The sequence below is a fragment of the Vanessa cardui genome, chromosome 5 (assembly GCF_905220365.1).
Source record: "Vanessa cardui chromosome 5, ilVanCard2.1, whole genome shotgun sequence".
Classification (NCBI taxonomy): domain Eukaryota; kingdom Metazoa; phylum Arthropoda; class Insecta; order Lepidoptera; family Nymphalidae; genus Vanessa; species Vanessa cardui.
The window spans coordinates 14263786-14315666 of NC_061127.1; the positions used below are offsets into that span (position 1 = coordinate 14263786).

The following is a 51881-nucleotide window of genomic DNA, read 5'->3' on the forward strand; positions in this document are numbered from 1 at the left end:
AAATTATTATGCAGTAATGAAGTAACAATTACTACTTCAAATTATAATATCTAGATCGTCATAACAATACTTCAATCTAATACAATTGCAGAGAACAAGCAACGTACCTAAAACTCTTTGCAAAAGCCATTCGAGTACTGACCAATTTAACGAGATCCTTGCCCAGGCCTACACGACCGTCCCTTCTCTAAGTTTCATGTATGACAAAGGAGGGGAGAGAAGGTCAAACAGTCTAGTCGGCAAGAACTACTTTCACCAGACTTTATACATTTTGCAATTGACCTTAATATACCGGTGTTGCTGCAAACTCGCATTGGAACAATTATTTAAAATCTCAATGCATTTTGTACCTATTGCATACTTTAAATGACCCAATGTAAAGCAACGAAAAGTTTACAAAATACAAGCGAATATGTTCCACGACGTTATAATAATAAGACACTTTATTGTACACCAATTAAATTAAAGAACATACACAATCTTCAAAGAGTTGAACATATAGCATATGATTGTTAGAAAATAATTTCCATCAGACGATCTAGAGCAGCGAAATATTCATTTAAACAAAGAGACACGCAACCTAGAACATAGAATAATTATAAATTGTATGTTTATTATGTAATAGATATATATATAAACATACATACATACATATGACAGTAAGGTATTCATTGATTTTGTACAAAATGTAAAGCCATCAACTGCCCAAGATTTAGAGTGCAAGGTATGTATAAATATTTATGCATATGTATTTCAGCTTCTAGTGTATGTGGGTAATGAGTCAGTCTTAAGACACATGGGACATAACAACTTAATTCCTACCAATGGTAATTTAAGGTTGGTTAATAATGGCCATACCATTGCTTATCTATGGAAATGCTGAATATTATGCTCAATCAAATAATAATACTATGCTCAGTAATTTCGAAAATGTTAATGATAATATTTCTTTATATATTAACCCGGGTATTTCAACTTAGAACCTCGAATTGTCTCAAAGTAAATATACCTACTAAAGAACTGTTATTTATATATAATACAATTATACTCGTATATATAAAGGCTCAATAATCACTACTAAATAAAACGTATATAGCTCCTTAGTACCAGGAAGTATAGCTCGCTTATAGAAACTGGTTTCAACTAGAGATAATGTCACTTAGTGTTGCTTGAAACGAATATTTAAATGATCGATCACGTTCATGATTTCAAAATATATTTTTAAATCAGCTATTACTCTCTTCATATATAGGGCATACGGAACCCGACAGATGTTCTTCCTGTATATATTATACGAGTACCAACTGTCATCGTGATCGGTTAAACGATAAAGAAATTGCTTCATCTAGCGGTGAGTTGAATTACGTATATAGTATAAAACATTCTATGGCGATATTATATATTAACTTTCATTTTTTTTTAATTATTTTCAACAATAGAAACGCGTCGTTCTCTCGTGTGATTCTTTATTTAAATAACCCTAAACTGTCACTGTCAATGTCTGTCAGCTGTCAATCTTTTTTTTTCGGTTGCCAATACTTTACCGCGCAATTTGCAGCAAATTAAAGTATTGCGTGAATTTTTGGACTATTATATTATGTGCTAACTTTCACGATGATAGGTAAGAATCTATTCGTTAGAAAAACTGTACGGTGTACAAAATCTTTAAATGTTATTGTATTGGAGCGTTTAAATAATTATTCATTTTATTACATTTTCTTTATTTTTCATTTGACAGAAATAAAATAAAACCTGTGTTTCAATACAGATATTTTAAATTCTATTTTCAAATAGAATACATAAGTAATAAGGATAATTTTAATTAAATTTAGAACATTACGATTATAATAATGAATACGTATTCATAATCCTAATAATAATAAAAGTGTTCTCATATTTAAATTCTATAAATATCCAGATAAATTAAATAAATTTCCGTAGACAATCACTAAATATTTCATGCAAATAAATTAAAAATACATTTTATAGACGACATAATTGCTTAAAAGCGACAAGTGAACCTTGGATCAGAGGAAATGGTCTAACGACGTTATGTACAAATTGAATAAGTATTAATTAAAGTATGATTCATTAAAATGCATATTAGAGGGTATAGCTAAACAATCCTGTTTGTCTGTCAAAGGATTGAATTATAATATCTCGAAATAGTTTTATTAGCAATAGTTTTTTTTTTAACTTGTAGATACTGTCTGTAAGACAAGGGTAAGAATAAAATAGGGTTTTTAAAGGAGCAAGCTTCATTGGTAAGTGATTTAAGAAAAAGGTTCCTTGAGACAACATTGTACAATCTAAGCCTCGCGATTTTAACTATGTTAATGAATTAGGTGCCTATAGTGGAGGGGTTGATGATTACAGCTCTGCGTCTGAAGGCTTTAGCGTCAATTTTATTACATAGTAGCTGTGTCTTTTGATTACATATGGGTATAATTAATACTAAGTTATTTCAAAAAGAAAAACCAAACATTTTTAAGTGGATGTTTGCACTGTAAAGTAAAGCTACGTTACAATTTGCAGCTATTACTATGTATTAAGATTAAGTAATTCGGACCGTGCATTAACCATTCAGTACAAATGGTTTCATAATAACTAAAAATCTCTCCTAATAAAATGACTTAAGATGGGCAAAGCTAAGTACCAAATATTATTTTATATTTAACTAAACAAAATTATTTATTCAATATTGTTTTTAAGAACACACATAACATTAATACTAAACCTCAATTCAATCCAGCTCCATAATATCAGTATAGATGATTTTACATTTCCACATAAGTGTGGGCGAATATGGGTCGACATTTACAGGGCAGGAAGTGAATCGATCAAGTACCGGTTTGCTGTGAAAGCCTTCAAGACGCTCGCCTACAAAAATTACAATGATTTAATCTTATGCTGAGAAGTACAGTTATAAGCACATTGTTACACATATACAATACATATTTTACTGATATATTTATTTAAGAATGAACTTATAAAAATCCCTTACAACAACAAGCACAACAGCCTGTAAATTTCACACTGCTGGGCTAAGGCCTCTTGAGGAGAAGGGTTGGAACATATTCCACCTTGCTGTTCTAATGCATGTTTGTGGAATGCACATGTGGTAGATTTTATATGAAATTAGACACATGCTGGTTTCCGCTGGGTTCCGCCGAGCACGAGATGAATTATAAACACAAATTAAGCACATTAATATTCAGCGGTGTTTGCCTGGGTTTGAACCCGCAATCATCGGTTAATGCAAGCGTTCTAACCACTGGGCCATCTCGGCTAGAAGTCCATTAGATTTTTTAAGTTTAAGAGTGCATCTCGTAATTTATAGCAAAGAAAAATATTCTGAAACCTGCAAGTTATGTCTTTGAAGTACATTGCATCTGAGGAAGTTGGAACTCTGAAGTATTTTTTAAAAATTCTTCATCAGAAGTCTTTTCAAACAGTTAAATGTTTACACAAATTTCATACTTAAAAATAAATAAAACGACATCTCCGTTTCGCCCGAGAAAATTTAAGGTTATATTTATAATAAACTCGACCGTAATATCTGTCATCTTGTATAGATTTTGTGTTTAGTTTTGCATTAACTTAGACAAAGAACATACGACATTTCGTCCATGATGAAGTGACTCGGAGATAACCCACTCAAACACTATTGAATTGACATTTGTTAGGATCAAGATATACGTAAAGCTAGAATCAAGATTGAAGATTCTACCGATAATCTTAGCAGATTTATTTTGAACTAGCTATGCCCGTGACCATATAGGCGTTTGAATTTAACAAAAAAAATATTGTAGCTTAAGTTACTCCTTATTATATCAGTTATCTGCCAATGAAAGCCCCGTCAAATTCGGTCCAGCCGTTCCAGAGATTACCCGGAACAAACAGAGAAAACTTGTAAAAAATGTTATTTTGGTGTATGTACCGTGTATACATACATTGAGTAAAAAAGGGCTATTTTAATAATATAAACAGACACTCCAATTTTATTATATGTATAGATTAATCGGATCGAAAGTCTTCGATATTCCTTTCACTTATAAAATAATCCTTATTTATTAATATTAGTAGCTCTCATTATTAGGTAATTGGATCTGTGGAATATATTATTAAAAATTTTTATAAATTAAAAAAAACCGCCTTCAAAAATTAACTAAAAAGAAAAAAATAATCAGTTACATCCATATCCAATTTACGATTTTTTAATCACCTCTCAAAGTCGGTGCCAACATTGCTATATATGCATATAGGTACATAATACATACATACAAAAACTAAATCTATTTATTGTATAGATGACACCATTAGACAAACCTTACTATCGATACAAATTAAATGATTTCAATATAGGAATTTATTTACTTTGTTATCACCGCCTTCAAAAGGTGATTAAAAAATCGTAAATTGGATATGGATGTAATTGATTATTTTTTTCTTTTTAGTTCATTTTTGAAGGCGGTTTTTTTTAATTTATAAAAATTTATTTACTGCTTTTCAGTGTTGTTTTGTTATTTATAATTACAATTGGTAGTGTTTGTCATTCACTTTAATGCCGTTAATCATTGAGGAGTTCTCCTGGTAGTCCACCATCAGCTAGACTTCATCATAGGCATGTTTACTAACATCAATTGCTTGACGACTATCTTAAAGAAATAGAACTAAGCCCGTAAAATAGTTACTTACTAATAGGTTCTGATTACTAGTTGTGGTCTTCATCGTCAGTTCCACTTCATCAAATGTCACTTTTCGTGAGCATAAGACCAAGGCACTTTGAATAAAACCGAAATCACTATAGGTGTGCCTATAAAATTTGAGGAGTTCCCTCGATTTCTCCAGGATCCCATCATCAGATCCTGATCTCCTGACAATGGGACCACCTGTAAAACATGCCCTTTCAAACAAAAAAAGAATTGTCAAAATCGGCCCAGCCATATTCGAGTAATTCGGTAACATACATAAAAAATTAAAAAAAAAAAAAAAAAAGGCCCCGACGAATTGAGAACCTCCTCCTTTTTTTGAAGTTGGTTAATAACAAAACGGCTAAAAAGAGTAACGCTTGTTTTTTAATTGTTAAAAGCCCACAACTGGTTAGGGAATAAATAAAATTTTAACAAAAAGAAAAACCGACTTCAAACAAAACACTATTTTAAAACAAATGAATATGCACGAAAAAGTAATAAAAATAATTGCGTATTCAACATATTTTTTAGAGTCTTCCTAAGTTAAATGAAATGAAAAATATTAGACTACTTAAAAGTCGATTAACGATTATATCATGTAGTTATAGTTATTGGTATATTTGGAGCCGGTGTCAGCCACGGTGCCCTTGCCCCAACAATCAAAAGAAAGAAGCGATACGAGCCCCTTGATTGATCCAGTATATTATTGTGTAAAAGGTAATTTGTAAAAAACATATTTGTTAAAGTATTCTCGTATTGTTTTTTGATAGATATACTGTAGGGTTTTATTGGCTGACACCGACTCCAAATATAACAATAATTATAACTACATGATATAATCGTTAATCGACTTTTAAGTAGTCTAATATTTTTCATTTCATTTAACTTAGGAAGACTCTAAAAAATATGTTGAATACGCAATTATTTTTATTACTTTTTCGTGCATATTCATTTGTTTTAAAATAGTGTTTTGTTTGAAGTCGGTTTTTCTTTTTGTTAAAATTTTATTTATTTTTTGATTTTAAGTGAAGCTGATGTTGACTAACTAATTTTTTTTAATATGGATAGATTAAGCGTTCCGTTTATATGAGTCAGAAACTACTTCGAGGACAATTTCAAAGGAAACTTGCGAATAAAGCAAAAATAGACTTTCGAAAATGCGGATTTAATACGTCACGCGGCGTGAACTACAAGGATCCCTCGAAAGAGCTGTAATCGAACTCAGCAAAAAAACTTTGAAAAAGACCAACTATATTTCGTACATCATATGACATCACATCACATACACAAAATTTGATTAAAGATAGTAAAAAATTCTGCCCCATATCGCACCCTAACTGCGAGCCGTATAGGAGTTCCATCACTACATAATATAAAACAAAGTCGCTTTCTCTGTCCCTATATCTTTAAATCTACGCAACGGATTTTGATGCGGTTTTTTTTAAAAGATAGTGTGATTCAAGGGAAAGGTTTGTGTATATAATACATGAACAATATAGTAAAGAAACACTGATAATTTTAGAAGTTTGCGATGTGATGTCGTATATAAACAAATTCTGTAGTATATTTAGTATCAGTATTGCACCCGTGCGAAGCCGGGGTGGGTAGCTAGTTGATTATAATATTCGACTATGATAATTACATAAACATAACCACATTACGGAAGGTGACTCAAATATCCAAATAACCTATAAATAAAAGATTCGACCGAGTATCGCTAACGTGCTCCTCAGAATTGTTCCGTTCCCTTCCGTTCCGTCACTTTGTCATGGATCCTGTGCTCAGAACCTTACCAAACTTTCACCAAATTACCCTTGAAGTATATATTTTATAGTAAAAAAAGAATTATCAAAATTGGTTAAAGTGATTTTCAGTTATTCACCTATTTGTCGCGCATATACATAACGCAAATTTAAGACTTATGTCGTTTTCACATGGATACCATCATCGAAAAAAAAAATAAAAAAGGAAGCACTACCTTTCAAACAAAAAAAAAATTATCAAAATCGGTCCACCCAGTGAAAAGTTATGAGGTAACAAACATAAAAAAATACAGACGAATTGATAACCTCCTCCTTTTGGAAGTCGGTTGAAAAAACGAGAGGTATCGGACACCTGGTCTTAATGAAGTTGCTTTCGCTATATTCTATGTTATCTCAGTGAAATAATATAACGGAGCAGCATGTCCGAGTCCGTTTTTAAAAAACATGACGTCAGCACAGCTGACGTCACGAGTGTCAGGGTTTCGATCTTTAACCATCGTCGGTGGTATGAAATAAAACTCAGGAAATAATACTCGCTGATTTATTTCAATATTAGACGGCACGATCGCTCCGACTGCTCGACCAAGTCTGTCGATACCGGCGGGCGCTTGATCTTTTATAACAAAAATAGGTGGGTAGACTTATTCACTCAACATAACAACTGTTTACAAACACTAAAATATTTCAAACTATTTTAACATTTCAAAATTCACAAAAAAATATTAATTTAACAATCAAACACTTTTAAATTATTAAAATAATCAATTCTGGACACGTGTTTTTTCTTAAATTCGTGGTTTCGCGCCGACAAATATTATTAAAAAAAATATTTGCTAACTGTATTTCAAAGAAAGAGACAGAGAGGTCAGGAAAAGGGAAAGGCCTAATGGTGGGGGCGTAACGCATTTAATAGCTCGTAAAGGAACTTCGTTCCAAAAAACATGAGTCCTTATATTATACTAGTAGTCACCCGCTGCTTGACCTGTGTTAGGCTGTTGGTTGTCATGTGTTAGGCAAAAATATATGTCTTTTCTTGAAGTTCAAGCTTGCTTCATTTAAAATTTCATCAAATTCGGTTCAGTTGTTTTGTCATGAGAGAGTGACAGAGAGACAGACAGACAGTTACATACACATTTATAATAATTAATATATATATATTACTAGATTTAAACTGAAGCTTCACGCACGTTTGAAAAGTTCAAGTCTTAATTTTGTGTTGTTTTCTGTACTCCTGAAAATGTATATCCAAATTTATATGATGTTTCAATGATTAAGCCGTTAAAAAGTAACAAATAAATGAAAAAGTCAAAGGTAATATATATTAGTAATGATCATCATATGATGATGAGCTGAGATGGCTCAGTGGTTAGAACGCGTGCATCTTAACTGATGATTACGGGTTCAAACCCAGGCAGGCACTAATATATATGTGCTTAATTTCTGTTTATAATTCATCTCGTGCTCGGCGCGGGAGGAAAACATCGTGAGGAAACCTACAAGTGTCTAATTTCATCGAAATTCTACCACATGTGCATTCCACCAACCTGCATTGGAACAGCGTGGTATATGTTCCGAACCCTCTCCTTAATGAGAGACGAGGCTTTATCCTAGCAGTGGGAAATTTACAGGCTGTTACTTTTTTTTTACTTTGATCATATCATAGGTTATTAAAAAATTCTATTTTTTTTTTCTTTTTTTTTATGTTATAGATTGGCGGACGAGCATATGGGCCACCTGATGGTAAGTGGTCACCATCACCCATAGACAATGACGCTGTAAGAAATATTAACTATTCCTTACATCGTCAATGTGCCACCAACCTTGGGAACTAAGATGTTATGTCCCTTGTGCCTGTATTTACACTGGCTCACTCACCCTTCAAACCGGAACACAACAATACTGAGTACTGTTATTTGGCGGTAGACTAACTGATGAGTGGGTGGTACCCACCCAGACGGGCTTGCACAAAGCCCTACCACCAAGTAAATATTCTTATAATAAGAGAAGTTAAAGACATTATGCTCGCTCAGATTTTCTGTTCGCTGATAATAACAAACAGTCCGAACAAAAGCCGAAGCGAGGTCGTTCACACAAAAAATCTTGTCACGGACAGTCCGATAAACGTTGATATTAGACTGTCGAGTTATCATTGTTTTGTAAACAGGTTTACGAGAGTTTTATTTGCCTTTAAATGTCGTAAAGTTAGCGGAGGAGACGAGAGGCCGCTGTGACTGTGATGAGAATGCTTAACGAAGATTCAATTTTACAAAAAAAAAAGCTTGATCTGATTACTGCATTCTTGACGCGTATAATATTACATTTACTTAAAATTTAAATATACATTCATGACTATATTCGTAAATTATTCTAGATTTGCGGTACCTTTATTTTAAGATGGTTTTTAGTTTTAACTAGTGACCCGCCCCGGATTCGCACGAGTGCGATGCTGATACTAAGTCTACTACAGTCTTTTTCTTACTTGTTTACCATATTATCTATGTATTATAATACAAATACCTTCCTTTTGAATAATTATATTTATTAAAAAAACAGTATCAAAATCCGTTGCGTTAAATTTAAGATCTAAGTATACATAGGGACAGACAGCGGTAAGCGACTTCGTTATATCCTATGTAATGATAATAATAATAGTGATAACGGCATAAATAAAATTATAGATAATTTTAAAATACTATAAAATTTTGGTCCCTGCTGGATTTGGGCAGGTCCATAACATTATTATTCATGATTGTGTTCCTAGGCACAGATATACAAAAATAAAATTTTATATCATATTTGTTGTCAGATTAGAAAGTAGTTTGTCATATTTGATGATGACAGAAGATCATCAACGCGGTGCTAATGGTATGACTAAAGCATTACTCGTCTTTAAGTCTTTGTCACTCGTGTATCAGATTACACTGTAATCATCCTTCAAAGAAATTACAATTAAGACTAAATTATTCATGTTTTCATAAGTTAAGTTTACTTAGTGGTAGGGCTTTGTGCAAGCCCGTCTGGGTAGATACCACCCACTCATCAGTTATTCTACCGCCAAATAACAGTATTCAGTTCAATTCAGTATTCTTGTGTTCCGGTATGAAGGGTGAGTGAGTCAGTGTAACTACAGGAACAAAGGTCATAACATTTTAGTTCCCAAAGTTAGTGGCACATTGACGATGTAAGGAATAGTTAATATTTATCACAGCGTCATTGTCTATGGGTGATGTTGACTACTTACCATCAGGTGGCCCATATGCTCGTCCGCCAACCTATACCATAAAAAAAACCTTTCTTCTAATTATGTATAAATAATGGCAATTGTTTTTTCAATAATTTTGTTACTAATTTAAATATTGTTTTCTTGATCACTTAATATTTACATAAGCCTTAAAGTAGATCTCATTATTTTTATATGTCCAAACGTCTTTCATCACACCGTCTAATAAAGATTGCTGGATATATAAATATCCCCAACAACAATAACAGCCTATAAATTCCACGGGAGGCCCCTCCCGTGGAATTTACAGGTCTCCTCTCCCTTTGAGATTTTGGCACATATTTAACCACGCTGTTCCTATGCGGGTTGGTGGAATACACGTGTGGCAGATTTTCTATGAAATTGGACAATTGACAATTAGACACATGCAGGTTATTCATGCATTATATTTATATGTCAGAAAGTTTTGTTTCTTACATCTCAAAATGTAATAAAGATTGCTGTATGTATAAATAACCCAGTTTTATTAATTTATGTAACACTGAAGGTTTCCTTACGATGCTTTTCATCGTGAATGAAAGAATGAGATTAATTATCCGAGCTTATTATACACTAGTAATATTTTTATGCTTCTGGGTCGAAATAATAACTTATGTAGTGGTATTAGTAAGGATCAAATATTAGTGCGTGAATAGTCAGAACATATTGTAACGCCACGCTATATGCAAAGCCGAGTCGAGTAGAACCAAGCCAGCCAAACTAAAGCCAAAGGCAAAGCCAAATCCAAAGCCAAAGCCAAAGCCAAGGCCAAGGCCAAGCCAAGCCAAGCCAAAGCCAAAGCCAAAATACATTAAGGGGATTTAATACCCGAACCATTCCTTACGGAACGTCATTGGCTGATTTATGCTACGCAGTCTGTTGCCGATGACAACTGTAGTAACAGAAAATAATAGAGGGACGTCGCTATAGCAACGGGCAAACAGAATATGAGAGAGTTCTTAAGAAATATAAAAGACTAATAATAAAAAAAAATATGTATAACATGGTAGTTGTTATTACATTCCGCTTCAATATACAAAGAAGAAGCATGGTTAAACGCTATACAATCACCGTTTCATCGTAGACGGATATAAGTTCCGTATTGTATAAAAATCTGTCGAAGATTAAAATGAACAGGGCTTGATAAAAGGGTTATAAAAAAATACCCTGTCTTAGTTACATATTATATACAACAACAACAAAACAACTTGTTGTTGTTGTTTGATTGTTGTAGTTTTGTTTTGTTTGATCCATGTATCAAAAACAAGCAAACTGTTAAAACATTACATGATTATTTTAAATAGATAAGCAAGCGATTTTTCTTTCAATAATATCTACTTAATCTAAACTCACGACTGGCAGAAAACAAAAGAATAACTATGATATTTTTGCGATTAATTCGAAGACTGTTTCCTTTCTATGATTGAGTATCAAAACGTATATATTACGAAAACACCAGACATGGCTCCATCTTAGCCGGTTATTGCGGGTTCAAAACAGAAATCACCACTGAATTTTCATGTGCTTAATCAGTATTTATAATTCTCAGATCTACGGTGAAGGACAGTCTTTGGTACAATTTCAATGAAAACTTCCACAAGTGTTACCGGTAACACGAATTGAACCAAAGTGGTGAAATAAGCTCCAAACCCTCCCCTCAAAGGGAGATGAATAATTCTTACAGCAATCATAACTCAACTCAACTCAAATAACTTTATTCAATATAAAAGTATTACACATTTATTGATGGTCAATTGAAAGATTATCACCGGTTCGGAAAAAAACTAACCTGAGAAGAACCGGCGAAAGAAACTCAGCGGTTTTTTTTCTTTGTCTTTTATATTATATAAACGATTTAATATGAAACGAAATAGCCAGGATGCGATCGTTTCATTCCCAAGGTGTGCTATCATAATCATAGGCTGCTTTGATAAAAAATTAACTAAAATATCGATAAAAATATCATTACGAGAAATTATTATTAATTTCTAAAAATTAAGGCTTCGTTAAATAATATAAGTTAATTGGGGTTCAATAAATGGCATTTCATATAAAATTTATGTACAAATAATGAAAATATCTTTAAAAGAGAATGTAACCTAACTTGTTTTTTATATTTTCGATATTCAGTCAAAGTAATTGGTCCGTTTCGCAAGTACACAAAGCGCTTCACTAAAGATTGTTTTTCATTAAAATTCGTCTTATTTCAAGTAATTATTATTTGCTAATACGAGCAAATTATGAATCAATTATAAAGGAATAAAAAAGTCTTTTAAAAACCATTATCTCTATTAGAAATTGAATTTTCAATGAAGTCGTGTCTTCTCTTGAAGTTTTTTGGCCAACTGATGGTGGTCCATAGAAAATTACGCTATAAGAAATATTAACAACTTCTTATGTAGTAAAACTACACACATTACATTCATTTATGTCACTATATTAATTTACCAATCGACACATATTATTTATCCGCTCATTGTATATTAATTATATCCTTTTACCGCCCACCCACGAATGTAGCTTCCTTCTGCCCTCCTCGTTCAAAATCCACCGCCTTTTGTTTTTCTCGTGCCAGGCAGTACCAGCTCGCCGCGATACACCACGAGAGGAAGTGACGGTAGTCCCACTATACGGTGTCGATAACCGAATCAATAATCATACTAATAAATGTTATTTCAATTAAGAAACCGTATTTCAAAATCAAAATCGTATCAAATATTATTATTTAAATTAAAATTATATAAGTATATTTAAAAATCACCAATGCGCCACCAACCTTGAGCTGAGATGTTATGTCCTTTATGTCTGTAGATATAATAGCTCACCCATGAATCAAACCGAAACACAACAATACTGAGCACTGTTATATGGCGGTAGAATACCCCCTACCATAAAGTATTAACTTCCTATTAATATTCTTAAAAGTCTAAGAAATTGTGTATTCTTGTTATAATAAAAAATACATTCGTAGGGCCAGATTATTGAATGCGCTGTGAAGGCAACAAACTACACAGCCTACAACAACAACAACAACAGCCTGTAAATTCCCACTGCTGGGCTAAAGGCCTCCTTAAGGTTTGGAACATATTCCACCACGCTTTTCTAATGCGGGTTGGTGGAAAACACATGTGGCAGAATTTTTATCAAATTTGTCACATGCAGGTTTCCTCACGATGTTTTCCTTCACCGCCGAGTACGAGATGAATTATAAAGACAAATTAAGCACATGAATCAGCGGTGCTTGCCTGGATTTGAACCCGCAATCATCGGTTAAGATGCACGCGTTCTAACCACTGGGCCATCTCGACACAGCCTAATTATAAAAAAATAATTAATGTTATAAATTTATTAAAAGCAATATTTAGTAATTTCGATTTATTTTTTATGTCAGTAATGTGTCTAAACGAAACTAAATGTACAAAATTCGCCTTGATTAAACGATTAAAGAGGTTTTATTTCAACATAATGACATAATTAATGTCAATGTCAAAAAGCTGATTAATATTATTAAGTAACTTGCATTAAACAATTTATTTAGTTCCGAAAAAATAGCTACTAGGTTAAAAAATGTCGAAGAAAAACGATATGACAAGACAGAGCATTCTGGTACAGTCAGCTGATCCAACCGAATGTCCGTTCCGAGAATTCAGGGATAACGAAATATCTCCAGATTCCTGGGGAATGGTTTGAGATACACTTTTTAATATTACACGACACGTTATATCTTCAATGCGGTATTCGAAATTCGTCATATTCGATTTGTCGCATACCCTGTGTTGCATATTTATCTATATTAAATTTTGCCACACAATACGTTTATAATAAGATTTCATAGAAATTACTACTACTTTGTACAAGCTCTACCACCATCAGTTATTCTACCGCCAAATACCAGTACTCAGTATTGTCGTGTTCCGGTTTTAAGGGTGAGTGACCCAGTGTAACTACAGGCACAAGGGACATGACATCTTAGTTCCCAAGGTTGGTGGCACATTGACGATGTAAGGAATTGTAATATTTCTTACAGCGTCATTGTCTATGGGTGATGGTGACCACTTACTATTAGGTGGCCCATATGCTCGTCCGACAAACTATATAATAAAAAAAATATGTAATTTATAAGGAAATTATTTTGATCAACTATTAACCTCACTATCACTGTTTATTTAAAACATAGTCTTTATGTCCACAATTATGTCAAAACTAATGAAAAATTTATCCGATTTGGATGAAGTTTCAATATTATATTAGGAATTCTTAGTTATTGCTCCAATAAATACTCTGAGTTGACTGTTATAATATGAAGTTTAGTTTTCCAAAACGTTTATCATTTTAAGACTAATATTAAATGTGTGATGTGAAGAAATATAATTCTGATGAAAGGAAAGGGCATTTCAATCGTTTCTAAGCTGGGACTTTTCTCCAAGGGTCCAGCTGCTTTCCGGGCGAGTCATTTTCTAAGCAAGACTGGAAAATCCACGTCTGATATGCTTTGGGTTGACGATCAGACCCAACCATTGCCGAAGTCAGCGAGACAGTACCTTCATGGATGGATCAGGGCTGAAGATCTCGCTATTCGACGCTGGGATGCTGAAGTTGTTGTATTCGAAGTAAGACTTCTTAAAAATGCCAAAATATTATAAAGTAACTAGCGACCCGCCCCGGCTTCGCACGGATGCTAATACTGAACATATTACAGATTTTTTTTATTTACGATATCACATTTGACGACCTCCGTGGTCGTGGTCGTAGTGTGTACACCGTTTTTCATGGGTACGCCACTCCGAGGTCCCGGGTTCGATCCCCGGCCGAGTCTATGTAGAAAATTCATTACTGTTCTATATTGTCTTGGGTCTGGGTATTTGTGGTACGGTCGTTGCTTCTGATTTTCCATAACACAAGTGCTTTGGTTACTTACATTGGAATCAGAGTATTGTATGCGATGTTGTCGAGTATTTATTTATTTACATAAGAAACTTCTAAAATTGACAGCGTTTCTTTACTATATTGTCCACGTATTATACAAAAAAATAACCTCGAATCTATCTATTAAAAAAAAAAAACGCATCAAAATCCGTTGCGTTATTTTAAAGATCTAAGTATACATAGGGTTAGAGAGCGGTAAGTGAATTTATCTTATGCTTTGTGAAGAAGTAAAAATTTAACTAAATATTTTTGCACTAATAAAGTCTAGCATCTTAAAGCTGAGTTAAAAAACTGAAAGGTGAAAAACATTGCATAAATATAAGGAGCAAAGTAAACTTATAACATCTAGTTTCCGACTTCGAAGTCACTGTCTCCCGCCTTGGCTTGGGTTTCTGATTCTATAATGAAGTCTCGAAAAGGTTTTTACATTTTCGAATATGAAATTCAAGTTTTTGTATAATATTTTTATTATTCAAATATTATTCTGTATGAAATCACGCTGGAAGTCAATTAATACGTGTTTAAGATTTGCATCTATTCTGGATACAAAAAAATATATTAAATAAGGTATAAAAAATTAATAAAATGTTCCAAAATAAAATACAGAAACATTTCATGCTTATGTGTCTAACAGATTATTTTAGGTAGAATCTAGAGAACTGTTTTCTTTGAATCACAACTGAAAACCCACGATAACTATTTTGATGGATAATGGAGCTGAGATGGCCGAGTGGTTAGAACGCGTGCATCTTAACCGATGATTGCGTGTTCAAACCCAGGCAAGCACTGTGCTTAATTTGTGTTTATAATTCATCTCGTGCTCGGCGGTGAAGAAAAACATCTGAAACCTGCATGTGTCTAATTGTCTAATTTCATCGAGATTCAGCCACATGTGCTTTCCACCAACCTGCATTGGAACAGCGTGGTGGAATATGTTCCAACCCACTGCTTAATGGGAGAGGAGGCCTTAGCCCAGCAGTGGGAAATTTACCAGGCTGTTACTTTACTTTAGTATTATATACTAGCAAGACCCCCCCTCCCTTCGCCCAAGTGCAATACTGATAGATACACTGCAGAATGTCTAACAAGAACTTAAGATGCACGCGTTCTAACCACTGGGCCATCTAAGCTCATATACAAAATATACTTGAAAGTAAATTACATTAAAACTCAGTTGGATTCAGTCAAGAGTCAGTTTGTATCAAAGAGGAAATAGGAACAAGCTAACGCAAGCGGATCGATGCTGACAGATAGCGAAATAGCGAGACTAGTAACAATCGAAGATCCGTGAAGTAACAAAAGTGGGTTCGCCCCCAGACAGCTTTTCTCGTGTTTATTTTTCTTCAACTTCATACAACAGCACATTTCGTATTCATAGGATAGACGTAAGTTCTTGTCGAGATCCGAAAGAACGGTGATAGTTACTGACGTTGGTCGATTTTAAATTTCGAGCAAAATAGGAAGGTCGCTTTTTCGTAGTTGTTACGTGAGATATAAGAAACACAAGTTACTAGCGTGAAATATAAACTTTATGTTTTACGCTATAGCGCGGTTAGCAGATGGATATGGTAAATTTTATGCCATGGGGTTTTATAAAAATATATTATCTAAGAGGAAAGATAAAAATGATCAGTAAAAAAAAAGTAACAGACTGTAAATTTCCCACTGCTGGGCTAATGGCCTCTTCTCCCATTAAGGCGAGGGCTTGGAGCATATTTCACCACGCTGTTCCAGTGCGGGTTGGTGGGATGCACATGTGGCAGAATTTCAATGAAATTAGACACATGCAGGTTTCCTCACGATGTTTTCCTTCACCACCGAGCACGAGATGAATTACAAACACAAATTAAGCATATAATTATATATATATAGTGGTGCTTGTCTGGGTTTGAACCCGAAATCATTGGTTAAGATGAACGTGTTCTAACCACTGGGCCATCTTGGCTCTCAAAAATGATTAGACAAAGTGAATATTAACCGATAATTACTAGTATAATAGTCCTCCGATCCCATCAAATACCACTAAACTAAAATGTACTTAATTTGTGTTTATTCATCGCGTGCTCGGTGGCGAAGTGAAACATCACAAAAAATCCTGCACATGGGTTCAAACCTACTCTTCAAAGGGATTGAACCCAGCTGTAGGCATATGCTTACAGTCTGCTAAATATCTTGTTTGACGAGCTATTGAAAGGCATCTAGACAAAATTTAGTGTAATTTAATTATGTTACAAGATAATATTGTGTTAAGTGTTAAAAGTTTATTTCCAGGATAATGGTAACGGTGGTAAGATGACCATCGTTGATATGCAGTTAAGTCACGCGCAGGTGCTGCTGAGGTCTTCGTTCTGCAGACGAGTCTTAAGCATATGCTACATGCTCGAACGAGTTGATGGCTTGATTGTTAGTACTTATCATATACAAATTATTTAAAAAAGTTAAAATGACGGACACTCAAAGAGTAAGCTTTTTTTCTGGTATAAGTTGGCGGACAAGCATATGGGCCACCTGATGGTAAGTGGTCGCCGTCACCCATAGCCAATGACGCTTTAAGAAATATTAACTATTCCTTACATCAATGTGCCACCAACCTTGGGAACTAAGATGTTATGTCCCTTATGCCTGTAGTTACACTGCCTCACTCACCCTTCAAACTGGAACACAACAATACGGAGTACCTACTGTTATTTGGCGGTAGAATAACTTATGAGTGGGTGGTACCTACCCAGACGGGCTTGCACAAAGCCCTACTACCAAGAGTTTCAAATTAAGTCTTTTTACATTTTACGATCTAGACGAGCATTAAATGACGATGTTCAATGTCGAGTAGTGTGTACACTGATCGTCACGGGTACGCTACTCCGAGGGCCTGGGTTCGATTCTCAGCCGAGTTGATGTAGAAAAAGTTCATTAGTTTTCTATGTTGTCTTGGGTCTGGGTGTTTGTGGTACAGTCGTTACTTCTGATTTTCCATAACACAAGTACTTTAGCTACTTACATTGGGAACAGAGTAATGTGTGTGATGTTGTCTCATATTTATTAATTTAAGTTAGCCACTAAAAAAACGAGTAAGTGGTCACCACTACTCATATGAAATATTTATCACCTTGGGAATTAGAAGATGTGTCACATATATATGTGGTTTAACCGACTCACTCACACTTGAAACTGGAACACAATATTACTATGTGTTGTTTGGTGGAATATCAAATAAGTGTGTGGTACTTGCCTGGGCTTGCCCAAAGCCTTACTTACAAGTCAAGTATTCCAGTTGCTTATTTTCCTGTATTTAATTGTATGAAAGTTTCTTATGCTTCTCAATATATATTCTCTAATGTTATGTATGCACGAAAAAATATTAATGATTTCATGAGAAAATGTGATACTCATAGCATTGGTACAAGGAACAAACACAAACTTGTTACTCCTGTTACTCGACTGCATAGTACTGAGTCAGTAACTCCTTTGTGGGGCAATGTATATGGTTTTACAACAGGATCCCAGAAAGCGTTCTAAATGCCTCTGTTGCCAAATTTAAAAATTTTTTTAAGGAACACTTGTGTGCAAAAGGTTATTATACAATTAATGAGTTTATGATCGACAGCACACCTTGGGAATGAAACGATCGCCTCCTGGCTATTTCATCTCATATTAAATTGTTTATTTATATAATACATAAGACAAACAAAAAAAAAAAAAAACTCGCTGAGTTTCTTTCGCCGGTTCTTCTCAGGTCAGGGTATTTTCTTTCCGAACCGGTGGTAGTGTTTCAATTGACCATAAATAAGAAAGTGTAATGCTTCTATATTGAATAAAGTTATTTGAGTTTGAGTTTGAGTTTGAGTTTATATGAGTAATGTATGTAATGTTGTCCAATATTTATTATTATTTTTTTATTATTATCAAATGTCTTTGTTTTCAACAGAAACCTTCGTAGACCATATACCATTAAAACAACAATTCTGTTTTGGATCGACTTTGATGTTTTTTTTTTTTTCAGTCACCACGGGAATAAAGTAGTTCACTAAAAATAATCGTTATTTTTTATCGTTCTTCCGTTCCGTTTTATCGGAGATTCTTAGTAAGGAAATAGCAATTTATCGGATTTCGCTAATTTTCTACGGATAAAGAAATCGAGCTACATTTGCATTATCGTCTATGTACAGAATCTTTCCCTAATTAATAATCTTCGTTTCACTTCATAAACCCTGCATTTTCCTTTAGCAAAATTTGTTCTACTATATAAATATTGTTCTTAATTCAAATAAAAGTTTATTTGAATAAAGAACAATATTTCATCATCAAACACAAAAACCCTGTACAGGACTTAAAGGGCCCTACCCAATGATATTCTAATAAGCAGATATGTTATATCCATACTAAACAACAGAAAAAAGTGTGCCGCGCCGGGGACCGTTTATTTTAGTTTATTTTTACATTTCGTTAAAAGTAAAAAGGATAGCTTGATAAAAACAATAAGTAAAAGGGATAACTAGATGTTTTAATTACGCAAAACGTATTACTACGTAATTATGATGTAATGTAACGTATTACTACGTAAAACGACTAAAGGCAAACGTCCCAAATAACAGTACTCAGTATTGTTGTGTTCCGGTTTGAAGGGTGAGTGAGCAAGTGTAACTACAGGCACAAGGGACATGACATCTTAGTTCCCAAGGTTGGTGGCACATTGACGATGTAAGGAATTGTAATATTTATTACAGCGTCATTGTCTTTGGGTGATGGTGACCACTTACCATCAGGTGGCCCATATGCTCGTCCGCCAACCTATACCATAAAAAAAAACTTAAGCTTAGTATAGTCATCGAGTTAACCTCCCAGTTAATATTAACTGAAAATGGATTTTAATCCTACTACTATTATAAAGGCGAAAGTTTGTATGTATGGATGTATGGATGTTTGTTACTCTTTCACGTAAAAACTACTGAATGGATTTGAATGAAACTTTACCACAATCTAGCTTATACATCAGAATAACACATAGGCTACAATTTTTGAGGTTTCTAATGTGAGGTCGTAAAAAAACACATTTTTTGCGCTTACATTGCAAACGCTGACTGAATCCTACAAGATAGATCAAAACAATGTAGTTCAGTATTGTACAACTTAAAAAGGTCTACAAAAAAGTCCGTGATGGTATATGTTTATCTCTTAGGAATAACCCACAATAACCATTTTTTATCCTTTACTTTGTACGACAAATAATGACTTATTTACGAAGCGATTTTAAGCGATTACTAGACTAGACGGGACGAACCTGAAGTCCACGCGAACGAAGTCGCAGGCAAAAGCTAGTATAATTATATTATCAGCACGTACTCTAATTACGTATTAATATGTAGGTATGTATCACTGTGATTAGATATTCCCTTTGGTAATAAATATTAACAAATTTTAGCCTGCCTATTAACTAACTGAAAGCTGATGTATTTAAGTATTTATGCATAATACACACAAACATACATAACATATTTTACACGATGATAGTGTGTTGGGCTTTGATGACGTCACAGTCAAGATTAGGGTCATTTCACAGATGACAATATTGGTTGACTAGTTGTGTTGCAAGACCAGTAACACGCAGTTGATGTGTACAAAATAAACCTGTCCTAATGGTTATGTGAACATTTTCCAATTTGTTCAGGTGGAACATCAATGGGAGAACTTCATATTCAATATGCCCCCTGAGGGTTGGAGGTCACGTTGCCACATCTATTCGCCGGGTCTCAAGCCTGGTGGCGGTGTGCAGCATCGACCGACTTTATCGAAAAATGGTAACTATTCTCTTATCTTATCCATGGTACATTTAATACATACAGTAGACGTGAACTGGCTGAAATCGTCATCTAAGAAAAAAGAGTTATGACCGTCCAAAAGACCATTCTCTCTGTCCCTTTCTATTTAATATGGTTTTATTCAATTCAAACTTTTTTAATGTTTAAATTCACTCTGGATTTTTACTATTTTTTTTCAACGTTGTCATTAAGTTGTAGTCAAAATACGTTCCTACCTAACTCGCGTGTGGTCACCGATACCTCTTAGTTTTTAAATAATAATAATATTTAAAAAATATTTCACCACAATGTTATACTAGACTTTGATATTCAAAACTAACTTTTGCACAGTCATAATACTTCTAATAATTCGAAAATTCCTTAAAATGTTTAAATCGCTGAACAGTACGTGGTCCATACATCCATACATATCCTGTGGCACCAGAGAAATTTAGTAACTCCTGCTTGTTTTTGTACCTTCTTCGCTCTTGAAGTCGACCTTCATATCAAACTGCTATCCTGCTTACTCATAACTATGAGACTGAAGAAAGAGCGAGTGGACCCATGTTATACTCATACAATAGTGAAATCCAAAATTAGCTTTTAGATTTACCGTCATAGCCGAATACTTTTGGAAGTACAATTCACACTGGTCACCGGACGACTTCTATTATATATAAAGTGTAACTTTATTTCTCAAAGCAATTTTAGTTCGCTGTTTTGTAAGACAAGTGTTTTAGTTGTTAAGGATGACATACCTTAGCGACAAAGTTTCTTCGAAAAACTGACTTCGAAGTCGTTCCGATCAGTCTCACATGTGTTTTCTTACTTAAAAGTTTTATTGCTTTCAAGTTTCTACACAAAAGCATAGCTTTTAAAATAGCACATTTTAAATTACATTACGATTTTATACATTTATATTATTAATACTTTATTCGACTCTAAATAAGAAACAGTCTGTAAGTTTCCCACTGCTGGGCTAAGGCCTCCTCTTCTTCTTCTTTTTCTATTAAGGAGAGGGTTTGGAACATATTCCACCACGCTTTTCCAATGCGAGTTACTGGAATGCATGTGTGGCAGAATTTCGATGAAATTTGATACATGCAGGTTTCCTCACGATGTTTTCCTTCACCGCCGGGCACGAGATGAATTATAAACATAAATTAAGCACATGAAGCACATTCAGCACTGCTTGCCTGGGGTTGAACTCGCAATCATCGGTTAATATGCACGCCTTCTAAGCACAGGGCCACCTCAGCTCTTTCTCTCTCTAAATAAAAAAAATATTTAAAACATATAAAACGTATATAGCGTATTAATGAATAATGCATAAATTGAAACGTTAATAATTGTTCATGGTAAGATTATTACGCGTGACGTATTTCCATACTTACTCCTACCCAAGCGAAAAGAGTTGTAAATAGGAATATTAGTAATGAATCTAATTAATTTGGAGCATTGAAATAATATACAACAATACTGTGGCGGTATAATATTTGAGTAGGCAATGAATAATAACAGACTTGCACAAGCCCTACCACCAAGTAAATAAAATAAAGCTTCTAGTGAGTCGTCAAAACAATTGTTTTCATCGAGATCAAAAAAATGAAAGCCTTACTAAAATAATGAACACTGAACATTGAACTAACATAAAGATAGATATTAATTAACCCAATATGTTCCTTGACTATGCTATAGACATTATTTTTTGTGCGTGTTTGAAAGATAAACAAATTATGACATTAAGATCTTTTTTCGTATTTTTCTTTTCTTACTGTTGCCTGGAAGACATCGCTGTCTTAGTGATAAGACCGTCTGTTGTACGTCTTTCTGGCCTGTATTTAACGTCTAAGTTAATTGGTATACGATAAATATATCTTAATCTTCCTCCAGCCCTCCAGTGTACTTCCTCCCCCCCCATGCCACCCGTTTCGCCTCTCCTTGTCCTTGCTTCGCGTACTCGCTTTATGGTTTTCAAGATCAGTTGGCGTTTATGATTATTGCTCCTTGAGCGTGAAGTTATACAACCTTAATAAACTGTCAGAAGTTAAAGTATTTTATCAAATAATAATATTGAATATATCCGATTTCTGAAGTGTTTGTTTGAACGCGCTAAGTCCAATACACTTTCTCCAGATTTATGTTAGAAAAAATTTTTTAATGAGTTTAAATTAGGTTGCGCTGGTATCACGCAGAAAGTACTTATCTGGTTGATCTAAATATTAACTAGATAGTATTATGATAAATTTGAAATGGTCAGATATTTTTGTATATTGATTTGAATATTATTTTTAAATTTACGTTTTTAAAATGAGCAGGGTAGTGTCAAGTAAGTAAAAAAAGTTAGGTTAGGTTTTTGACGGTGGTAAAATAATGTCATAATGGGGGTTGTATTGTATTACCAGTACTAAACAATAAGTAATTTTACAATTAACATGATCGTATAAATAATAATCATAAGTTTAACTTTATATTAAATGATAATTTCAAAAAGGGCGCAACGCAGATGGGTAATAGATGAATAAATTATACAAGACAAAAATTATATGAACTAGACATTGTCTTGGTTGTAGATAGAGATATTAATAATATAACTGCTGTATTGATTCGTGATAATCAAAGTTAAAAATAAATACCAAGAATTTATAATATTAATAATAATGATATTTAATACAAAGAAATCATATTCCAACATGAAAATATTTAATTTTCTGTCGTTATCGTAAATATAAGAGAACACAATTAGATAAAAGAAATATTATAATAACGTCTCAACTCGGATTTTACCCTTTGTCGACAATATTGCTTAAGAGAGCATTTTTGTAACAAATTTAGTAGGGGAATATTCGTTACTAATTAAGTAGGACTACTATCTAATATTATGTAGTATTAAAACTTTTTACATTGTTTGTAATATATGTTATACTCTGTACACCAGGGCAGAATGTATCTGTCGTTTAAAACAAAACAATAGATATTACAACATTTGGTTGATAATTACAGCGTTATTGTACCAGATTTTAGATAGTTACATATTTCTTTTAGTAAGTATTTTCTTTTGACTCGTTGAGTTTCTTTTGGTTCTTCTCAGGTCAGGGTATTTTATTTTCCGAACTGGTGGTAATGTATAATTTGGTTATCAGTAAGTTATTGAAATGTTTGTATATTGAATTAAGGAGTTTGAGTTTGAGAATATATACCCGGTATTATTAATAAAGATATTGTATAAAGACTTGCTTTCCATACGCGTCCGAAGGTACCCGGGGTAAAATAACAATATTTATTATTTCTGATATGTTTATCCTTAAGTCTATCTGCCTTTTTTTAATGAGATAGTTGGCAACTGCAACACCAGGGGGCTTGCAGAGGCGTTGCCGGCCTTTAAGAAAGGAGTACGCTCTTTTCTTGAAGGTTCCCATGTCGTATCGGTTCGGAAAAACCGCCGGCGGAAGCTGGTTCCACAAAGTGGTTGTGCGAGGCAGAAAATGTCTGAGAAATCGCGCTGTTGCGCATAACAGGTAGCTAATGACTAATAAACCGTTAATTATAGGTTGCTACCTCGTTCGTCTCTTCTACCTCGGGGCATGGCGTTGCGTATGGGTCAGCGATCAAGTGCCGGTGGATGCCACAGACTCCCCTCTACTCCCTTTTTCACCACTCATCAGCCTTACACTTGCTAAGCCAGGTGTAAAGCAATCGGCGACGGTGACTTCCAATGTAGTCCATCTCTGGCCATTATTGATTTGTAAGGTAAACTTAACACAATAATTAGCAATCGTATTATAAAATAAAAGTAAAAGTAACAGCCTTTAAATTTCCTACTGCTAGCAGTATAGATTAATGTTTATTTTTCACTAATGGCCTCCTCTCCCATTAAGGAGAGGGCTTGAAAAATATTCCACCACGCTGTTCCATTGCGGGTTGGTGGACTGCACATGTGGCAGAATTTCAATGAAATTAGACACATGCAGGTTTTCTTACGATGTTTTCCATCACCGCCGAGCACGAGATGAATTATAAACACAAACTAAGCACATATATAGTGGTGCTTGCCTGGGTTTGAACCTGAAATCATCGGTTAAGATGCACGCGTTCTAACCACTGGGCCATCTCGGCTCTCTTTTCGCGTGTTATAATAAATCGTAAATATATTCAATCGTATTATAATATTTTTATATTTGTATAGAAAAATTAAATAGGTACAAGTAGGTGCTAACATAATCCAGATGGGATATGAAATGACGTACAAATGGCTGTATTTCAAGATTTGAACTTTGGCTTTAAATATATATTTTTTATGTTATAGGTTTGTGGACGAGTATATGGTCCACCTGTTGATAAGTGATCAACACCGCATATAGACATTGGCACTATTAGAAGTATTAACCATTCCTTACATAGCCAATGCGCCACCAGCCTTAGGAACTAACATGTTACCTCCCTTGTGCATGTAGTTACACTGGCTCACGCACCATTCAAACCGGAACACAACAATATTAAGCACTCTTGTTTGTGAGTAGAATATCTGATGAGTGCATGGTACCTACCCAGACGGGCTTGCACAAAGCCCTACCACCAAGTAAATTCTATACTTAGATTATTTAAATCTGTTAATTAATGTTCTTATTTCGGTGCCGTTGGCTGAAAGATGAACATCTAACGTGTGTTTAATATCAGCTGTTATCTCTATTCCTTCAACTTTAACAGTCTTTTACGTGACTGTTACCGGGGAGTGATTTTGAAATATTAATAACTCTTGGAGTCACGGTGGTATTGAATTCGTGCTGAGATTATTTTCCTGATAAGTTCAATATCTTTCATTGGATCGATCTGCGGGGCTATTTGTTGCGGCATAGTAAATGTTGCTATCAAATATTTATTGATTGACAAATGTCGCAGTCGATAAATCAGTAATCATCATCATCAACCTCCTTCCCTTGTCCCAAGTCTATTTGGTCTTCTCCTTCCGTACTTCTCTGTCGGACATCATCTTACAAGTAGCATTATTTCCAACCATATCATCTCTCACACGATCCAGCCATCGTTTCTTTGGTCGTCCTCTACTTCTATATCCATCCACATCCCTGCTCAAGAACTTCCTTACAACACGGTCCTCATTCCTCCTCATAACATGTCCATACCATGACAGTCGTTTCCATATAGCTTCTCGGTTACCAGCGTTATTTTCAAACTTCCATTAATCAGTATTATGGAGTAATATGCTGCTGTATAGATTCATATTACTAATTTATATTTTTCGCAAAACATATTTGATAGTATCAGTTGCTGTTCTATAATGTAATCGCACCACAGGTATCTGAAACCCGAAATTATCTGCAACTTTTGCTAAATTAAATTAACCAACCAGTTATTAATATTATAGTTACAAAGTCACCTTATTCTTAATAAAGTTATTGTGACAGTAAATTTTTGCCATTTTAGACTTCAATCAAAAAATCAAAATCGAAGTACACCTTATTCAGGTAGCCTTTTACAAGCACTTTGCATCATCATTTAACAACTATATTAATTAAAGCTCAAATCGGGAAGTAGATTCTTTAAGTAAGTAAATTCAAGAAAGAAGAAGAACCGGCAATAAACTCAGTAGTTACTCTTTTCCAACAATTTAAAAATATAGTCATGTTATTTAAATACAATTATATGTATATGTATGTAACATATCTAGCCTGGAAGTTAGCTAGTATTAATTCCGCGCTTTTTTATCGTCTCTACAATTTTGTCTTGAATGATATGAAACGCGAAATATTTATTATTGTCTACCAACAAACAGATACAAATTTTGTCAAAGTTTTATAGAAACACATTAAATACCATCGCAAGTATAAAAGGACGTAAGTCACTACTATTGCTATTGACTTGAACCGTTTCAAAACCCTCGACATTTCCCAAACCAGCCTACTTCGTGATAATCTGTCGTTGCAACAATATCATTCAGCGGTTTACAAATTCCGAATATTAACAATATCCATAAAATTATCATGAAATCGAGCTTCAGTTACACAAGCGTTACCCGTTACTTGTTACATTATTTACGTAACTAAGAACAAACGCACATGAAAGGTGTTTGCTAATTTTTTTGTGATTTTTTTTAAACTCAAATATTCCACACGTTGAATTTCTACATGAAAAATGAACTGTTTTTATCGTTGGTAATTGGTGAAAAGTTGATAGTGTGGATTCGCCCTAAGACCGTTTATAGCGATACTTTCCCAATGCAAATTCCTAAATACCGCAAAACAGTTACTTAGATTTATGACTGGTAACGAACTGAGACCGATTCCTATTATAATAAAAGATCACTGTTCCTTGTAATATCGTTGATATAGAGATCCTAGAAATGATTTTATTATAAAACTAGTTGTCGTCGATGACTTCACTCACGTTTCATGGAGATGATTGTCACGTGTTAGGCAAAAAATAGCCTATGTCCTTCTTTGGAGTTCAAGTTTGCTTCATAGCTAATTTCATCAAATTGGATTCATTGATTTGGTAGTGAAAGAACAGACAGACAGACAGAGATACTTTCAAATTTATAATATTAATATAGGTTATGTTTTGTTTAATTTAAATAAGGAATACGTTGTGTGAAAAACAATTATGAAGGTTTTACTTTAGTAAAAACTACCCGCAGCATAAAAACAAATAAAAAAATTTAAGTTAGGTACACAATAATTCTAGGTACATATTACATAATCAAATTTACATAATAAGAAAGGTCAGTGCACTTGAAATTGTGGATAAGTATTTTCATGAATAAGATTTTTTGCAATTCCAGCTATTGAATTAGCTACTGAATGTGCGAATAGTAACTTACATAATGATAAACAGCTCCGTAGCTTAAAATAGAATATAAAGTTATTATAGTAGAATCATAAAATATGATCGTCTTTTGTAACGAGTGTGTTATTCTCACATAATGTAAGAAATGAATCAATTTATTGATTCTATTATGAAATATAACATATACATAAATAAAAATTTTAACAAAAAGAAAAACCGACTTCAAACAAATCACTAATTTAAAACAAATGAATTTGCACTAAAAATTAATAAAATAATTGCGTATTCAACATATTTTTTAGAGTCCTCCTAAGTAAAATGAAATGAAAAATATTAGACCACTTAAAAGTCGATTTATATAACGTAGTTATAGTCATTGTTATATTTGGAGCCGTTGTCAGTCAAGAAAATGCGTTTTCATATGGATACCATTATCAGAACTGGACTAAATTAAAACTTAAACTTAGACTTAATTGAGACCACACGGGAAGCAAAAAATATCAAAATCGGTCCACCCAGTAAAGAGTTATGAGGTGACGAACATAAAAAAAATACAGACGAATTGATAACCTCCTCCTTTTTGAAAATACAAATGAGTCGAAATGGCCCAGTGGTCAGAAAGCGTGTATATTAACCGATGATTGCGGGTTCAAACCCAAACCAGCACCACTCAATATTCATATGCTTAAATTGTGTTTATAATTCATCTCGTGCTTGACGGTGAAGGAAAACATCGTGAGACAACCTGCATGTTTCTTATTTCATAGAAATTCTGCTACATGTATATTCCACTAACTCGCATTGGAACAGCTTGGTGGAAGATGTTCCGAATCTTCTTCGGGATAGAAGGCCTTAGCCCAGCAGTGAGAAATTTACAGGCTTTTCTTGTTGTTTGTTGTTGTAAATACAAATACCGCTCTCATTTACAAAAAGTTTATGTTAGTATAAAAATATTCGCATTATAATCATTAATCAATTTTTATCTCAGCTGTTGAACTAAGAAAGTTATGACACAAAGTAAAAATTTATTCAAGCATTGTCCGAAAACTGTTTTATTATTTTGGACTGAATGTAAAAAGCATTTCCATTCCATTTAACTCGAGTGCCTGTTTTCATAAAACATTCGTGGCGCGTGAATGTTTAATTGCTAATCAAAATTGAACAGGCGCTGTTAAAACTGGCTGCGCCTGACATGAATTCTGACGATACCGACTGTGAAGATGAATTGATGCTGGATTTTGATATACTACACTCCCTAACCGGTTCGGTGGACTTGACTTATAAAATTTCAGGTGAGATTTATTCTACTCATTAATTATAATGTTTAGGTATTTTGAGGAATAATTTAATATAGAAATACGAAATCGTGTACCCATATAATATTTAAATATATTTCTCATGCATGTACTCCCATAAATCTGCGTAACATTAAGTTTAGAGTTCACTCTTTGCGTAAATGTGGTCTAGACAAAGATTCCTTACCCCATATACTGTTCTCCTGCTCCAAACTCATTCATCCTATATACGACGTTCTCCCTCCTAAAGTCCCTCGACCTATTAATGTTGAATGTTTGTCAATGTTTTTGTTTAAAATTAAATTGAGCCTGTAAACGTACCGATCAATCTCTATGCCATTTTGGCACCAACAAAAGCCAAAAAAAATCTTCCTGTTGTATATGACTGACTAATAACATAAGTTTACATACTTATCAATTTATGATATGTTATGCATATTCTCGACTCTTAGAATCGAGATGGCCCAGTGGTTAGAACGCGTGCATCTTAACCAATGATTGCGGGTTCAAACCCAGGCAAGCACCGCTGTTTCATGTGCTTAATTTGTATATAATTCATCTTGTGCTCAGCGGTGAAGGAAAACATCGTGAGGAAACCTGCGTGTGACAAATTTCATAGAAATTCTGCCACATGTGTATTCCACACCCGCATTGGAACAGCGTGGTGGAATATGTTCCAAACCTTCTCCTCAAAGGGAGAGGAGGCCTTTAGCCCAGCAGTGGGAATTTACAGGCTGTTGTTGTTGTTGTTGTTGTATGCATATTATGTTTTTTGCTTTTATTCCTAGATCCTGAAAAACTGTGGGAAATTTTAATATCAGAGGTACCAGTGTTCACGTGGGACGACGATGATGATACTCTTACAAGCACAGTCAAGTCTAAGAATACGAAGAAACCCACCACAAAGGAAATGACAGTTGTTAGGGTAACATTTTATTAGTTAGTATAAGAGCCAGCAAATAAACTATCGCTGAATATTGGTTTATAACAAAAGGAAATGGTGGTTACTACACCATTCGACAACACTGCACTGAATTGCCTTACAACAACGATATCTTAAAAATAATAACAACTAAATCTTAATAAATAAATTCTTAATAGATTTTTAAGCACATCAAAAAACATAATAGGCACCATTAAGTTATATGATGTGCTTAGATATCTATTATGAAACCTTAAATGTAAGTTCTATGACCCTAGGTCACTGCAACTCCTTGACTAACAATACCAAAATAATAAATATACTTTATTCAAGTAACCGTTTACAAGTCATTTTACAGACTGTTAAGTTATACCGTCAATAGGTCAGAATGTAGATTATACCGAAAACAATCAGCAAGAAACTCGAGATATTATTTTTCAACATTTAAATACAAAGTTATGTTAGCTGACTATGTATATAATATCAATACATGTATATAATACATCCTGCCTGGAAGTAACGAAGTATTATCTCCACGCCATTCTATCATATATGTTATCCTGTGTAATATTTTCTTTTTTTATTAAAGTATTTTTTACTTTTAATCGTCATACTATCGATTCTTTGCTCCAATCCAATTATTGCTGTTATAAGCTTATTCATGTAAAAACCATTTTTTTTGCTAGCAACTAGTAAAGTAGTAGTAGTATTGGGGAGTTATGTATATTATTAAGTAGCAACTCCAATTATTTCATCATTTAAAATGAATTGAAATGGTATTTATATCCTCAAACGAATTAGCGTGGTTCAATGGCATCAATTGTAATCGAAGATACAAAGGATCACCCACCTTATTCGCTCCCGGGGATAACTCCGGGTCATGAGATGAGTCTCCTTGTAATGATGGTCAGAGATTTACCGCTGAAGAAACCGCTACCAGAACCAGGTATATATGAACTACGTTAATATAATATTCATCGAGTTTCTTTCTCTATATTTTAATCAGCTTCACGCTTCAGTTTAATTCAGATCAATAGTTCTGTGTTAAAAAAAATACAATATGCATTCATTCGTAAAATAACATTTCGAAATCGTGATTCGAAATGCAAATTCATTTATGTACGAACCAAAGAAAATATAATATGCAAGATATGTGGCTTACTTTATACGAATTTAGATTATAGTAGTTTTCGAAAAATATAATAATTTATACTTTATAGTAACATTATGAATGTGAAAGTAACGCCGTCTGTTTGTCTGTCTGTCACTGTTTCACTACCAAATCAATGAACTGAATTTGATGAAATTTGTTTCGAAACACATTTAAACTCAAGAAATAGGCTACTTTTTTGCCTAGCACGTGACAACCAGAGAGCCGAGATGGCCCAGTGGTTAGAACACGTACATCTTAACCGATAATTTCGGGTTCAAACCCAGGCAAGCACCAATATATATGTATTTAATTTGTGTTTATAATTCATCTCGTGTTCGGCAGTGAAGGAAAACATCGTGAGGAAACCTGCATGTGTCTAATTTCATTGAAATTCTGCCACATGTGCATTCCACCAACCCGCATTGGAATGACATGGTGGAATATGTTCCTTAATGGGAGAGAAGGCTATTAGCCCAGCAGTGGGAAATTTACAGGCTGTTACTTTGCTTTTTTTTTACGTGACAACCAACTCCTCGAGCAACAATTAGTACTTTTATAGATTAGTAACTATTTTGTAAAGAATGGAATAGTATACTTAAATAAAATGCAATATTCTAGATGTCCCATTATGGAAGACGTATCGTTGGATCGACTGGGCACGCAAACATGGTCTATATGAGGCCTACGATTGTCCACGTACAAGATTCTTAAAAGTAAATGGACTTCTAAAACTGTCCTATGCACCTCACTTGTTAGATGTTCAGAGTACTGAATCGGTAATTTTGCTTTCAACAACTGTATTTATTAATGACATACATATAAGATTAGTTAATAGTCACCTTACTTTTTTAGATTACCTATCAATTCAGAGAAGAGCATGACAAATCTGCTCCGCCGGTAATATTTTATTCAATTAAATTTTAACAGTAGTTTATTCTTAGTAGATAATTTTTTTATAAATTTTAAATTGTTGTCAGTTGTATAGAATTCGTGAATTGTAATCTAAATATTTTATTTGTTGTTTATAATTGAATTAAATTAAAAGCATGAAGTAATTTGACACAATTGAACAAATCATTTTTGTCTTAGTGGACATATTGTTGGTCTTCTATTTTTCTTTTCTGCTTGATTGTATTGTTAATTATTGTAATATTAGTTTACACATGTGTTGTCTTGATTTTACTTATTGTATCAATCTACCGTTATCTTCCTAAATTAAACGATTAAATAATAATTATACTTTTAGAACAAAAAAACAGGGAAGGACGCAAATAGATCAACAACAGCAAATTCAGTGGTACCACAACAAACGAAAGAGGAATTACGTGAATGGATTCAATACAATCCGGTAACTTAAATAATATTATTATTAATGGTTCACCATGATATATTTTAATAAAACAATCAGTACACATATTAATATTTACGTTTATCATCGTTACCACGAAAAGTTCTATTGATTTCAGATACAGAAATTGATAAAATATGCTAATATCCTATATTTCCCATCTATGTATTGCTTTACTTCAGTAGCCAGTAGCCCACCTATAAGGGTAACTAAGGCAGCACCTAATAAGGCTCTGGATATACCAGCGCCAAAATTTGCACCACTTTACCTTCAAATTGATGGACCTGATGAGAATATCCTTAGAATTACACTAAACATGCTACATCCGAGGGTTCTACTTAACTGCGGTGTACCATTAATAGATTATATCGAACCAGCTTATTTAGTATTACAAGTTTTCGAATGGTTTGTCGATTGTGATCTACCAAAAGTGAAGGCTTTTATTGAAACTAAACGTTATGAATCAGTTGAAATCGTTCTACCGCCGGGGAGACATTATTGCAGGTATTGTAAATAAGATTATTTAAAGGATTTCGCAACCTCATAAGGTAGTAGATCCCAATGGATTCCATCACCAGATCATGAAACAAAATGTTACTAAAATCGATCATCTTTTATCAAAAATGTATTTACCTGAGATCTGCAGATTTTTAATTTTTAAATCTTTCATTGCAGTTATTACTTTTCTAGTTTTTAATTACTTTTAGTGTTATAAAATAATGACTTAAATACTCGTTTGACTGGACTTAAATTTCTTCTTTGTATTGTACATCAGGATATGGGTACATTCTCGTTTGAATTGGCACGCTATGCTTTTAAGCGAATCCTCACTATTACTTGGTAGACGTGAACTCATTCAATGTGCTGCTGTAAAAGAATGCCCATGGGCATCACGTTTCCTATCAAATCTTGGATCTGCTTTTACTAATTGGATACGAATAGGCAGATCAATGATGAATATGTCAATGAATGATAGAGAATTTTATAGGTTAGTTATCTAACATTCTAATTAATATTTGTTTATTAGTATATTTTTATTAATTAATAAATTCACTACTAATTTAAATTGGTGTTACAGGTCGTATCAACCAGATTTGGAATGGATTACGGAAGTTGTCGGTTACGATAAATCTTTATTGCACTGGATGTTTAGACAAGCATTACAGTCTTTGTTAATTAAGAAGCTCCAACCAACTGAATTTAGAGCAGTGTGTACAGTTTTAAGAAAATACTTTTGCGATCCCGATTTTGGAATGCAAACAAAACCTTCACCTCCAAAATCTTTGGCGGACATTGACCTTTTAGATCCATGTGACTGCGTTTTACCTGAGACCGAAGAAATAGAAATATTGGACGATCAATTGATAGAAGAACAAGTGGTAATTGATTTTGTCTCTTCTTTTGTACGGCCTTATTTATCTCTATTAATAATGTACAAACTTATTTTTAGGACGAGCAAGAAAAATCTCCTGTAGGTCAAGAGATGATGGATCAACTATTGACGGTACCAGAACCTCCAATTGTTTCGCAAGTCTGTGAACTCGCAACTGAAGAACTCCCTTGTGGACTGTTAAAAGCAGAGAGACTGAAAGTAATTAGGAAACATGAAGCCGCCACTATCATCCAAGCTCACTGGAGAGGCACTTGGGCTAGAAAAAATTTAACCGATCCAGTTTCTATCACGCCAGATGTATCCAAAGCAGTAAGAGCCTTGTAATTCAACTTACAAATAATTATAAGTTTTATGTTTATTTAATTTTGCCTAGTTATAATATTTTAGATAATGGATAATGCATTTGGTAATTTAGAAGCTTTGTCGGAGTTGATGAATGAATTCTTTGCGATGTATCCTGGGGCGAAAACCGCTTACTCAGTCGCTTCAGCTCTCAGTGGTGTTTATGGATTGAACCAATACAATGGAACGTCACCAATAACTCCGAAATGCAAATGGATTCCATATTTTCAAGGAGTTTTCAACTGTCATGCTCCAGTCAAAGTGCACTTAGATGTTTATAGTAGCCTCCAGCATAGTATATTAGCTGTATATAATAATGATACTGGAGAACAGATGCCGCAAGCATATAATGAACATATAACTTTCAATTTTGACCCAAATGAATACGGGTAAGTTGAATGTTTACATATATATCTATATTATTATTTACTTGGTGGTAGGACTTTGTGCAAGCCCGTCTGAGTAGGTATTAATCAGTTATTCTACAGCCAAACAACGGTACTAAGTATTGTGGTGTTCCGGTTTGAAAGGTGAGTGATTGTGGCTAAAGGCCCATAACATCTTAGTTCCCAAGGTTGATGGTGCATTGACGATGTAAGGAATAGTTAATATTTCTTACAGCGGCATTGTCTATGGGTGATGTTGACCACTTATCAACAGGTGGCCCATATTCTCGTCCGCCAACCTACTCCATAAAATATATTTATATCTCGATAGTTCTTCAATCCATCCTACAAACGCTTTTAGTTCGTTATTTTTTTAACAAAATATCGTTTTTGTTACGTCACGATATACATACATTTATGATATTAGTACAAGTGTATGAATCCAATTTTACTATACCAGTTGCAAAGCACTCATAAACTAATTATCACTATGCAGCAAAATACTATCCTAGTTCGTAGTACTAACTTAATTTGTGAATAATTCAGTTAAAATGCAATTAAAACCGGTATCGCCAATAAATATTTATGAAACTGCAATTTGAACTCTACGTTAATTTCATCATATATTTTACCTAATATCTAAAAGGCTTTAAAACTTTTTACAAAAATATACCTTTAATTAAATATTATGATATTATTGATATATGATATGATAATTTTCACTCGTTGACCTTTTAAATTTAGGAAGAATTTCTTTTATAGCATGTTAATCTGTATTTTGTCCTAAAATTATTTAATTATTTTAAATTATATTATATAACCGCTTAAAATATGATAGTTCATCAATTTTATTACATGATCTTCGTTAGTTTTAAGTCGAAATTTATGATTTGGAAAACTTAACTTGTCCTCACTACTGCTATTACCCTCTCGGCTCTTCTGCTATAATTTTACATGAAAATTTAATAAAATAAAAGGAATTAAAAATGCATTTAGAAATTTTACATAATTATTTAATATAATTACTCCTACTCTAATATCTCTTTATTTTTCGTGTTGATATTGTATTCAGAAACAATTTTTTTTTTCTTAGGTGATTTTGTTGGGTCGTATATAAAATTGTACTTATATTAGTAATTTTGTAGTCAAGTTTTCTTTTATGTTCTTTGAGGATCATTTTAAAAATAGAATTACCTAAAATTGTTAAAAATAACGAAGGGTTTTTATTGATTAATTTTAGAAAGGTTTAATTTTTTACTTTCTCAACAGTTACACTGTAATGGGTCACGGGTCTTTGAGTCAGCCTGCTGGAACCTATTCAGATGTTCATTGGCAGCTGACTGTTCTCTCGTCGATATCAAACGTATTTCACGTTTGCGATAATGATTCCGATCAATGCAAGGAATTGCCGCTATCCGCAGCCAGCAAACTGCATATTGACGAAATTTTCATACCCAATAGAAGAAATATTCTTGGCGGAGTACAGATACTTGTGACAAAACACGAGGCAGTTAGCTTCAGAGTTGCCGCAACATCACCCGATGTAAATATTTTAATATATACTAATGTTATAAATGTGAAAATAACTGTCTGTCCGAACCGAACCGAATTTGACGAAATTTGGTTAGGAGCACACTTAAACTTCAAGGAAGGATAAAGACTACTTTTTTCAGTTAGTCCAATTGTGTTATAGGGATGTCAAGTGATTGCCTCTCATGATAAATATAAATAATATGAGGCAACATCACATACATTAATCTGATCCCAATGTAAGTAGCTAAAGCTCTTGTGTTATGGAAAATCAGAAGTAACGAAGGTACCACAAACACCCAGACCCAAGACAACATAGAAAACTAATGATAATAACGACTCGGCCGGGAATCGAACCCGGGACCTCGGAGTGACGTACTCTTGAAAACCGGTGTACACAACACTCGACCACGGAGGTCGTCATGAAATGTGATGTGATGTGTTATTTATATTACAATTAATTAAATATTTCACTAATATATATTTCAGATAATAAATACCAATATTGTTCAGTTTTTTCACTAAAATCTATACTAATATTATAAATTGTGAAAGTTACTTTGTCTGTCTATCTATCTGTCGCTTTTTCACTTCCAAACCAATGAACCCGAATTTGACGAAATTTGGTATGGAGCAGACTTGGACTCCTAGGAAGGATAAGGGCTACTTTTTTCCTAACACGTGACAACCGGCCCCCTAACACGCGAACGAAGCCGTGGGCGACAACTAGTATACTTACTACTAGTCATTAGTTTATTCGTTTAGTGAAGGTTGAATTTACAATTCTTCATCGTGTGTTGTTAACAACAATAACAGCCTGTAAATTCCCACTGCTGGGCTAAAGGCCTCCTCTCCCTTTGCAGAGAAGGTTTGGAACATATTCCACCACGCTGTTCCAATGCGGGTTGGTGGAATACACTTGTGGCAGAATTTCTATGAAATTTGTCACATGCAGGTTTCCTCACGATGTTTTCCTTCACCGCTGAGGACGAGATGAATTATAAAGACAAATTAAGCACATGAATCAGCGGTGCTTGCCTGGGTTTGAACCCGCAATCATCGGTTAAGATGCACGCGTTCTAACCACTGGGCCATCTCGACTCGTGTTGTGAACAATGGAACTAATTTTACCGAGTCAATTCTTAGGAGTATTAGACTTAGTGGCATAATAGTGCTTCCACGCCAGAAAGGATACGATTTGAACGCTCCTAAGGCTTCGATAGATATTGTTTCAACTACAATTGCTGTCGGCTACTTTAACTTATTGAGACAGTTGACTTTGTATGTAGACGTATTTGCTGTTATTGCGTTAAACACACTACCATAAATTACTACAAATCTTTATACCACAGAAAACATAAATTTAATTTTACATTTAATTATCTAGTTGGAAATGGAGGCTGTTCTGCAAACGACATCGCCAGATGGTCAAGTTGATGAGTTGGGTAGATGTTCAGGCACTGGCGAATTGTACTGGCCTTATATCAGATTGGAACCAACTCTTTCGACCGGGAGTATGTCAACAAGAAAGCGTTCCATGTCACATTCGAATTTGGCATCGGTAACGATCAAGATAAAAATTTTGTTAAAATATTTTGTATGACACAAATTAGATGTAGCATCGGAAAATGCAATGGAATAAAAATAAAACCGATTACTGCCGATTTACACAACCAATAGAAATAGCTCCCTATCGCGCCGTTCGACGCTTTTCGTCGCTATAGATTCACGCGTCAGAGAAAGCAAGTGCATGTAAATTGACGCGTCAAATTGACGAATATATTAGGTCATATGATATTACAAGTTATTATGTTTGTGCAAAGATCATATTCGCATGAGAAATAAATATTGATAATTTGGGATAGCGTACTCAATTCGGATGTGATAAGTTTTACGAATTTTACCGATGCGACATCTATGTTGTGTCGTACTGTACAATATTTATCGTTCAATGATTTTTTTTCAAATGATATACTTAAAGATATATTTTATATATGCTAATATTATAAATTTGAAAGTAACTCTGTCTGGCCGTCGCTCTTTGTCAATGATCAATGAATCGAATTTGATGAAATTTATTGTGAAGCAAACTTGAACCAAGGAAGGACATTGGCTACTTTTTCTGTCTCACACTTGTCAACCAACCGTAAAACGCGAGGGCACGGGCGACAACTAGATGTATATAAGATGTATTATACTTCATTTATAAAATGATTAACTTCTCCTCTCTACACAGACAACACGAGAATCAGCTCTTTCAAGCGCTCGTTCATTAAAGGTTCCGAAACCAAAGCAGTCTGGTGGTAAAAATAGATCAACAACTAAGGTACGAAATAATCATTGGCTTTATTAAATTACCTTCCCAACTAATTATGAATATTTTTCAGATTAAAGAAACGAAAGCTCACATAGCACCAAAACAATATTCCATTGAGTAAGTTCTTAATGACAGTTAATATTGTAGAGTTCGACACGACTTAGATATAGCATCGGCTAATTCAATAAAACCGATTACTGCCGATTTAAACACCCAATAGAAATAGCTTTCTATCGCGCCATTAGACGCTATTCGTCGCTATAGATTCCGTCAGTTTAACCCGAGAAATCACGTGCATGTATATCGACGTGTCAAATTGACGTATATATTATGTCATGTGACATTATAAGTTATTACGTTTGTGTAAAGACCATATTCCCATAAGTGATATAATTTTCGCCGATATATCTAAGTTGTGTCGTACTATACCAGAATGGCAATTGATATTTATAATGTTGTTATTAAAAATTTACAGAGTGATAGCACCGACTGGATGGCCATTAACATTGGCTCAGTGGAAGAGAGTTGACGAATTAAGAAATTCTAATGAATTTAATAAAGTAGAACCAGCTAAGAAACAGATGACAAAAGAAAAGGTAATACGAATAAATTAAAAATACGTACTTACATACATAACTCTAATCGCAATCATTGTAAATTTAAATTATGACAATTATATAACACTAGCTTTTGCCCGCGACTTCGTTCGCGTGGACTTCAGGTTCGTCCCGTCTAGTCTAGTAATCGCTTATATAGTCTAGTATTCGCTCGCTTCGTAAATAAGCCATTATTTCTCGTACAAAGTAAAGGATAAAAAATGGTTATTGTGGGTTATTGCTAAGAGATAAACATATATCATCACGGACTTTTTTGTAGACCTTTTTAAGTTGTACAATACTGTAGTACATTGTTTTGATCTATCTTGTAGGATTCAGTCAGCGTTTGCAATGTAAGCGCAAAAAATGTATTTTTTTACGACCGCACATTAGAAACCTCAAAAATTGTAGCCTATGTGTTATTCTGATGTATAAGCTATATTGTGGTAAAGTTTCATTCAAATCCATTCAGTAGTTTTTACGTGAAAGAGTAACAAACATCCATACATCCATACATACAAACTTTCGCCTTTATAATAGTAGTAGGATAGATATAAAACTAAAAATGTCATTGGTCGATATGACTAAAAATGTTCAGAGATGCCAAATTTTTTCCGAGTCTCGTAGTTTTAAAATAAAGCTGTACAATCAATTTCTACTCGGAATTCTGTTATCAGATTTTATTTATTAAAGTCGTAAGGTTTTCGGTTTAAAAATTTCTTATGTCCTTGAATTCAAGCAAAGCAAACAAAATTTCATCGAATTCGATACATTATTTTGTTTCTCTTTCTCACACATCGAATTAAAAAAAAAAACCACAACCAATTTTTACGAATCATCAGAAACGTCTAAAATAATAAATTAATATTCATAGTCTATAAATATAAACTTTGAAACATTATTCAAATTTAATAAATACCAATAAAAAATATTAGTTTTAATCATTTCAATTCTATATTTACTGAATCAGGGTGGATCTGCAAAAGAAAAAGAAAAGACGATCTCAATACCAGCCAATCAGCCTCAGCTGGGTGATGCATACGTGGAACTCGAATGCTCTCTGGCTGTAGGAGGAGCTATAGCCATGCGGGATGACGTCAGAGATCTACAGTTTGCAGCGGCACGAAAGGCTTGGGATGCGCACGAGCATGGGAGGAATTTAAGGGGGGCACAAATTAGGTAAGGAATATAACCCAACCTTTATTATGATAGTGTAAAAAATAATAACAAATATCACATACATTAATCTGATCCAATTGTAAGTAGCTAAAACCCTTGTGTTTTGAAACACCTAAGACAACATAGAAAAGTCGGCTGGGAATCGAACCCGGGACCTCGGAGTGGCGTACCCATAAAAACAGATGTACACACTACTCGACTCGTAGGTAATATATTTATAACATTATACATTCTTCAATGGATTTCCCTCATCATACTGCATATATCTATCTATACACAAAATAATTTCTGAATTACTTTCGCTTCTGGTCTATCAAACTGATACTTCGTGCTACAATCCAATCATGAAAATTAGTCGAAAGTATAACGACGCGGCTGCTGATGATCAATCTACATTTTCACGACCTAATTTTGTGGCTTTAAAAACATTGAAACCTTTTTTCATGATTTATTTTTATTTTCGATTTACTATTTCAATCTTTATTCATCTTTTAAATCATCATCTCACTATTAACATACGTTGTTGGGTACACATTAGGAAATATTAAAGTTTAATTTTTTTTTCGTGTAATAATATATTGGTTTTACATTCAGTAATTGTGTAAAAAATAACTAAACTATTTGTATCTAAAATTGTATTCGTTTTTTTATATCTAGAAATGAGTTCAGAGCGGAATTTTTGGAAGCCTTACCACCGCCACTTTCGGAAAGCTCTCAAACCGTTCCAGAGGCAAGTTTTTTATAAGTAAAAAGACTAGACAATATTAGTATCATTAAGTAATTTAACAATACATTTCTGATAAAACATTTGTTTCGTTTTAGGAATTTTATATCGGAGAAATGGCAGGGGAAGATAAAAGTAAGATTACAGTGATATGTTTTCAAGTGATAACGTTCCTTATATGAGTTTTTTGGTAGAAAATTTATCTGATTTAAAAATAATTTAATCCATATTACGTTTTTTAGAAGAAGAGGCATGTATTGTCCAACAAGGGCCCACCCCAGCTTCAGAAAGTGGACGTAAGTTATTTGACTAAGTAAAATTAAACCTAAGTTGAAGTATACGTGTCTTGATATATCGGATATATACTTACACTCGTATTATATATCAGTAAGGTTATAAGCAATCATTATATGTATTTTTTTTTCATATGTATTAATTAGTCATAGTTAAGGTAAGTGATAAATAAAAAAAATCAAAATTTTAGATAAATGAGCCGAAATGGCCCAGTGGTTAGAACAAATGCCTTCTTGACCGATGGTTGCGGATTCAAATCCAGGCAAACACCATTTAACATTCATATGCTCATTTTGTGTTTATAATTCATCTTGAGCGCGATGATGAAGGAAAAATTCGTGAAGAAACCTGCATTTTTCTAATTTAATCGAAATTCTGCCACATGTAAAACCACCAACAATGGTATATGCCAAAACTTAGCCCAGCAGTGGGAATTTGACAGGATGTTGTTGTTGTTGATAAATAAAAAAAATCTATACGTTAAGTTTTAGAGATGTCCGTCGAAAGTGAAGAAGAGGCAAGATACCTGACAATGCCTGAGATGTTAAAGGACAAATTCATACCTCTGTACTTTGTACCATTCTGTACGAAGGATATTGATGAGAGTGGAGGGTAAATATTATTAAATATATTTTTAAATAGGTAGGTAGACTGTGCAAATGGCCCACCTGATGTTAAGTTGTCATAGGAATTGCCATTGGAAAAAAAAGAATCACCGCTCTGTATATTATCAATGTATTATTAATTACTAGGGGAAACAGCTCGTTAGGTACCATACATTATATATTACAACGGAAAATAGCAATACTCGAGTAAAATCAATATAGACAGTCAATGTTAAAATAATAATAAGTTATTATTATATACAAAGGCCGGCAACGCACCTCCCAGTGATGCAGATGTCCATGGGCGGTGGTGATCACTTTCCATCAGAGGAACCTCCTCCTCTTTTGCCCCCTATAACATAAAATAAAATACAAATAAAGAAGTTGAAGAAATAAAACGTTTATGTATTATAAGCCTTATGTAGGTTTTAGCGTCATAAAGAAATAATTGTAGTGAAAAACAAATGCTATAATAGGTTTTATTAGTGGTGACGTTTACAGCTTTGAGCACGCCCGGTAACACTAGTCATTATTATATTCTACTAAAAAACAACAATACCTTGTTTTTCGAAAAGTGTTTTGTGTAAAGGGTGAGATGGCCCAGTGGTTAGAACGTGTGCATCTTAACCGATGATTGCGGGTTCAAACCCAGGCAAGCACCTCTGTTTCATGTGCTTAATTTGTCTTTATAATTCATCTCGTGCTCTGCGGTGAAGGAAAACATCGTGAGGAAACCTGCATGTGACAAATTTCATAGAAATTCTGCCACATGTGTATTCCACCAACCCGCATTGGAACAGCGTGGTGGAAAATGTTCCAAACCTTCTCCTCAAAGGGAGAAGAGGCCTTTAGCCCAGCAGTGGGAATTTACAGGCTGTTGTTCTTGTTGTTGTAAAGGGTGAGTGAGTCAGCGTAACTACAGGCACAAAAGCCATAATCTTAGTTCACAAGGTCGGTGGGTGATGACTAATATAACTTACAATATCAATACATATTAATAATCGTTCGCCATAAATTACTTCATTTGCCACTTAACCTACCTAGATATAAAAACATAAATATATAAACATGTTTATTTTATTCCAAAATCCCTACAGTATATTACTTACTCCTGAAATTATGGAAGAAACTAAGAAGAATCGTCGTGATAATATTGAAGCAGCATTAGAGCGCATGCGTGAACTACAAGCGTACAACGAAGAACATGTTCTTGGACGACAGAAGAAAAGATGTCGTCTTCTGGAGAAACTGTTTGTTGGTATGTGTATGTGTATGTGTATAGGTAGACTACTATTATAAAACGATTACAAGTTATTGACAGTTTACCCATCAACAACAACGGTCTACCCGTGACCACGAACGCTGTAAAGTGCTCGAAACGTCGGGATGTTAAAAATAATTAATATAGCTTAGAAAGGTAGCAATATGTCGAAATTATAGTTATCAATTGTTTTTTCGGCAAGTATTCCTTAAAATAGTTTTCAGTACCCATAAAAGATTTGTGAGCTTATTATTCGACGATAGTGCAGCGGTTAATTTGAATAACAATTATGACACTAAGAAACTACTGTGTTTGTTGTAAATGATCAAATTAGAAATTTCGTCGATTGACCGTTGTTGTCGATGGGCAAACTTTACAGTTATATTATAAATTATAATAATATTATTATTATACGAAAGTAACTTTGTTAGTTTGTTATTCTGTTCATTTTTACAGCCAAACCACTAAACCGTACGATAAATAAATAAATAAATCCCTATTAAAGTTTTTGATGCATCGGCATATGTATAAATAAATATAATATATGTATAGTCGGGGTAAGAAAAGGTTCGTCACCTTAAGATCTATTTTCGTGTGCTCAGTATGAGCGACAATCTGCTTTACCGATCGAGAATGACATATTGCGTCGAAATGATTCGATGTTTAGTTTCAAAAGGTACTAAGAGATTACGACTTGATAAAGGAATGAATTTGAAAACTGACGATGGTTTTCTTACTCTGACTGAACATGCTGATGACTATTCTTGCTATTTGTTTTAATTGGACCTGGTGGTAGTGACAGAAAAATTTCAAGTCATTAGTTATAAATATGGCAGCACGGAAGGGCGATTAATCTAATTAATGGAAACTTTTAATTTTGACACAAGTATTCTTTCTCCAGGTCCATATATGTGTATTATATTTTAGTTCATTTAAGTCTCTCTTGGGCAACAGAGTTCAAATTTTGTATACCATGTATGACTTGATTATACAGCCAAAGTGGCTCCAAATGAAAAAACAGAAACGAAATTTTGTACACATATAAAACCTTGTTTTTAAAAACCTTTTTCTTATTCATTTTTATTGTTCGGTCTTGATAGATATTATCTGTAGACTTTCTCTAGTTGTATTTAAGTAATGCTCCGACTTGAACTAACGTATGCTCTTATAAACCACTCAAGTCACAGTTCATGAGAGCGAAAACGTGACAATTCAACTGGTGATAAGCTGAAGGCGCACTTTGCATCTGTCAGTGCTCGAAGCGTTTACTTTCTTTTTTTTTTAATTTATTGTAAAGCCGAGATGGCCCAGTGGTTAGAACGCGTGCATCTTAACCGATGATTGCGGGTTCAAACCAAGGCAAGCACCACTGATTCATGTGCTTAATTTGTCTTTATAATTCATATCGTGCTCAGCGGTGAAGGAAAACATCGTGAGGAAACCTGCATGTGACAAATTTCATAGAGATTCTGCCACATGTGTATTCCACCAACCCGCATTGGAACAGCGTGGTGGAGTATATTCCAAACCTTCTCCTCAAAGGGAGAGGAGGCCTTTAGCCCAGCAGTGGGAATTTACAGGCTGTTGTTGTTGTTGTTGTTGTTGTTGTTGTAACGTCTAGAGACGGTAAAATGTTTCGGAATTGAAAAACCGTAATTTTTCAACAGATTCGCAGTGGAATCCGGCACTCAATGAAGTTTTAGAGGAACGAGATGACGCGATTGCACGTGAAGCGCTCAATCGAACGCTTTCGGCAACGAAAAAGAAACAGGAAGCAAAGAAGAAATAAGCAAAACTCAAATAAACATAAAATACATTGATGTGTTTTGTTTGCTGCAGCTCACATCATCCATTGTTGGATACAACTTTTCTTAAGATATTGATATTTATTGACAACCTAAACAACGTAGACTGTAGCAATGATTTTGTAGTAAACAGATATGTTATTAACGGGCAAAAAGTGAAGACAAGAAAACGTCCTAATTGGGACGTTTCCCTTTAGTCGTTTTACGTAGTAATACGTTTTGCGTAATAAAAAGCATTTAGTTATCCCTTTTACTTATTGTTTATATCAAGCTATCCTTTTTACTTTTAACGAAATGTAAAAATAAACTAAAATAAATCCCCGGCGCGGCACACTTTTTTCTGTTGCTTAGTATGGATATAACATATCTGTTTATTAGAATATCATTGAACTGTAGTCTGACTGTTAATAGCGATATTATTTATTTTTATAACTAAGGCTTAACGCATTTTTTCATCTCCTTACGATATGAATTCCCCATATTGTTAGTAGTGCCATTTCTATGCTCGAGGTCACGAATGCTCGAATCTATGAAGAGTCAAAAACCGCTGTCACCGTTGTGAGTGATACAGAGGGTATTAATGTGGCTTTTTATATCGATATCGATATATAAGAATAGGAGAATAATGATGAACTTATCAATTGAGATTGAAGAAAAATAATATATGTTCGACTGTGTTAATCTATTAAATCGCGTAAGATTTGATCTAATATGTCACCAATTATTCAATATTTCTTACGTCTCGAAGATTTTCTTTAGTCATATTTTACAAGTAAAATATTTTCGATATTTACCTGTAAAATATGATTAAATAAAATCACCAAGAAAATTATCAAACGTTAAGTTTACCTATAAAAGTATGAAATATTGAAAGTAGTAGTATTAGTAAGTATTTATTAATTAAGCCCGAAATAACCAATTAGGTAGTCACATAAACAAATCTTTACTTATTATGGCATAAGTTTCACTAAATTTTTTTGTGAACTTTGACGTTTGTACAGGAGTTCGATTAACTTTCTCAATTTCATTGCAGCGGTATCCCTAACGTTCATTTTAATTTTTAGCTTCTTATAAATGTATACAGTGCTGAATATCTATTTTTACTGAACTAAACATAACATTTTCCTACAACTTATAAGTTCTGTTAGACTGCTTTTGTGATAGGCAGTGTCAGCGGAGTGGTTGAGTGCGTAAAAGCAGCGCGCGGTACAGGACAGCATTTTATACATAATTCTAAAAAGTAATCATAGTTTCTCCTTTTTACATTAGCTATCTGCCAGTACCAAAATCGGTCCAGCCGTCCCAGAGATTAGCCGAAACGAATAGAAAGACAAACAAAAATTGTAAAAAAATAATATTATTTCAGCATATGACCCATGTATGCACACACATGTGCAATTATTTCATTAAGTGTAGATTATCTATTTTTTATATGTGCAAGTAAATGTAAAGATAAAAGTACATCGGATATCATGACATGATTGAAGGCAATGACTAAATCAAGCAACATTATTAGGTTTTGTCCAATTATAAATAAACAAAGCTTTATAATTAACAAGGGGCCGGCTTCTAACAAATAGAAAATCAAAGCGTTAATTGCTTTTTAAATTGCTTTTCGCGTGATACGTCAGCAAGTCAAGTTTGCACATGCAATCCCCCTTCATTCCCATTATGGTAATATTTCACTTGCCTTTGAGCTGATAACGTCCAATATGAAAAAGTTTAATGACCTTTCCCTAGGTAGACTAACCAATATACATGCAAATGAATTTATAAAAAGAATACGTTATAAGCAAATTGTAGCGTCAGAAATTTCTTCAAAAAGGTTTTTATTTGGCGAGGATTTTTTTGTATGCAATCGGTTGGCGGACGAGCATATGGGCCACCTGATGGAAAGTGGTCACCATCACCCATAGATAATGACGCTGTAAGATATATTACCTTACATCGTCAATGTGTCACCAACCTTGGGGACTAAGATGATATGTCCCTTGTGCCTATAGTTACACTGGCTCACTCACCCTTCAAACCGGAACTCAACAATACTGCGTACTGTTGTTTAGCGGTAGAATATCTGATGAGTGGGTGGTACCTACCCAGGCGGGCTTGCACAAAGCCCTACCACCAAGAAAATATTCTGATTAAGTTTTAAGATTGAAAAAAAACTTTTCAGCTTGTCTTGATTTAAATATTACACATTTAATTGTATTATTGTAAATTGTTAGTAATAAAGCTATTCTTTATGTTTTCCTAAGTTGTACAGATTTCGTATTGAACACAGCTGGGTTTGAGATTACTACGTTTGTATTTTGTAACCGAGTCGGTTCTAATCCTACGAAGAAGACAGTGGGTCAACGGACGTATAAAATTTTGTTGAAATTATGTATACATAAATATATTATATCAGATTTTTATTTAAATACCGACCATTGCATCTGCTTAATTCGATTGTATGTACTCTTATCTAAAATAATGCTATTAATACGACATTAATGTCTGTTACCTGTTCACGTTTGAGTTTATGAAACCAATTTTTGACTTATTTTATATTATACTAGCGAACAGCACAGGCTTCACACAGGTGCTATACTAATACTAAATACAATACAGAATTTGTTTATTTAAGACATCACATTAGAAACTTCTTAAATTATCAGTACTTCTTTGATATATTGTCCATGTATTACATACAAAAACCTTCCCCTCGAATCACTCTATCTATTAAAAAAACCGCATCAAAATCCGTTACGTCGTTTTAAAGATTTAAGCATACAATATAGGGACAGAGAAAGCGACTATGTTTTATGCTATGTAGCGATAGTAATTCTTTATATTAATAGCTTTAGCTGATTTTTGTTTCATTTTTGAATATGGGACGACGGCTACACATTAATATACGGTTATGGTCTCATTTTGAAGAGCTCTTAATTTCAATTTAACCCCCAATTATGTTAGAGAGTAAAAAAAAGTTACTTGCCTATTAGAGTGCAGTGCAGGCTGTTACCTGTTCACGCTTAAGCTACTAAACCAATTGAGTTGAGTTTTTGTATAGAGAAAGTTTGAGTCGCGGCCATAGGGACCTTTTAATTCACCTCGCGGTGAGTGGCGGTTTGTATTCCATGGGTAACATTTTATAAATTTCGCTCGGGTAAAGCCGTAGGTGCAGCTAGTACTTCTATAATTTTGTATTTTTTTATAATTTTTGTATTATTAATATGCATCCATCTATCTATTACTTAAATGATTAAAGCTATTCGTCTTATCATTATCATTACATAGTATAAAACAAAGTCGCTTACAGCAGTCTATCTCTACGTATTCTTAGATCTTTAATATTACGTAACGGATTTTGATGCTGTTTTAATGGATAAAATTAATTCGAGAGAAAGGTTTTCGTATATAATACATGAACTATATAGTAAAGAAACACTGATAATTTTAGAAGTTTCTAATGTGATGTCGTAAATAAACAAATTCAGTAGTACATTTTGTATCAGCATTGCATCCGTACGAAGCCGGGGCGGGTTGCTAGTTATATCATAAATTAACACATAAGTATATACCAAAATAAAATATTCGACCGCAAAATAGCAAAGCTTAGTATTGTTGTATTCTGGTTTAACTAGTCAGTCAGTATAGCTACGTAAAATCGTAATATTCATTATACATTCCCAAATAAGCTATCATCGAATTGGCGATGTAAGGAATGGTTAATATTTCTTACAGTGCCAACGTATGGGCGCTGGTAACCAATTACTCAGTCAACCCATCTGACTACAGTCATCTTAAAAAAAAAATTATGCATTATATTATTATACAAAAACTCATTGCTCAGAATTCTATTAACAAACAAAGTTGTAATAATATTATGCTTAGTTCCACATTTCACAGAGTATTTGGTGGATACAGAATAATTAGACGAAACGGTATAAATAAAATGTACAGCAAAATACAACCGTAATTACGGCCCTAGTCGCTCCCTCTAATATTGCTACGTTGTAAATGCAAAATATCGCACATTCTTCAAAGCCAATTTACATTTACACACACACACGCATGTATATAAACACATACGAACGTCTATATATTAAGGCTAGGCTTGTATGGCGCTACTAAAATAAACAGAAGTAAATTACTATATTACTTGAATATAATTTCAGATTAATGAAGAAACAGAGAAATTGTGTTGAATAAGTAAAATATACAAAGTGTCTAAATGTGTATTGCATGCATGCAACGAAACCATAAACTATAAAGACTGTCGTAATATTGCAAATAGTTCTGTCTGTGAGCGAATGAGACCGCTTATAACTAAAGATCACACTATCCCCTAAATGTTTGTAACATCGTATAATTTTAAAACAATACGAGCTTCTAAAACATTTATATTGAAACAAAACAGTTAAAGATTCGTACCACTTGGAATTAGGAGTCACAGACTAAAAAAAATGAAAGAATAACAGCTCGCCTAATGCATACACTTGTGATCGGAGGTCTGATGTTTTATCCAGAGGAACAAAATATGATTCTTACTGCCATTATGATTTGTACAGAAACTATTTTCAATTTTTTTTATTTGTTTATTTGATTCTCTGTAACGTTATGTGAACTTAGCCTAACGCCTCATTTGAACACGCAAGCTCATACGTAAACATAGCACCTATTTGTTAGCTTTGTAAGCTTACTAAAGGGCTCGGGAGTATATAGATTGTAAATAAATCGATGAATATTCAGTCAATGAAATTATCTTTGACAAGAGACTCGCCCAGACTTCCCATGCGAGCTATTTTTAAAGAAGGAAAATTTTATATAAATATAATTTTTACTCTGTGCCACTCAGAAACATATAGCTTTATATTAGTAGAAAAAATTTTGGATATCTATTATTAGTTCCGCAGATAGCCCGCTTCATACAAAGATAAAAAAAAATTCAACTTTATAATATTAATAAAGACTGTCAGTCTTTGAAGTATAACATTAATGAAACTATAAAAACCACATTGATTTATAAAACGTATAATTAATTATCATTATAATTCATTTCACATAACCCAAGCAATGTTTCCACCTAAGCGATAGCGTTTTTTTATGTAATATGGTAGGTGGGCGGGGAAATGGGCCACCTAATAGAAAGTGATTACCACCGACCATGGATTTCCGTAACATCGTGCTTGCAGGCCTTTGAGGAAAGAATAAACTATTTTCTTGAAGGTACAGAAGGATACGCTATTTTCCAAGTCGTATCGGTTCGGAAATACCATCGGCAAAAGCTGGATCCACAGAGTAGTTGCGCGAGACAGAAAATTTCATAAATATCACGGTATTGAGAATTTTCAGACATCTTAATCGAAAGAAGTGTACGAAATAACAATAATACGCAAAATATTTAATTAAAAAAAAAATAACATAAGTAAGTTAAGTTTTTATATCTAAGTGTAAAATCACCAATGACGTTCCATAGAAAACGAGCATCCTTTGGCAACGACAGCAAAAGTAGGTGCTAATATTATATGGTACATTGGAGTCTTACCGTCGTTCTTTAGTACCTGACTCCTGAGACATCTTTATTCAGGTGTGATTCAAATGCGTGCCCCCAGGCCAGTTGAAAGGCTATAGCTCATAATTGCGCCGACCTCGTTCATATTTATAGACCACGCTGGAAAATTTTCCTTCCTGCTATTTTTTTTCATTGCCAATTTTGATATAATTTTGTTTTAAAGCTACAAAATTCAATAAGATATTCAAATAGTTATTTTTTTTTTCATTTTTTTTTCCTTAATTAATTTTTATTAATATTAATTTTGGTATAGAATCCCTTGGGCGTTGTGACCATGTTGTAACCGTTAATTAAAGCTACGGCACGTTGCAGTTTTAATGAAAGGTATGAAGGTACCTGGATTTAGGAATGAGGTTTTAAAAGCAAATAGCATCAGAAAACTGCCTTATGTTGGTTATATGGGAGACCTTTGTTCTAGACAAAAATTACATTAGAATTAGTTAAAATTGACATAAATATTAAAATATGTTCAAGATATAACTATTTCAATTCTAGTGCTTCGAATAAAAATATTCCGATTTGTCGGTGGAATAACCGGGACATTCTCTTTATTTTATTGGGAAGTATCCGTGGATAATCTTCAAATTTATTTTTAAATTTTCATAACCCACGGATGAAAGGCCCGACAAGGCAAATAAGAGAGAAATCCGTGATCCAAAAAGGAATATTATAGTGAGAAATCCAATAAGACTTGTGATCCGTACAGATTTTCGACCAGAGATTATGATAGAGTAAAGAAAAAACAGATATGCCATTTTCCCTTAAAATATAACAAAGGCTCAGTGTTTTGAACGCTTGCATCTTATCCAATGTTTGTGGGTTTAAATCCAAGCAGCCAACACTGACATTTCATGTTGGGTTTATGATTAATCTCGTGCTTGGCGGTGAAGGAAAACATCGTGAAAATTTGGAAAAATTGTAACACATGAGTATCCATCAACCCGAATTGGAGTAGAAGGTGAAAAAAGCTCCAAACTTCTTAAGGAAAAGGAAGCCTTATATAAGGCTACATGACATCCGTACTTGTTATTAAACTAAGTTTTGGGACGTTAAATAAAATACCGTGAAATAATTATTAGTGTATAAAATCAAATTGTTGTTGTTGTGACATATTTTTAATATGATATATTTATATATGAGATAGCATTACATACAAGAAAATAAACAACTGCAATCTATTATTTTCTATTTTTAAATAATTTACTTGGTAATAAGGCTTTGTGCAAGGCCAGGCAGTTACTATACACTCAAAGAATATTTCGCCAATTTGAGTAGTGACCACTTCCCATGAGGTAGCTTATTTGCCAGTGCAACTGTGTGATGTATAAATACCATATCTGAATCGTTGATCTATACGAGTTGGGAAGGCAATATCAGAGTTATTGCATATGCTCATTCAGTGGCCACTGCGCTTAAAGCGTATTGACTCAAAGGCGTCGGACCGTCTATATCTTTTAATCTTCGACGATCACCGTTATACCAGCGTATATATAGCAACATAGTCAAGTGATATACGATATATCTTTTTAATATATAAACCAAGTCCCTTTCCGCTATTGGTTCAATTAAATCTTTTAAAGTACACAACGGAGTATAATGCAGTTTACATAAATAGAATGATTTAATATAAATAAGATTTTTAAACAAATTAATATTCTCCTCAATGTGATAAGTGTGGAAGTTTTGAAGACCTGTATCATTTGTTGATGGAATGTGGCAAGACTCAGAAAGAGAGAAAGTTATTTTTATGTAGTTTTTGTGTATGTTCATTCAATCTTGGATTTTTTCAGAGTATTCTAGCAGATCCTTCGTTAGAATCTGCTAGAATGGTCCTGGAGTTCTACTTAACAGCAATTAATATTAAATAATGTCAAACCAAAGGAAACAGATACTATGGGACTAACGTAACTGTGTTGGACAAAAGTCCCAAAATAAA

The 51881-nt window shown here is 33.8% G+C and overlaps 1 protein-coding gene across 1 annotated transcript; it reads left to right on the forward strand.

The window, feature by feature from the left end:
• Positions 1-13283: 13283 nt before the first annotated feature.
• Positions 13284-44372, forward strand: LOC124529842. Its single transcript, XM_047103765.1, has 28 exons — positions 13284-13400; positions 14144-14326; positions 16914-17045; positions 20308-20437; positions 23988-24187; positions 28404-28530; positions 29322-29458; positions 30257-30401; positions 31227-31384; positions 31461-31505; positions 31855-31956; positions 32075-32460; positions 32732-32944; positions 33035-33335; positions 33413-33658; positions 33737-34080; positions 35347-35620; positions 36995-37168; positions 37844-37933; positions 37995-38041; positions 38400-38520; positions 39491-39699; positions 40357-40429; positions 40522-40558; positions 40645-40719; positions 41203-41329; positions 42420-42580; positions 44251-44372. The coding sequence occupies exons 1-28, from the start codon at positions 13284-13286 to the stop codon at positions 44370-44372; spliced, it is 4476 nt and encodes a 1491-aa protein (XP_046959721.1).
• Positions 44373-51881: the final 7509 nt, after the last annotated feature.

Excerpts from the sequence above, each read along its gene's own strand:
- LOC124529842 (XM_047103765.1), top strand. The coding sequence starts at position 13,284 with ATGTCGAAGAAAAACGATATGACAAGACAGAGCATTCTGGTACAGTCA. Across the intron at positions 31,957-32,074 it reads AATGGATTCAATACAATCCG|ATACAGAAATTGATAAAATA; the intron begins GTAACTTAAATA and ends TATTGATTTCAG. Across the intron at positions 37,934-37,994 it reads AAAATAGATCAACAACTAAG|ATTAAAGAAACGAAAGCTCA; the intron begins GTACGAAATAAT and ends AATATTTTTCAG.